This window comes from Phaenicophaeus curvirostris, chromosome 8, assembly GCF_032191515.1.
Source record: "Phaenicophaeus curvirostris isolate KB17595 chromosome 8, BPBGC_Pcur_1.0, whole genome shotgun sequence".
NCBI lineage: Eukaryota > Metazoa > Chordata > Aves > Cuculiformes > Cuculidae > Phaenicophaeus > Phaenicophaeus curvirostris.
The window spans coordinates 8143823-8215911 of record NC_091399.1 but is presented as its reverse complement, the minus strand read 5'-3'; positions in this window follow the sequence as shown (position 1 = coordinate 8215911).

The following is a 72089-nucleotide window of genomic DNA, read 5'->3' as shown; positions in this document are numbered from 1 at the left end:
TTAGATCTGCTGTACTGGGTGTGCTGACCTCATCCACAGCCAAGCAGTGGAAGTGGCAAAGAACATATCACAATTGTTGTTTTCAGAATAAATAAATGTTTGATGAAGATAAGGAAACATGGATTCAATGGTTGAGTTGATTTTAGAAGCATGAGATAGGAAGCAATAAAACAAAGCAGAATGAAGAATATTGTCAAGTAAAAATCACCTCTGTGTGCTGCACTCATGACAGCTATTCAGTTCTGGAGTCCTCAGCACAGGAGAGACATGGATCTGTTGGAGTGAGTCCAGAGGTGACCACAAAGATGATCCAAGGGCTAGAGAACCTCCCATACGAGCATAAGCTGAGACAGTTGGGGTTTTTCAGCCTGGAGAAAAGAAGGCTCTGAGGAGACCTTAGAGCAGCCTCCAGTACTGGAAAGGGGCTCCAGGAAAGCTGGGGAGGGACTCTTGATGAGGGAGGACAGGGATAGAACAAGGGAAATGGGTTTCAGCTGAAAGAGAGGAGTCTGAGATGAGATCTTAGGAAGAAATGTTTTCCTGTGTGGGTGGGGAGGCCCTGGCCCAGGTTGCCCAGAGCAGTGGTGGCCACCCCATCCCTGGAGGTGTTCAAGGCCAGGTTGGATGGGGCTTGGAGAAACCTGATCCAGTGGGAAGTGTCCCTGCCTACGGTAGGGGAGTGGAACTGGATGGGCTTTAAGGTCCTTCCAAACCCTTCTATGATATACAAGAGGTATGTTTGCTCTGCCCAACTATACCAGCAGAAGCTAGGAAAAGATGGAGGGGAGGTTTACATAAAACAACTTAGAGATCATTCAACACATCTTCATCTGAATGTTGGCCTCCAAGAACTCCAGCCTCGAACATGAACTGCAATCTTTGTCCACCTTTCAAGAAGACATCCCTCTGCAGCTCAAAATCCACAAAAGCCTCTCTCCACCTTCCTGTCCTAAATATTAACTTAATCCAAACCTTAGTCATCCTCTGCTGAACCAGCTCCTTAACTCTAAGTCCTTTAGGCTAGCTGCATTATCTCATGATCCTATCTCACACGTCCTAGATGAAAATCAGCAAGAAAAATTTTCCCAAAACACCTTAAAATGTCCTATCTATGGCACTTATTAATGACCGCAACATTACACTCCCTTTGTATAGGAGTAGATTAATAACTAAAGGAGGTATAACACTGTGCCATGAAGATTATGCCAGCTGCAAAACCAACACAGAGAACTTGCTTTATTAACTTTCACAAAGCTTTCAGGGATTTGAAAGGGGAAACAAATCCCCTTTTCGGGTCATTTAAGCCAATTTATAATGGACAAAATTACATCAAGACACCATAAGCAGATTTGTACAGGTGTAAGTGAAGTAGAGCCTGAATTACTGTGACATTTTAAAATTCAATTAAATGACTGAAAAAATTGTTTAATATGAACCTCTGTAGTTGGGTATATTAAATAGCAGGCCGTATTTGTTAGTGCATGTAGAAGATTGCTGACATACATAATCTATATGTGGTGTGATGGATTACAGGCAGAACCTCTCTTTCCACGTGTCTGGTTTCATTAGCTGACGTGGAATCACTCCTGTTTACACCTCAGTTATTGACACCCAGGCAACACTTTAATTCTAAATACAGTCTCTTTTGAGAACTGAAGATCTTTAAGATGACTTTACTGTGTCTTTTATTAAGTACTATAGTAATGACTTGGGAGACAAAGCAAAGGTAGTGACAGAGAGATTTGCAGATGCACTAAAACAAGAAGTGGGAGCAAGAGCAGAGTTCAGTCAAGGCAAATGCCAAGGCAATATACAGTAAGGATAAAGAGAAGTTCTGATAGGATAAGAAAGTTAAATCCATTGGAACAAATTTGCTGCTGCGGAGTAACGTCCCAAAGCAGGGGCTTCCCTGAGGAGTAAGTATGATCTCTGTCCCTGAATGTGCCATCAGCTTCATGCCCCACCACACACCTCTCTGAGTGTTGTTTAGTACCACACTCATCATTTTTACGTGAGGAAAGCCATGTTCATTTTGTCAGCTGCACTTATTTGGTGTCTGGCATTCCCCAACCTACACCCAAGTCATTTTCCACAGGCCACTCCATAAGCATATGGGAAGATATCATCAGGGACTGGCAGAATTTCATTTGCTGCTCTTCATATTACTGCAGGCACTAAAGCCAAGTGGCCCAAAGAAAGTCAGACCTGTCAGCTCTCACAGACAAGGCTCCAGCCTTGCTCTGGTCAGTCACCCAACAGATTAAAAACATTAAGCCTCTATGTGTGTGATAATGCATACATCATTTGTCTTTAAACCACTCTGCGAAGCTTTTTAAAGGTAAATCTCTACAAAGCACACAAATTCCCATTCTCTGTCAATGGAATGTGCCTAGCTAACTCTTCTGCCTTGAAAAATTGAGTCTCTTTTGGCTTTGAAAGTGTGAGGAAGTTACTATAAATGAAAGTGCTAGGTTTTCTGCCTTTATAAAACAAATATTTCTAAAAGACCAGAATAATGCGTCCTGAAAGGATATATTGCAAGACCTAGATCCTAGCACCCTGCTGGAAAATAAGCTTGTGAGTATCCCATTCCACACCAACATGCTTCAGGCTGTCTCTATCCCATGTGTCCTGGACTTCACTTCCAATGGAGCTGCTGCAGCAATGCCACAAGGCCCCATTTACTTGGCCAGAACCAGTCTGCTCAAGCACATCATTTCATAGAATCATAGAATGACCAGGTTGTAAGAGACCCACCGGATCACTGAATCCAACCATTCCTATCAAACACTAACCATGTCCCTCAGCAACTCGTCCACCCGTGCCTTAAACACCTCCAGGGAAGGTGACTCAACCACCACCCTGGGCAGCCTGTTCCAGTACCCAATGACCCTTTCCGTGAAAATTTTTTTCCTAATGTCCAACCTGAACCTCCCCTGGTGGAGCTTGAGGCCATTCCTTCTTGTCCCGTCCCCTGTCACTTGGGAGAAGAGGCCAGCACCCTCCTCTCCACAACCTCCCCTCAGGTTTGATTTGCCTTAGGTAGAGCAAACACTTGCAAAAGTGATTCCCTACCTACTCCCCCTATTTTTTTTGGCCATTCTGCTTTTTCCACCTAAGTGGTATGAAGAAACAGGAATCAGTTTTGAAGATGATAGCATTGTCAATGCAAAGAGAATGAGTAGGCTCCCATCTTCCCTACAACTCACCATGACCTTAATCTTGAAGGTGTCCCACTCTGTGAAGGACACGCAATTGTAAGGCCTAAGCAGAAACACCTTGATAGCGGCGAGTGGCTGGAACTGCACTAAACAATTAATCAGGAGTGATTGATTTTAATAATTTAGAGTCTTGTCACAAGAAGTGACCCATGTCCCTGTCAGGCTGAACTATTCTCACCCATCCCAAATGGGGGATCTTTAACCCCCACATCAGGTGCTGAATGAGACCTGACGGAGCCACACACTGTCCCCCAGATCCCATCCCAAGAGCATCCCAGGGACCAACACAACTCAGAGGATTTAACTAAGCTCCCAGGAGCAGGTCTTTAAGCATATGTAATTTCAGTGATGCCAGCAGCTCAATTAACTTCAACAGATATTATCCATATGCTTAAGGGTTTCACTAGACTGCAGTCCAAGCTATTAGTAGCAACATCATTTACTGACTGAAATAGATTTTAACATTATAAATATTGTCAGATGGGAAGACTCAGTTTGGTTTTGAGCAGGAGAAACATGGGCAAGGAGCAGAAGATAAACATTTCATAGTATTCTATATGGCATTATTCAGAAGGAAACAACTCACATATAATACAACAACAAAATCCTAGTTGTTCCATAGTGAAGCAGCTGGATTTGTAATTAAGTTTCTATCAAATACATAAACATAACATGAGCAATACGTAGTGAGAGGTAAACTCCCAACCAAATTTCCACTCAAGATCTTATGGGGGGAAATTATTTCTTGGCTAGTCATACATTTTAAATTGTGAGGGAATTAAATTTTTTTATTAATTTACTTGCAATGAAAGAGAGCTTCAACAAAAACTGTTAAGGAATAAGTCAGGGAAGTGTGGAGTTTGATGTTTAATTTTTAAAATAAAAGTCTGCTTCACTCTGAAATATAATACAATAAACTGTGATTATTTGTTCTTAAATAGCACTTCATCGAAAAATATGTCTAACGTGAAAATCAGCTGGTTAAGGGGATAAATAACTGGAGGAAAAACATTTCTAAATGTTTTACATTAACCCAAAATGAAACATTGTTTACTTCATTTCACTGGGAACAAAACCCCCTAGTTTTTATCCACTGAATTTCAATGTGGCAGGAAAATCATAAATTGTGGCTCGAGGGGTAATCCTTTGTGTCTTATGTGCTTAGCAGAAGTAAAGGTGCCAAGTTCCCTATTAGCATAAAATAAATCCATTAAAAAACCAGTCAGGCCAGAAAGAACAATTGCAATCAATTAGCGTGACTTTCTGTACAACACAAGTTTTCTGGTTTTTTCTCTAGAGGATATTTTTCAGGACTTTCCTCCAGTACAAAACATAAAATTGTACCCAGTTTCCATTCAAGCACTGACAGCAACAGGGAAAATGGCATAACCCTTGATATGCAACTCCTTTAGTATTAAATACACATACTTTGGGTGCCTGGTCTGCATTCAGAATTTATTTGGCTTTGAGTGGGAAGAATTAAATGCAGTCATGACTTTGCTGCCTTTCTTAATTTCCTATTTGAAAACATTAGTAAACACTGCTATAAAAAAAAACAAGTGAAACATTTCCCACCAGATCTGACCTCTGAAAATGGCACTTGCACCTTAGCTGAATACAAGCATGATGGAAACATCTTCTAAACATCCCTGTTATCTAGCAAAGGTTGTTGGAAATGTCCCCATAAAGCATATGTTCAAGACTATTAATTGTATTGCAGGAAATGAAATCTCAGCAACATGTCTCCATTATGCAGAAATCCCAGATGTTGTATCAACAAAACCAGTTTCACCCATTGTTGGTTGGTATAACTACCCAAAATCTGTAAGATACCTTTCCATGATGCATTCACTGAGGCAGGAGAGTTCACCAACTCAGAAAGAGATGGTGTTGAGGACCAGTGCAATACAGAAGGTAGCTTCTGGAGAGGAAGGAAGCTGGTACTGCGGGAGAGACAGTTTTTTCAGTGCACTTACATTTCATTGACATATTAAAGAATTTAAGCAGGAGTTTGAAATGAAGCTGGTCTATAAGTGGGTTTTTTTCTGAATCAGAATATACAACCAGAGGGCACATGATTAATAATGTCTGTTCAGTTTAAAAAGTTAAAATGATGGAGGATGCAAAGATTTTCAGTGGCCTTTACTGGGCTTCCCTGCTTGTCAATGACAACCTGTAAGGGAGACTGATAGGTAAACCAGAACTTTAAGATTATGACTATACAAGTGAAAGTAAATGACTTGTAAGGCGATTTGTGTAATAAAACCAGAAATTAATCATTGACCTTGAAGGTGCCTGGTAGAAAGAAACAGCAAAAAGACCTCATCTACCAGAGACTGGTGATAATTGGATAAAATCAAAACATGATGAATAAGGAAACATCTGATTAGGTGATCCATAGCATCAGATCAGAGATCTCCAATGTAAGCATTGAGCTGTGCTAGATCAGTTTTCAGAAAGTTCTGATGATGCCAAGGAGATCAATCAGTGAACCCAACTGCCAATTAAAAGAGAAAATAAGGACACAAATTTCACTGTGTGACCAAAACTACACATGCAGATGCTGGTCTGGATCAGTAAAAGAGCACTCTAGACCAGAGATGGTTGCCCACCATCATCAGTGCAGGTATCTCCCCCAGGTGTCTCAAGCAGTGATTCTATGATTCGCTGGTGGTGTCACACTGAGTTGCTGACAGATATAAAGATGGTCTTTCCTTAGTAAGGGGACAACAAATCTGTGAATGGTTTGTGTTGGTACAGCTGCATATTATCCTTGTAGGTGCAAGTTTAGATATTGTTTTAGGGTTAACCATTTAACAGCTGTTAGTAATAAGAACTGGAATATCGGTAAATGTAATAAAAAAGTGTAAATCAAAGTGTTGTTGGGGTTCTGGAGCAAGTCCAGAGGAGAGTAACGAAGCTGGTGAGGGGGCTGGAGAACAGGCCTTATGAGGAACGGCTGAGAGAGCTGGGGGTGTTTAGCCTGGAGAAGAGGAGGCTGAGGGGAGACCTCATTGCTCTCTCCAACTACCTGAAAGGAGGTTGTGGAGAGGAGGGAGCTGGCCTCTTCTCGCAAGGGACAGGGGACAGGATGAGAGGGAATGGCCTCAAGCTCTGCCAGGGGAGGTTTAGGCTGAACAATAGGAAAAAATTTTTCACGGGAAGGGTCATTGGGCACTGGGACAGACTGCCCAGGGAGGTGGTTGAGTTACCTTCCCTGGAGGTGTTTAAGGGATGGATGGACGAGGTGCTAAGGGGCATGGTTTAGTATTTGATAGGAATCCAACCTGGTGATTCTATGATTCAGTCTTCGGTGTTTGTTTGTGCAGATTGGTCTTTAAACTCCAGAGTTTTAACTGCCTTGCAGCACAACCAACATGTTCTCAAAAGACCAGATTAGTGAAAGGAGCACAGAACTGTGCTGTCACTGCTGACCAGACTTGACTTCAATTCACTTGCAAGATCAGTAGAAGAGGCCTGCAAAGCATTGGGTAGGATGAGCTGGGGTAGGCAGTAAAAATGTTCATACCGCTGCCTTGATAGATAGTTAGAAGCGTCACGAGAGATTATCACCTCCTCCTGCTGAGCTGGGCTTGCACCCAGGGCAGAGGTACCTGTGTTTGATAAGAAAAGAGCCACAGAGCCACTCCTGCCGCACACCATGCCCTGACGCTTCAGCAGTACAGAGAAGTTAGTGTTGTTGCACCCACGTTAGTACCCACTAAATCCACACCAGACACTGTGCTGGTACAGAGCTTTGTCAGGTTTAAAGGTTACTGAATCTTACACCCAGAGCACGCTTGTATCCCGGCACTGCAAACAAGTCCGTGGATGTCTGAAAGAGGGAAGAGACAGAAGAGGAGCCAGAAAACACAACTTGTGAAGCGAAGCACGCAAGGCGCAGGGATCGACCGCAGATAGGAATGGAAGGTGCTGAGGAAAGGTCACTTTTAATAACACAGTAAGGGTAGATACTGATTCATTATCTGAGAAACACATTATCTGGAGAACCAGTGGACTGTAAAGGGGTTTGGGAAGTGTTTCAGGCAGTCGTACCAGTCCTGTTGCTGGACCCAAGAGGAGAGCTCAGCATCAGAGGTCACATCATTGTCTGGGGCAGAGACCTGCATCCACAGCATCTACCACTGCATGTCTAGAGGAAAGTGGAATCACTAGCAAAGGTAACAAAGGGCAAAGCACACTGTCACTGTGTGCACAGAGCCTGGAGGAAATAAGAGCTTTGACCAAGGATGTCTTTGTCCTTAGAGTCATCTCATTCCATTAGTCACACACTGAGAATAAAAGAATAAAAAGAAGTGCGAGAAAGGGAAGAGAGACAAAGGGAGCAAGAACTCCCTGTAACTAAAGATTAGCCGAATGCTTAGATTATTTCATTTAACATCCAATTTCACATGCTGGATCCTTTATATTAATTTACATAGCAGCTGACCTAGCATTTTTGTTTAATAAAATAATGTTGTGTTTATTCTGCCTCTTTCTTGGACTTTCTGATAAATATAGCATGACGTTCTAAACTGCAGAAGTGACAGAGATTAAGTGTACTGATTTTCTGCGAATATGTGGCTTTCTAATTGCAGAATTTTCCCTTCTCAAATCAGAGCAAAAAAGAGCAACTGATGACTATGGCTGGATGAATGCTGCAATCATTATCCTTGTTATAATGATATATTTCAATAACAATCACAATACTTGATCCCCACAGATGGTTTTTTTAATGACCGTGGATTATGCTGAGAAAATGCTATTCCTAATTTTATTCTTAATGGAGTGTGAAAGTCTTGATACGTGCTAGAGACTAATTGTCACTTTAAATGTAATTTAGATCACTCAAGGAACATGTATGCTTCATGGTATTAATTAAAGGATACCACAAAAGGTTTGGTTGACACTAAATGGTGGATTTCTTACCTCAAGCCAAATGAAGCAGTTGTCTCACTAGAAGAAGTCATAATATGATTTAGCAAAAGCATATTTTATCATAGATACCATGTGGCCATGTGAAAGAACATTCACGGCCTTCAGGACATTTGGTATCTGCATAATTAAACAAACTAATCAATTGCAGAGCAGTAGTCAAAAGTCAAATCTTAATGAACTGGGAAAATTTTCTGTCTCAAATCTCCAAATTAGCATAATAAACACAACATACTTCTTGTCAGTGAAAAAACAGTATTTTTAGCTTGTTCATAGATGGTTGCTGTGTATTAAAGACATTATTTGCAGTCGCCTTGTAAATCATCAGCTAGTTTGGGGTAAATTAACAAAAATAATGTAAATACGTTATGCAAAACCAACAAGCCCTTGTCCCTTTCTGCAACATTTTTGTTAAAAATATGATTTTCTTCATTTTTTTTTTTTGTTAAAAACTTCCATTCCATTTATGTTGAAATACAAGTTTTACATATAGAGCTCATAATTCCCAGTTGGTAGGTACCTGGTGGGAGAGGGTGAGAATTTTCAATAAATCCATTTATTCGGAGAGAATAGGCTGCCGAACTGACTGGTAGAGTTCAGAAGTGACTTTTCGTTCACTTTGCCTCCACTTTTAATGTATAGAGAAGGATCTGATTGCCATCAGCACAGAGATAAACCTAACAAAAATCGATGCTATCCTCCATGCTACAGTCATTTGCATCAATAGTCAAGATCCAAGCCCCATCCTGCATGGCTCTACCAGCATCCAAGTCTAAGCCTCCAAATCACTGGCTGCAACAAATGAAGGAAATTGATTTTCACCCTTATTTTACTTATCAGAAAATGAGATGTATCCATTAAACATCAGTCACTAAGACATAACAGAGGTCAGGGATACCATTAGAATCTGTACCTATGCCTCCTGAGTACCTTGCCTAAAGTTGCAAAAGCACAGGAAGTAAAATTTAGCACACAGAAAAATTGTTTTACCCCAGGTCAAGGAACCTCAGCAAAGATGTTGGTGAGTTCATTTCACTTGGAATTTGCCGCGAAAGCCCATTACTATCTGAGGTCACTCAGCCAGCTCATCAGCATTGTCTGTTACATAAATCCATCAGCATTTTCTGTTACATAAATCCATCAACTTAAACTCCATCAAGAGAAGGTGTTATCTAATGGAAGGGGATGGGGAAGGATCCTAAGCCTGTTTGTTAGGACAGATTCATTAAGAATCATCCTTCTGCCCGTGAACATGTGAAAATGTGGATATTAGCAACAGTTCTCAACAATAAACCTAATCCGTATTGCACCAGTGCCCTACCTCATTTTAGCACTGCAAAATAGCCAAAGCTTTAGAGAATAGATCAGCCATCTGCGCCTGCAGGTGTTTACAATACAGAATAAATTAAGAAGCGACAAGGCATTGAGAAGGTTACAGTTGAATAATTACCATGGAAAACTCAAAATCTTATGCACCATTTCAGCTGCTGAAGATGGAGTATCTTTTTCTGTCCTTTCAAAATCAGTTTCCACTCTTGCTTAGTTTGCCCTTCTGTCTGAAGAACATTTCCCTTCTTCAAATACAGAACACTTGCAGAAATTAAGTTATGTCAATACCTGTGCTAACAAGGGGTTTGTTTCTTTTTTTTATTTAATTGATGCAAGAAATGCAGTTACCGGGGTTGAGCACAAAGACCTGTGCTTGCCCGTTTCCATTTACCACAGCCTGTTCTGGGAGAACATCTTCTGGCTCTAGTTTTCTTTCATCTCTGAAAATTATAGAATCATAGAATGGTTTGGGTTGGAAGGGACCTTAAAACCCACCCAGTTCCACCTCCCTGCCATATGCAAGGACACTTCCCACTGGATCAGAGTGCTCCAAGCCCCATCCAACTCGGCCTTTCATACCTCCAGGGATGGAGCAGCCTCAACTTCCCTGAGAAACCTGTGCCAGAGCCTTATCACTCTGAGAGTGAAGAAATTCCTCCTTAAGTCTAGTTTAATCCTGCCCCTCTCCAGTTTATACCCATTGCCCCTTGTCCTATCACTCCAAGCCCTTGTGAACAGTCCCTCCCCAGCTTTCTTGTAGCCCCTTCAGGTACTGGAAGGTCGCTCTGAGGTCTCCTGGGAGCCTTCTCTTCTCCAGGCTGAACAACCTCAACTATCTCTGCCTGTTTCGAAGTTTTTTATGTGATAAATCCTTACCATGTATAACAGCATTTTATCACAGAAAATTTTAGGGAGTTTCAGGGCAAATGAAAGATTACATTTTTCCAAAAACTGTTCAAAATTAAATAAAAGAGAAATTACGTTTAAAAAAAAAATGAGTTGAAGCATTTTAAAAGAGAGATAATCATCAGAATTTTTGCATCACATCTATTATCTTGAGCCCCCTGTCTAGCCATAGCAACAGCAGATTTCAAGATCTTTAGAGGCAAGCTATGCACAAGAATAAAGAAATTAGTAATTAAGCATTCAGGTATCTTCCTCATGTGGTACAAGGGGGTTTTAATATTCACAGAAGACTGTAAACACATGGTCACAAATAGCTCAGATGCAAATCCATCTTTCAGGTGTTTCGGTCTGAATACCAGTGCCTGCTCCACAAAGTAGTTTTCTATATTTAACAGTCAAGAGAGAGCCAGAGATGCAACATGGGTGAGCTGGCAGCAAGCTGAGCAGAATTCACATGATAAAGAAAAAGAGTTCCAGAAGTGTAGAAGAGGAGTTTCATCTCTCACCAGGTGTATTTCAGCCCAGGGTAGCAAGTGCATCTCTCCGTGGCATTACACTGTTCTGGAAAATGACACTACTCAGGGCCAAAAATTCAGACTTTTTTTCTAGGATGTAAACGAAAGCCCTTCAACCATCGGTTCTATAAACTGGTGGTGTTGCAATGAGGAGAAGTCTGAGATCTGTCACTTGCACAACAGAGAAAAGTCTGTAGGGTCACACAGAAACCTTGCTTTTGCAGAGATGTGGGCTCATCCCTCGGGTTTGAGGCACCAATTTTGGAGCCACAGGGTCTCCCACCTCCCTATTCCTTTATCCCAGACTCATTAAGTCAATATTTTGGTAAAACATTTAAAAAAAAAATCTATAGCACTTAAAAAACAAAGCAATTGGTAGGATGCTGACTAGGATAGGGATTGTGGCTAAAACAGAGGATTTCACGGGGTTAGCAACAAAGACACATAAGCAGCAAACTGGGTTGCCTTCCAGTGCAGCTGGCAAACCAGGAAAGGAAAATACTTAGTACTTAATACATAGCAGCAGAAAAAATAACAGCAAACCTGGACATGGGTTATCTCTGTAGAGCAGATGTCATTAATATGTCATATACTGTCTGGTGTGCAGACAATAAATAATAAATAATAAATAATAAATAAATAAATAATAAAATTATTTACAGCTATAATTATTTTATTATATGGAAAGAACTATACTGAGATGCAAATCTAGTAAATCCTGCTGAATATTCCTAGAAAAGGAATTTAATCTTTACCTTGAACATGACTAATATGTGGGGGCTGGCACACAAAATGATACTTTTAAATATGACTTTACATGCTGCTACCCAAAAGAGAAGCAGTCAGTTATGGCAGAGGTTGCTGAATCCAGTAGCCCAGTAGGCATGTGGCTTTGTGTCTCTAGGTTCAACTAGTAGCAAGCCAGAGTGCGTATCCCCAGGTGGCACACCTGTATACACTCAACGTTATTTTTTTTTTCTCTTACTTCGCAACACTCAATTATTTAGTTGAATGCTGTGATTTTTGGAGAACAATTACCATGGAGCAGAATCCAAACAACATGTATCAACCAGAAAACCTCATTATCAATTCTTGTGTTGGGCATTTTAACACAGAGTTTAGCTTGTCTTTCCTTTAGGACGTGAAGCACTAGAAAAGAAAAAATATTTCTAATATGTATTCTGTTCTTAGATTTTGAAGTGAAGCTCCTAGCCAAGAATTGAACTTGAGGCAGGTCAGTTTTTTTGACGTTTCCCACCTAACTCAGTAATCTGGACCTTATCCTGGGAGCAATCTCTACAGCAGACAGCCACCTTACCTTATTCTTCTCTTAAGACTTCAATGGTTAACAGGCATGAAAAATGCCACAGCAAATGGCACAAAAAAGTGACTAAGGGCATACAGAAACAAGTTTTCTTTTGCTTATCCAACTGCCCGGCCAAGAGACCTATAGATCACTTAAGTATGTTTGACTCAAACCTACTTGATCAATCAGATCAATTATTAGGCATTTGTTAGAGTATCTAATTAAAATGTTAGCAGGTAAATTGGACCACTTGGAATCATTCTACAGACAATTGCATGAGGCAATTTTTTTCCCAGTGTAATAAACCACCTTCTCCAAAGGCAAATTATCTTTTCATTCTGTTCTGAATTTTTAAAAACCTTCTGGGGTCCATCTTGTCCCTGCTCATGGCAGGAGTTGGAACTGGATGATCTTTGAGGTCCCTTCTGACGCAAGCCATGCTATGATTCTATGAGCTTTGAAAACTGAAAAACAAATTTCCTCCTCAATTTCTTTCCCTCTTTCCTGTAGCACATAGTTTTCAGTAAAAATAGAGTAGGAGGAAGAAGAAAGGTAGTGGGAGAAACCTCACTTTTAAACAATTTTTATACTTGTACAAAGAGCCAGGAAACTAAGACAGTGCAGAATACTGCAGCAGAGACTGGAACACATGACAGGTGAAGTGCAATAAAAGTAAATAAATGGGGACAAATATTTCTTGTAGCGAGTGCAGAAACAGCCACAACAACCGCCCAGCACAAAGCCATAAAACATTTGCAACAAGTACACACGTCAGCACACCGAAACCACAAAACCCTGGCATGCAGGTCTTGATAAAGCCACTCAGATTTAACACCTGAGGTCCAAGTAGAGCCTACAGTGTCAGATGTGACAGACCAGCTGGCACTCACATGGATCTTGCCATCTTTGCCGTCTGTGCTGGAGAATATGGGTGAAAATTAACACTGCCATCACATTTAATTATACCCAAGTGCTTTATCCTGCTGCAGTGTGGTACTGGATAAGAAGGCACAAATATTTGCTGCCAGTATTTTGCACGTAATTCTAACAATTAACCTGTTGCTTCACAGTTACTGAAAAATATTAGTTAGGGCAATGAAGATTTGCAGCGGCATTTTGGAGATTTTTTAAGTCAGCCTCCTGTTATTTTAGCAGTGTGAAACAAAGCTCACTCCGACAAGGGGGCTAAATGGAAATGATCACTTAGTTTTGCTGCACAAAGGTCTGCGCTTCATGTGAAAAACAAACTACAGATTTTCATGCTTGCTGCCTCGTCGCTAAGAACTGGGAGACACAAATATCTCTGCAAGAGCAAGTTTTCATATTCTCTCTCATACGCTGGTAATTTCGCCTGCTGGCTTCATCATCGCTTTGGCTTGCCTAACACATCTCAGATCAATGGGACCTTGAAATTATCTCAAGGTACATTATGAAATCCATAATGGGGGGGTGAAGAAGATGTACTGAGGAATGGGGTATGAGGACAAAGCCTTTGTTACATTGTAGCATGGCACAGTCTACTCTAAATTGCATTTAGAACATCATTTCTGTTCTCCCTGTCACTTGGGAATTTTTATATTTTTTACTGCAGCAGGAAATATACAGGCGTTTCTAATCAGGCTTTGTCTCTGGAATATAACTGGAATTGGATGGGTTTCCCTGGTTTTACCCGAATTAGTGCACGAAATTGTAGAATCATACATTCACATATATTCAAATCTTTGAGGGTAGACATATTGGCTTTATTCATATCACTTACCGACTAACTCCTTACTCAGAAACAGCCTCATTCAATGAGATGCTGTCGAGCAGGAATAAAGATATTGGAATTTTGCACTTAATCACTTAGCTCCTGAGTCAAAGATATGTGGGTGTGCTATTGCCTCCCAGGGTTAACAGAGCACTAGAGTGAAATGTAAGAAGTGTGATGTCTATCCTCTGATCTGTCATCATCCAGAAGTGGTAATGCTGCTTTCATCCTCTCTGCCCACTGAATAATAAGAGAAATAAGGTAATATTTACCACCATAACTACCATAAATGCAAGAGAATGTGGTATGCTGTGCACATATTACTGTCTTGTGGTTCTAAGGCACTGGTTTTTTTCCAGAGAGAAAAGAATTAAAGTGTATATTCCTGTGAGAGATTAAAAACAGAGAGGAAAGGACTATGGTAGAAAAACAAATGGAAACAAATAATTTGACTTAACAGACAGGTGCTATCACAGACAAACAGAAACAGGAAGAACTTGGTGACAGATAAATGAAAAGGAGACACAAAAAGAAATGAACATAAATAAAAATACATGGCATCAATCTACCAGGTTTAGACTTAACTAAGTTGTATGTATTGAGTTTAGTGGGACTGCTCTGACGGCCCTCTACACTTAGAACTGCAGGACTGTTGTGTGCATGTTGCATGACCTTGTAGATCCACGGTGAAGTTAAACTACCCCCATAGGCACCAGATGATTTGGTTACTGGGTTTAGTGTCTACCTGTAGTCTGGACAACTTTATCAGGCTGTTTTGAGCAGGTAATTTCATCCTGTGGTGTCATAGCACCAGAAAAGTGCACAATGAAAATGAACACAGATTTCCAAAACTTTTAAAACTTCTGGAGGAGACAATATAAAGCAAGGATAGATACAGGTTAGCAAACAACTGCATTGCAACAATGGGGAGCTGGATTTATGAAAAAGAAAAACAGAGATAATACCATCCTACTTATAGAAATGTACAGGGCATGCAGATTAAAAACAAGCTTTTGAAATACTTCTGTAAAGAAAGTTCAGGTTTTTGTATCCTTTTGATTGCAGGAAGAATAAAAGTTTGTAAATGTTATCAGCCTCTAGACAGTTTTATCTTTAGGTAAAAAGTGGAACTCAAGAGGCATTGAAGTGATCTATAAAAGCAGGTGTGCTCATTCATTCCTTACACAAAGCATTTTGAAAGAAGCAGCAACCATTCAAGTGGATTACTGCACTTGTGTAGATCTCTGGTACCCGCTGTGCATGCTTTGGGAAAACATTTACGATGATCTACATTTCCAAATCTTTCTCAAGCTCATCTCAACTTCCATGCTGAGGTTGCTCTAATGTCAGTTGTGTAGTCTATGAAACAGCTCTGGAATACAAACAAGTCAACTCTTTCTTGGCTTTGCCTGTCGAAATATGACCCTAGAGTCATCCTGGCATCATAGTCATTGTCAGCAGCAAGAAGACTCACCACAGCTAATGTACGGACCATGAATGAAGCCCCCATACTGTGGTGCTCCCCTTGGTATACATAACATAAAATTTACCTCTGTAAAGAGGTAGAAATGTAATTTCTAAAGAGTAAAAGTAAGCTTTATGCCAAAACAGGACTGCAGTCTTCTCCTGCTCCTATAACCAACTGAACAGAAAAACTCACACAAATACACTCCCCTCTATGTCCAAACGAAGTACGCGAGGCTTTTTTTTTCTGTGAACATCTCAATGGATCCCAAATTAACCACAGCATCTTCAGGGAGCTTGTGTACGCTCCTATCCCTTTCTTTCTCATATTTTTTTTGAAAGTATTTATTGATAGATGCCTTCCTGCTGCCTCTTATTATGTACTCAACTCCAGTTTACCTTTCATCCTCGAAATCTAGCTGCAGTGTCACTGGCAATCTCAGGCCCACCAGCTCCTGAGTTTGTCACTCCTTAAATCCCCTACGGATATGTTTGCAGCAAACCAGTTTCGGCTGTCTTACTCTTTGATGAGAGCACCTTCTGGTCTGGCACAGACTACTTGCAGTCTCCATCAAACAAATGACGGATTCTACTTTTACACAGAAATATTCTCCAGCATAGCAGTGTTCGTGATAACAACCTCATAATGTTCTGAGGCAGATGCTCTAAATTAGCTGTGCTCTACAAATGGGAAGAGGTAGGGGGAAGGGAAAGGGGATGAGAAAAACCACAGCTTTTTGCCAAAGGTCACATTTTAAACAATTAATTTTAACTTAATTTTAAAAGGCCTCTTGCCACAAGACTCCACAAAACTCTCTTTCTCTATTTTGTTCTCTTTTCACTGAGAAAAAATAAAACAAAAAGAAAAGCCTGGAAATGAGGCAAGTCCTTTGGCTTCAGACCTGAGAACTGCTAAGACCACTTAAACTCTTGAAAAATTTAATTAGTTTAGTTCTTTTGCAAAAAAACAGAGAACGTCACTTCTTTCAAACCATTTAAGTACTGGTATAATTTTACTGACAACAGAGTCTTTGTATCTCCACAATTTGCTGCCAAAGGAATTAAGGGGATAGAAGGATTTAACATGCCTACATTTTATCACAGGATGCATTGCCACAAGTAATAAGTTTTTAAACAAAACTGCAACCAAACATTATGAAGAAGCAAGGCAAACACACCTAAGAACTGCTTGCTTCTCTGAAAATGGAAAATGAAAAAGCAAAGGAAACACGCTCAACTCCTGACTCGTCTTACACCGCCCTTTGGAAACACTTCACTTAGATTTCTATCCTTTTACAGTTTGTACGCGCTTTATCATTAACAAAGATGCCTAAACAAAATTTCAGTCTATCTGAAAATGAAACATTAATACCTGCGGAAGCCAACAAAAGTGATTTTTCAACAATTTGAAATATTTTTGTTAAGTCTTTCAATAAACAATTCATTAAAACCAACCCTCCAAGAAGCTTGTTTTTGCTGAAACTATTTCCTCTTCAAAAAGAAATCTGAATGAATGACAACCTGAATGAACTTCCATCCAGTTCTAATTAGTGTTCTCCCACTACAGTGAAACAGTCTGTGTGTAGTACTAGTGTAAAAGAATAGGCATAAAATAAATGTACTTTTATCTAGTGTGAATGCAGCCTTTTTAGAAAGCAGGCATCACATAGATATGGAACTGGGAAAAATCAGATCCCTCTAAAATGAAATAAGAGTGCAAGAAAGATCTCTAGATGAAAGGAAACAGAGAATATACATCATGCATGTTTAAAATTTGTACCATTACTCGATACTAGGATAGATGCTCTGGTATGAAAAGGCAGTCAGCTTTCACTTCCCAAGTATGGGGGGAGGGTATTTACTCCTGTGATTGTCTAGTTCATAAGAAAGAGGAAGAAATATCTTCAACTGCATTGAAACCCATCAAACAAAACACCTCTCCACTTTCAGCAAGTGCTTCCATGCTAAAGCATCACACAATCTTTATGAAAAAAAAATAATTTCAAATATTACAATAGCCAGCTCTGTTGTTCTTGCAATGTTTATCATGTTTCATCCACAACGTTCAATTGCAAGGTGGAGTGCAGGTTGCCAGGTGAAAACCTTTGAAGTACACAATACACAGGTAATAGGAACCAAAGCAGTTGCAAGTGGATTTAGTGAACTACTGCAAACCACCCCATGGAGAAAACTGTCAATGACAATCCTAGAATCACAGAGTCGTTTGGTTGGAAAACACCTTTGAGAACATACCTGTTCACTCCTAAACCATACCTCTGAGCATCTTCATCTGCCCATCTTTTAAACACCTCAGATATATTCTAGGTGGTTTGGGCCCTGCATGTCTTTCTAGGTGATATATTTGTCATTTTTCACTCACTTCTTCCTTTAAGGATCAGTCTTAAAAACTCAGCAACAGCATCCAAATTTTGGCTGGGCTCACAGTTTTAATTCACTTGAGCAGATTAAAACAAAATAGAAGATTTAAATTTAAAAACTGTAAAGCCTTTCTCTCATGTAAAAATACTCCAGAAAGCTTCACTGACAACGGAAAATCAATAGTGTTTTTCTTTTTCCAAGAAATGATTGTTATTTCACAGCAAAACTCTGGTGCTAGAGAATACAGCGATGGGAAATGCATGCACATCTATCACATGGATTCATGAGGGCATTGTCTTTGGCTCCCATTTACACAGCTTTAAATCCTGCTGTGTTGACTTTGAGTTTGACGTGGTACTAAATCTTAAGTCCCCAAGCAGAACCCTCTCAAAATCATGGTGTTTCACTAGCTGTCTTGGACCACAAGTGTCACCTTCATTTGAAATTATCTTGTCCCAAGCGTGCTTAACACATTCTTATACTTTCTGATGAGCTCGGGCCATGTTCCAAAGCTCTCATAAAGCCAAAACCCCTGCAAGGGAAGATTTTTTTTCTCATTGCTTTCATAAGCACCCTTTATAGGTATGCTCGGTCCCAAATCGGGTCTGCTATTATGCAAAAGCAATTTAACATGATATGAGTTATGACTGAGAGGATCCATGCAGGTGTTCCTGGGCTTTAATTAATGGATTCGCTTCACACTTTTAATTAATTCGTGACAACATTCTCAGGTGTCACCAGTGCAAAGAAAGACAACTTGGCTGTCCAAGGCATAGCAGAAAGCTGTGCACCATGAACAGTGCATATAAAGCACTGTAAGCCTTCTGAGTCATTACCAGCCTAAAGAATCATAAAATCATAGAATCACCAGGTTGGAAGAGACCCACCAGATCATCGAGTCCAACCATTCCTATTAAACACTAAACCATGTCCCTCAGCGCCTCGTCCACCCTTCTGTTAAACACCTCCAGGGAAGGTGATTCAACCACCTCCCTGGGCAGCCTCTGCCAGTGCCCAATGATCCTTTCTGTGAAAATTTTTTTCCTAATGTCCAGCCTAAACCTCCCTGGCAGAGCTTGAGGCCATTCCCTCTCATCCTGTCCCCTGTCCCTTGGGAGAAGAGGCCAGCTCCCTCCTCTCCACAACCTCCTTTGAGGTAGTTGTAGAGAGCAATGAGGTCTCCCCTCAGCCTCCTCTTCTCCAGGCTAAAACCCCAGTTGTTTACTCGAAGTAGAACGTACTCGGACCAGGATAGTGGCTAGGAGCAAGAACGACTGTGTGGCTTCCTGTAGCGTAAAAGTAAACACATAAATAATTGTGTATGAACCAAATTAGTAAGCCCGTTATCAAAAAACGGCATTTAAATGTTACCTAACAAGCAGGGATGAATCCTGTCTTATTAATAAATCAACACTGCTAGATCCCCATGAGTTCATCTATCAAACTACGCTATTTCATAGAATCATAAAATAACCAGGTTGGAAGAGACCCACCGGATCATCGAGTCCAACGATTCCTATCAAATACTAAACCATGCCCCTTAGCACCTCGTCCACCCATCCCTTAAACACCTGCAGGGAAGGTGACTCAACCACCTCCCTGGGCAGCCTCTGCCAGTGCCCAATGACCCTTTCCGTGAAAATTTTTTTCCTAATGTCCAGCCTAAACCTCCCCTGGCAGAGCTTGAGGCCATTCCCTCTTGTCCTGTCCCCTGTCACTTTGGAGAAGAGCCCAGCTCCCTCCTCTCCACAACCTCCTTTCAGGTAGTTGTAGAGAACAATGAGGTCTCCCCTCAGCCTCCTCTTCTCAAGGTTAAACAACCCCAGCTCTCTCAGCCGCTCCTCAAAAGGCCTCTTCTCCAGCCCCTTCACCAGCTTTGTTGCTCTTCTCTGGACTCGCTCCAGAGCCTCAACATCCTTCTTGTGGTGAGGGGCCCAGAACTGAACACAGGATTCAAGGTGAGGTCTCACCAGTGCTGAGAATAACCTCCCTGGACCTACTGGTCATGCCGTTTCTGACACAAGCCAAGATGCCGTTGGCCTTCTTGGCCACCTGGGCACACTGCTGGCTCATATTCAGTCGGCTGTCAACCAACACCCCCAGGTCCCTCTCCTCCAGGCAGCTTTCTAGACAGACTTCTCCTAGTCTGTAGCACTGCATAGGGTTGTTGTGCCCCAAGTGCAGGACCCGGCATTTGGCCTTGTTAAACCTCATGCCATTGGACTCTGCCCAGCAGTCCAGCCTGTTCAGATCCCTTTGGAGCCTCCCTGCCCTCCAGCAGATTGACACTTCCACTCAGCTTAGTGTTGTCTGCAAACTTGCTAAGGGTGCACTCGATGCCTTCACCCAGGTCATTGATAAAGACACTGAACAGGGCTGGACCCAGCACTGAGCCCTGGGGAACCCCACTTGTCACTGGCCTCCAGCTGGATTTCACACCATTTCCCACCACTCTCTGGGCCCAGCCAGCCAACCAGTTTTCCACCCGGGAGAGTGTGTGCCTGTCCAGGCCAGAGGCTGACAGTTTCTCAGGCAGAATGCTGTGAGAAACTGTGTCAAAGGCTTTACTGAAGTCCAGGAAGACCACATCCACAGCCTTTCCCTCATCCAGCAGCCGAGTCACTTTGTCATAGAAGGCGATCAGGTTAGTTTGGCAAGACCTGCCTTTTGTGAACCCATGTTGACTGGGCCTGATCACCCAGTTCTCTTGCATGTGCTTCATGATAGCACTCAAGATCACCTGCTCCATGACTTTCCCTGGCACTGAGGTCAGACTGACAGGCCTGTAGTTTCCTGGGTCCTCCCTGCGACCCTTCTTGTAGATGGGCACAACATCAGCCAGCCTCCAGTCCAGTGGAACTTCCCCAGTCTTCCAGGACTGTTGGAAGATGATGGAAAGGGGTTTGGCCAGCACATCCACCAGCTCCTTCAGTACCCTAGGGTGAATCCCGTCTGGCCCCATAGACTTGTGGACATCTAATCGGGCTAGCAAGGCTCTGACCACCTCCTCTTGGATCATGGGAGCCTCATTTTGCTCCTCTAGCTCCTAGGTTTGTACACAGATGGAACAACTTTCCTTACAATTAAAGCCTGAGGTAAAGAAGGCATTAAGTACCTCAGCCTTTTCCTCATCCCCTGTCACTGTTGTTCCTTCTGTGTCCAATAGGGACTGTATGGTCTCCCTAGTCCTCCTTTTATTATTTATATATTTATAGAAGGATTTTTTGTTATCTTTCACAGACTTTGCCAATCTGATCTCTAGTTGAGCCTTAGCCCTTCTGATTTTTTCTCTACACAATCTCACTTCCCTCCTCTAGTCCACCCAAGAGGCCTGTCCCCTCTTCCAGAGCCCATAAACGTTTCTCTTCTTCTTGATATCACTCAAGATCCCTCTGTTCAACCAAGCTATTTTTTCCCCTGTCAGCTTTTTTTCTGGAACATGGGGATGGCTTTCTCCTGAGCTGCTAGGATTTCCTTTTTGAAGAGCTCCCAGCCCTCATGGGCTCCCTTGCCCTTAAGTACTGTCTCCCATGAGACTTTGCCAACCAGCCTTCTGAAGAGTTCAAAGTCTGCCCTCTGGAAATTTAATGCTACTGTCCTGCTAACCACCCTCTTCACTTCACCTAGAACAGAAAACCCTATCATCTCATGATCACTTAGTCCTAGGCGTCCACCTACTGCCACATCCATTACAAGGCCTTCTCTGTTCACAAACAGCAGGTCCAGGAGGGCACCCTCCCTTGTTGGGTCCTTCACCAGCTGTGCAAGGAAGTTGCCTTCCATGCACTCCAGGAACCTCCTAGACTGCTTCCTTTCTGCTCTATTGTACTTCCAGCAGATACCAGGAAGATTGAAGTCTCCCACAAGAATGAGAGGCATTGATCTAGAGATTAACCCCAGCTGCTTATAGAAGAGCTCATCAGCTGCTTCTCCTTGGCTTGGTGGTCTGTAACAGATTCCCATCACAAAATCTACCTTCTGGTGGGCTCCTCTGATTTTAACCCACAGGCACTCAATCTCCTCATCACCACAATCCATCTCAATGGAGTCCAAGTCCTCCCTTACAAAGAGGGCTACCCTGCCTTCTCTCCTACCCTTCCTATCCCGCCTGAAGAGTTTGTACCCCACCATAGCCGTACTCCAGTTATATGAGTCATCCCACCACGTTTCCGTGATGGCAACGACATCATAGGCTCCTTGCCCTATGACAGCTTCCAGCTCTTCCCTCTTATTACCCATGCTGTGTGCATTGGTGTAAATGCACTTCAGCTGAGCTGCCGATCCTTCAGCCCTCTTAGAGGGAACAGAGTTCATTCCCAATTGCCTGGTAACTGGAGTAGCTAGCACCAGAGTGCCTGCATCTCCCTTAGCACCCCCAGGTGTGTTCTTCCCCACTTTCTGTGTGGTGATGTACTGGTGGTCCTCACCAGCACACCCTCTCTGAATCACCATTGCCCCACGTCCAGGCTCACTCCTGTCTAGCCTGGTCTCAACCCCCTCCCCCTTCACATCTAGTTTAAAGCTCGATTTATGAGCTTAGCTAGGTTTTTATCAAGGGCTTCAGCCCCCCTAGGAGACACACGTGTCCCATCCTTAGTAACAAAATCTGGGGCTGCGTGAGCCACCCCATGATCAAAGAAGCCAAAGCCCCTTTCCTCACACCAGGCTCGGAGCCAGGCATTAATCGAATTCTTCTTCCTGACTTCCAGCTCCTCTCTATTTAGCCTTGGGATGGAGCAGAATACTACTTGTGCCCCAGAGCCCTCCATCATTTTCCCAATGGTCCTGAAGTCTTTCTTGATGGCTTTGGTCTTTCTGTTTACTAGATCATCATTACCAATTTGGACTACTATCAGAGGATAGTAGTCTGTCTCGTGAACCAGGGAAGGAAGTTTTCTAGCTACCTCCTTCACTGATGCCCCTGGTAAGCAGCAGACCTATCTGAATAGGAGTGATTTTTTTCTTTAATCAACAGACTTATTTAACAGATTCTGCATCAAAATACTTCTAATGTATTCCGTTCAGTCTACCATAAAGTAAACTCAGTAAACTTCCTTAGCCGTGTGTCAGCATTTGTCTCCATCCCACAAATATGCAATTTGCTGATACGGCAAATCGGAAGCTGGTTAATTGCATCAAATTTCGCACTGAAAAGGCTTTTTAACTACCCTCAAACATCATCGAGGCTGAGACTAAGTACATGTTTGAATATTTTCTTCAGTTCTCTGGTGACAAAACTGCTGATGTGGTTGTTCTTACATCTATGATTGATCCAAAAAGAAAGAAAGACAAAAAGAGAAAGAAAAAAAAGAAAGAAGAATGAAAAGGCAAAATTTTAATCCTAATGCAAACACACAGATGAGGGATGCTCCAAAGAAGGCAATTTTAAGCTGCACTGATTTTCATAAAGATTTTCAAGCATTTCATCTTTCATCAATGTTTGCTTCTAAACATCAGACACTAAAGTAAACTGAGGACTTTCTTACAGATACAGAATCACGGAACAGTTTGGGTTGGAAGGGACCTTAAAGCCCATCCAGTTCCAACCCCCCTGACATGGGCAGGGACACCTCTCACTGGATCAGGCTGCCCAAGGCCCATCCAACCTGGCCTTGAACACCTCCAGGGATGGAGCAGCCACAGCTTCCCTGGGCAACCTGGGCCAGGGCCTCACCACTCTCAGCGTGAAGAAATTCCTCCTTCTGTCTAGTCTAAATCTGCCCCTCTCCAGTTTATACACATTGTCTCTCATCCTATCACTCCAAGCCCTTGTAAACAGTCCCTCCCCAGTTTTCTTGCAGACCCTCCAGGCACTGGAAGGTCACTCTAAGATCTCCTTGGACCCTTCTCTTTTCCAGGCTGAACAACCCCAACTCTCTCAGCCTGTCCTTGGATGGGAGGTGCTCCAGCCCTCTGATCATCTTTGTAGCCCCCTCTGGACCTGTTCCAACAGTTCCATTTCCTTCTTATGTTGAGGATCCCAGAACTGGACACAATCCTCCAGATGAAGTCTCACAAGAGAGGAATATAGTGAGAAACATTATTTTGGTGGCTTTTGACCAACTTCTACCTTGTGATTTGTTGTCAGCAGTAAATACCTGAGGAACAGTTGATCGCATTAAGATTTTTTTTTGCCTGTGGGAAATAAAACTTGTCTTGCTTATTAATTTGCTGTGGTAACTTATACCTGTATAATTTCAAGTGGTTGTGAATATCTTTACTCTCAGATCACTTGGCCCATCCTTTCCCCTTTTCAAATATTCTGATAAAAGATAACAAGAGGTGACATTTCACAACAGAATTAGGTGAGTAATCAAGCAGAGACAGTGGCCAGGAAGGGGTAGAAGAAATGTCAGACTGGAAATGAAGCTACTGAAGAAAACTAAGCTGTTAAGTGTGAGAAAAGGAGTGGGAGATCCAAAGGCAATCTTCAAGCTGAAGGAAAATGAGAGTTCAGGAGAGGAAATGAAGGAAGAGAGGAATTCTGCATAACTTACTGTGTCATTCCCATTATTCCACTACCATCAGCCAACCAAAAAACCCTCAGAGAACACATATTTATGTGATAATTTTAACCTAATATTCAGCATGTAATATCATAATTTAGGCTAACTCTATTTCACCATTTTTCATTACCCTTTTTTTTTCCTTTACAATTTTTTCACCTTTTCTTTGACCCAAAGACAAAAAAAAAATGTTACAGTCCATCAGTATTCAGCAATCCCAACTCAAGCTGGAGCAGCAAAGTGTGATTATTCACATAAGTCACATGGCTGTTGTTGTTCTGTTCCCTTCATGGCTGAATGTAACTTGTAATTAGTAATTGAAGCAGCCACTAGGGATTTGAATCTCAATGGAAAAGATAGCAGAGAAGCAGGCTTGTTCTGATTTATTCTCTCTGGGAAAATCAGTTAGCTAAGGCTCATCACACATTCTCTTCATTTTTAACCTTTCCAGCATAAGCTTGCAAGCCCCATAGCTTATTAGGAAGGGAGGGAGAAAAGATGCACAGCAGAATATTTGACTGTTTTTACAACGAAAGGTGGAGAAGAGAAGTTGATGCAGGTTTTACTAAAACCCTTCAGATTCTCAGGGGATGTATAAATCTGCATGCTCCTGCACACTCCTTCAACATTGCGGTGGCTGAGTTCTGCATTGGAATTGGTAGAAAAGAGCCCCATTTCCTGGGAGATGGAAAAGACGGAAAATTCTTTAAAGACAGAAAATTTCTCCTATGGCTTTGGCAGAAACATATTTTTTCCTTCATCTAAATATTAGTCTTACCCTACAGAGACAATTATGGGTGTGTTCATGACTTGTTCCCAAGCTGCTTGCACATAGAACTTGCATATCCGCATAGCCCTTACACAAACTGTAAAAATGAACCTTCTTTCTTCCTGCAGATGCATGAGAGACAGACATAATCTGCTTCCTGATAGCAGTAACAGTGATTTACTATGTCATAAACCAAGGAAAAATGAAAATGTAACCTGCATCCCACTGGTTCAGTTGTCTGTGACCCAAAATCCATTTTTGTTGTGGACACCGTGGGATCTTAAGCTGTGCAAATATATCTGAATTAATACCCCACAAGATAAGAAAAATAAAAACATAGAAAAGAAATATTTCAGATGGTAGTACCTAGCAACTCAAGAGAAAAATATTGGTATTTAAAGAGTTTTAAAACTTTTTAAAAAGAAAGAGGGGGTGGGAATAAAAGTGAAGAATAGGGCAACAGCAACTCAAGGACTGGGTCATTCTGAACAGCAATGGGGAAAAACATTTCCCCATCATGGGGGTAATGAACATATTAACACTCAGTCTAATTACATGGTAACCATATACTGCGTGTATTAGCCCATGTATAATGCTGAATATTCATGGATTATGTTTATTGTGAACACCCCTGAGCAGACCTCTCTACACACAGGGGAAGATGCCCAAGGAAAACTGGCTTTGTAAAGCAGCAGTCACAAGGTTTCCCTCAGTATCATGGGAGATGGAGTGCCTTTTCACCCCACCGGTCAACCAAAAAAGTATTTGTTTTATCATAGGAACAGCTCTAAAAAAAACATGCCCCAATATTTTTGTTGGGTGTTGTCACTGAATGAGATCGGAGGACCTTGGAATTCACATTTAATTGTTCTTGACACCTGAAATTCTGCTTAACTTGTGCCCTGCCAGATCCAGTATGTGAACAGACGTCTGCATGTCACTGTATCAACACATAGGAACTGAGAATTACTTTCATGTTCTGCATAGAATCTCTTTCCCTCAATTTCATATGGAGAAAGCACAGCATTTTGTTTTTAAATTCTATAATCAATAAGAGAGAAGACCAGTTTTTCAGGTAGCAAAAACCAGCAATGATTTCCATGGAAATGAGAACTTCCTTTGTAGCTAGAACAATTGAAAGGTTACACATAGAATAAATCGATCGCTGCTTTTAAAATACATATACACACTATTCTCATTTGTGGTGAAGAATTCAGTGAAAATACTAAACCATTTAAAAAATAATATGTAAATGTAACTTTGAGACTATGGGAAAAAAATCCCATATAGAGTAGCAGAAAGCTTGAGGTAGGTTTAATTATATATTCTCAGAAAGGTATAACATTAGCATTGTCCCACCTTATATTGTTCTACTTGTATCATTAGCTTTTATTAGCACACTAGATTCATCGCATACTGGTTTATGACACGCTGTAATGTAAATCAAGGCAGTACCTCCCAAATGACTAATATAAGCTAGCTAACTCAACTATAAAAGAAAGACTTGACAGATGGGAAGCCAACAGAAAACTGCAGAAGGCTGTTAAACTTATTTTTCACCATTTTATATCAAACTATACAGCTGGAAAGGAGAGTATTTTTATAGGTTAAAAGTCAGTGAAAGAGAACTAGGGAACACTGCAAATTCCCCATCACCTGGGCCCCCCGAGCTACTCTTGACACAAAGATCACATCGCTTTAATAATATTGTTACCCTCAAAACACTAGCTTCTCATGCATCTCATTGACCCAGTTATGCTGCTGTAAAGCATCCTGATACCCATACAGTTTGTTCCCCAGTGGGAAGAAGATTAAAGCAATGATCCCATGTCCTCTTCTGGAAGATGCTAATGCCCAGATGCTTAATCGCTGCCTCCATGGTAGAAATCACTCCTGTGCCAACTGGGTTGGCTACACATAAGTTATGTCACTTCCCCAGCAGAGATAAGGAGATGTCCCTGTGTCATCTCCTACTGAGTGGGGCTACAGGCACCCACTGCTTTCCACAGCCCCATTGCTAAAGGTCTCTGGCCCTCAGAGCTGCCAACTCCTTTCTTTCACAATTAGTTGGGTTAGCCAGGATGTTTCAGCTAGCAGAGAAAACTCAGAGGTCACTAAACCTCTGCAGATCACCTGCATGAGATACCAAGTCTTATGTAGACCTCTTGCTTAAAATAAGAGCAGAGAGACAGACAAACAAAAGGCATAAATGGTAGATCTGCAACAGCTCCAGTACAAGAGGCTCATGCTGGTTTTTCTTCCTCCAAAGGAAGATGAAATGACTTTTTGGGAAAAGCAATGTTATGTCAGCGGTAACGGGCTAAAAGTGCAAACTCCTTAAAATGGTTTTGTCATCTACAACTATAGGTGGCAGCCTGAGCTTAACTTAATTGCATTAATCAGTACAACAATCAGAGAGGCAGTGGTGATTAGCAACTTTGGAGGAGAGAGGGATGTTAGGAAGGGAAGTGCTGATAAAATCAAATTCCCTTAGATAGATGGAGAATTGCAAGTAATAATCCAAGGAGGGCTGAAGCACTGTCTGGCTGTGATAGCACTGCAAAGCTACATGTCTCTACTAGGTCCATATTTTATGATTCAACAGAAGCGAGTATTTTGGTTCTCAAATTCTCTAGAAGTTCTTTAACAGGGCTTGGCCGGTTCCAAATCAGAACTGCTTTGCAATAAGGTTCTTCTATCAGCTGGTTTTAGTCACATACATTTTCTCAAAACGTGAGTTCTTCCAGATCTAGGAATTATTTAAATATACTATCCCTAAGAGGCTAAAAGAAAAAAAAAGCACCCAAGAGAGAACAGTTTGAATTTCACCTGTGATTGGCTTGCTAACATTCCAAAGGAGATTCTCAATGGCAGTTGTAACGAACAAGCAATTCTTTGATTCTATTTAAGCGTAGTAAACACAAAACTGGTATCCTCCTGGGTAGCACTTCAAAATTGAGAAGTGGTTCTTGGGACATTCTGCCTTTTGCCGTTGCTTATCACTAAGTGCTGCTTAGAGACAACAGTTAAAGTAGGAATAAAGAGATAAACATAGTGATACAAATAATCTAGCTTAAAAGACCAGTTTCTTAAATTGGTACCGTACCCTAATGCTTGGACACTTAAATTTCTACAGACTTCATTGAAGTCAATTTATCTCAGTGAACCACAGGCTTACACTAACACTAAGGCACATATATAGTCCATCTTTGAGCAGCTACACTAGGGGTTTCTCAAGTCATTTAATTTGTCCAACACAATTCACTAACATGGAGCCGTCAGCAGAGCATTCAGGCTATTTAAACATATATAAGCCTAACAAACGGCACTTAGGAGCAGCAATCAAAGAATAAAGAGTATGAAAGGTGTTGATAAAGTTATCAGGCTGATGAAGAAAAGGAAACATTTAAATATGCATTATTTTATCACGGTTGCTTTTTGAGCTAGAAAATCAGCCAACTTTCTGGAAGCTGTTTTTGTCTCTTCCCATACTTAATTCAGTCCCTGAAAGGTTCCACATGCACAATTAATCAGGAGTCCTGTGGGGCTCTGCATTGTTCTGGTTATGGTGAGCAGTGATTTAATGGATATTATGCTGCCAGTGATACGCATGACTTTGTCTGCACAGGTTTATTTAAATAAATTAATTTTTAACAGAAAATATGTTTTTCCACATGCCAGTCATTCAGATCACATTCTTCTTAAGATTTTACCATCTCACTTCTTATGTTTCTTTAAAATTATATAGTCAATAAGAAAAATAGTGATTTATACAACAAAACGACTTTATTTCATCCAAATACAGACCTATGCAAGACTTTCCTCATCTGAGCCATCCAGATTACCGTATTTCATAGAATCACAGAATGGTTTGAGTTGGAAGGGATCTCAAAGCCCATCCAGTTCCACCCCCTGCTGTGGGCAGGGACACCTCCCACTGGATCATGTTGCTCCCAGCCCCATCCAACCTGGCCTTGAACACCTCCAGGGATGGGGCAGCCACCACTTCTCAGGGCAACTCTACCTGAAGTTACAGAGCAAAAAGCAGTATCTACAACTTTAGTTGACACTGAATAACTGTGTATGAAAATAATCAGCTTAATGGGAACAGAAACAGCAGATTTTGTGCAAGAACCAGGCAAGGGCTGGCTGTGTTGTATGGAAGCAGCAAGAAGCATGCTCTGAGGTTTTAGCTGGCATGCAGCTGTTGAAGATGATTGAGCCTCAGCTGAAAAATAGTTGGAGTTCTACCATGCAATTTAATAAAAACTCAGCAGAAAGTCTCAACTGAATGGAGTCTTTTCCCCTGTCACAGCAAAGTCCTCAAATGGGATATTTTTCTGATCAAGAAAATGTTGAGGGCTCAGGTCTTTTGGATTTGTCTGAAGAGGAAGAGGGAGGAGAAGGGCTAAAAAAGAAATAGAAGACAAAGTGACAAGGGAAAAAATACAGTCTCACAAAGAAATCAGATTTAGAACATCTGCTGCTCTCTCTACAGTGCAACAATCATTTAATGTGGGGAGAGTGTGAGGTTGAAGCATTATTAATTAGGGTATGGTAAAAACAGATCACCAGCTCTGCAAGAACAACTGAGGTTGGGAGGAAAATCTATCCTGAACTGAGGCAAAAAAGTTCCCTTCTGTTGGATTTCATACCCTGAAATATTTCATTTCGACAAGCTTAAAAAGATTTTGTTGATATTTTATTTTATTTTACTTTAAACTTCCCAGCAAAAAATAGTTGTAAGTTTTGAAAGCTTTCAGAGAAATGCCAAGTTTTCCAGCAAATCAAACAAATCTGAATGCTAGAACAGGAACGTCATCAAAAGAAGCTCTGCCTGCCAGTTTCAATTTGAAACAAGTGATTATTTTCTGATAGAGAGCCAATGATCAGCTTTAAACATCAACAACATGCCTAAGGCCATATGGCGAGCCCTGGGTGCCTGGTTTGTATTTGGAAAAGGCTCAAACACCACCTTCTCTGACATAGCATCCAACATAGAATCATGGAATAGTTTGGTTTGGAAGGGACCTTAAAGATCATCCAGTTCCAACCCCCCTGCCATGGTCACGGACACCTCCCACTGGATCAGGCTGCCCAAGGCCCATTCAACCTGGCCTTGTCTGAGGCTTCCATCCCCCTGTTTTGTAGGACAAGAGAGAATGAAAAATATTCTGTAAAGTTCAAAAGAGCCTCTGGATGCCTCAGGTCTATTTAAACACAGATTAATAAGGCTCAAATGTTTGCTTCATACAGAAGCTTTTGCAGAAGGATTTAATTTTCATGTAAACCAAGAACCTAAATTACAGTGATTCACATGCACTTAATGACCACTGCAGGCTAAGACAATGTGTTTTGTTCTAATAAAACAACATGAGTGACACACTGCTCTGAAATATCTCTTTTACCTCCCAACTGGAGAAAAGTAATGCTATCTCTTAAAAATCCAGGAGACAGTCCTTAAAGGGATTATCTCTTCCAAGACGCAGTAAATCATCAAAACTAGACGCTGCTGCCATACATCAAAGTCTTCTTGCACACTGGCTTCCCAAAATGCACCGCTGAGGTCAGACTCCAACCACATCCTGAGGTCCTTAAACACACAGACAGAAGTCACTGGCTTTTCACTGCATCTGACAGCTTTGCTACCCAATAATACACCACAGCAAGAATTCTGGTTTTCACACCTCAAGGTTTCTCATGTGCAGAAAGGTATATCCCAATGCTCAGTCTGATCCCGTGGAATGCTTATTCCTCAAGATCTTGACCACCATGAGCATTTCCATCATTCCTTCTTTTTTTCTGATGATACACACATGAAAAGTTCATTGTAACATACTGATTGTAAAATTTCTACACTAAGCACACAGAGGGGACAAGATGAAGAAATGAACAGCGTAACACGTTGGCTCCAGCACTGCTCTGAGTACACCTCAGAAAGGTATAGAGCTTCAAAGTTACTGAGGATATCTAAAACCCAAATATCAGAAAGCAACATCTGCAAATAGCATTTCATAGAATCATAGAATAGTTTGGGTTAGAAGGGACCTTAAAGATCAGCCAGTTCCAACCCCCTGCCATGGACAGGGACACCTCTCACTGGATCAGGCTGCCCAAGGCCCATCCAACCTGGCCTTGAACACCTCCAGGGATGGGGCAGCCACAGCTTCCCTGGGCAACCTGGGCCAGGGCCTCACCACTCTCATCATGAAGAGATTCCTCCTTCTGTCTAGTCTAAATCTGCCCCTCTCCAGTTTATATCCATTGCCCCTCATCCTATCACTCCAAGCCTTTGTAAACAGTCCCTCCCTAGCTTTCTTGTAGCCCCTTCAGGTACTGGAAGGTTGCTATAAGGTCTCCTTGAAGCCTTCCCTTCTCCAGGCTGAACAACTCCAATTCTCTCAGCCTGCCCTCTCTCAACTGTCATTTGCAGCTATATGGGAAGAAGCTTAAATACTCAGCTGAGACAATGAGAGGGGACATGTGGAAACTAATAAAAGAAAAGGCAGTGAAATACTTGACTCTCTTCAATAAGCGGATTACATTTTATGGTAAGAAATCTAAGGTCAGGCTTGATGACATAGAAGGAAAAAACATTAGATTTTAGAAGCTTTTATAAACACTGAAACGAAGTTTTAAATTCTGTAAGCTTTTTTCAAATTCTTGCAAAATTATAACTGAGACAAGGAGTAAAATATAGATAAAAGTAGGAAAAGAATGAACGCAATGAGATAATGAAGTGGTTAGGCACTGAGCCATTTCTAGAACTGATCAGAAATGCCTTGGAAAACATCGTTCCATCAACACAGCTTCCCTTCACACCCTGCCACAGTCTGAAATTGTAATTTTCACTTTCTTGTATTACCTGAGTTTGCATGAATAAGCTTTATATGGCCACTGGTTTTGGAAGCATTTGGTAAAATGCAAGTGTTTTATTCAGTATATCTTATTAAGGGAAACAAAACCCACAATGAACAATGGAAAAACAATTAAAAAGAAAACAATAAAAAAACAACCACAACAACAAATGAAAAGAAAAGAAAAGACCATTAAAGGAATGCTTTAATTTTTCATTACTATACCATTTTTTCCACTTTCTATAAATATACACTATAAAACTTCAAAGGACACACAAAGCAACTAGACTGATTCACTATGATTTAATATAATTTTAAAAGCAAATGGTAAGAAAAGAGGAATTTGACAATCCAAAATGACATCTTGGAATTAAATTTGGAGTTTTTTTCAAAGCTAGAGCGATTACAAGTACCAGCCCTGGCAATATTATTTCAGAAGCTGGACGCTGCTAAATGCTAACTTTAACATAATGCACTAAGGGCAATTATGTGCTGGGCTTCCATGATCCACTTTACTTTTCACAGTTTGGAATCCAAGAGACAAACCATTATACAATTCACTGAAATCTAATTTCCACTGTGCTGAAATGTCTTCAATGTGCAGGTCCAAGATTAGTATTAAATGAAAATTATATTGTTCAACCAGGGCTTTAGTGATTTCAAATCACTATTCAAAACACAAAACAGACTGAATGTTCATAGATAAATGGTGGGTTTAATTAAACATGTATGTATTAAGTTATTTCCTTAATTATAGTATCTCCATTGCCTCATATTGTTTTACTGTGTATGAAATTCAGTTCCTTATATTATTATATTATTAGATCAAACTGCTAATCATAATTTTTTTCCTTTCTCTCTCCTTATCTAAGCTTGCTGTGCTAAGTCTCACTTCATTTATCTTTTTCAACAACAACACAGTAATGAAAGCCTGATGAAGGAACCTCAGGTCTAATTAGGGCTTCCCTTCTACATCTCAAGCTTCCAGAAATGTGAAGAGCTCAAGTCACATTCTCAGAGTTCAAAGATACTCTGATATAGAAGCAGAAACCAAACTCCCATGTTGTGGGTCTCCTGGCTTCTGCCCTGAGCTGGGAAGGATGTGGAAACAGAGAGGGGTTCAAAGCCACTGCTGAGCAGAGGAAAAGCAGAACACGGACGGTGGTCTCCAGTTCACTCCAGGCTTTCCAATTCATGATCCTTTCTAAGTTTCCTGGGTTTTGTTGCTTTTTTTTTTCAAGTTTTCTCCTCCCCTAGAAACTTTCAGAACTCCAACTTTATTCATCAATGGATGAATGACCTCTCTCCCCCCTTTTTTGTCAAATCACAGAACTTACATGGAATAGAAAATCGTCTCTTTGACCTGCTCCACCTCAGACAGAGCCAAAGCCCCCCCCCCCCCAGTTTCTTCTGTCTTAAATATAAAATATTTAAAGGAGCAGGGAAACTATAGTATCATTTTGCTGAAAAGTGGTATGTTGAAATTTGTTGAGACAGTCATTTGGCTTCAGTATGAAATAAAACAATCATTTCAACATTCGTTGAAGTTATTTCAGCATTCATATCCAGTGAACCCTACTGCCCCTTTCCAGTGGGGTTTCTTAGAAGCCCTCACAAGCATGAGCTGCCGTTTTCCTGCATAGGAACAGTAAATCCAGCTTGTTGGAAGGTGCTGACCTCGACTTGCACAGTCTAAATCCTGTTACATTATAGTTGTGAGGTCCTACATACAGACTGTGTAACCATTACGGCTGTTGAAACCGTGTTCTTCCCAACCCAGGGAAAACCCTAGGCCAGCTCAGGTATGAGGGAGACCTTGGGCTTTCTGAAAACCTCCATGAAGTTTGTCAGAACAACTGAGATTTTGCAAACAGGCAAAGGGAAACTTACCCTAATTTTAAAAAGTCTACTGATCAGTAATTCTATCATTTTATGGGAGCACAGAGAGCATAACACCATGAGATAGTAATCTCTTAAGTATAAAAATCAGTAAAGGAACCCAGGGTGGGACGAGCACTCAGAAACAGGGCAAAATCCTCCAGATGAGAACCTCCTTCCCTTCGCCTCGATAATGACACACTTTCTAACACCGAGCTTGCACAAAGGCACGTCTCAGCTACAATCCTAAACAACAGATAATAAACCTGATTGGAACAATTCTGACAGGTGACGGCTGGAAAAAATACACTCCAGCTGACAACTTGTGCAGAGCTGCTGCAAGGTCTTTGACACTGGTGTAGGGGCTCCCACTCATCAAATTGGTGCTGGTGGTTACTTCAAATGCATTTCAATTCCCCATGTTAAAGGGAGAAAAAGAAAACCTGCACTTAAGCATGACAGTAGAATCTGCTACATCACTGATTGATGGAACCAGAAAAGCATTTTTTTCTCATTAATTTACAAATCACCAAATCAGAGAGAAAACGTGAGTTATTGCCCTACCTGTTCTCCTAATTTTACTCCTGTAAATACAAGAATTTACTAGGACATTTTCTTCTTTCTATTTTTCTTTTAAGAAAAAAAAATGAAAGGGAATGACAGAGAATCTAGAAATATGTTAATGTCTTTCCTTCATCAAACAACTATGAATATACATGACCATGCTATATTACTATTTCCAGCTTCTTTGATTTATGTTATGGACAGCATGTTTATATAAAGCTAATCTTCACAAGAAGCTAAAGAAAAAAAATAAAAACCCACAACATCAACAGTGGGGAATCAAATATCACCTTAATTAAATTAATCTCTAAAGTAGGCCAGACAAAAAGTGGGAAAAGCATCCTGGATTTCTGAGGCACTTTATTATGAAGGGTTTTTTTTTAATATCAAGGTTTGTGCAAACATGATCTATAAAGATACACAGCCAAGAAGCTCTTAAGGATGAGTTCTTCAAATCAGGGTGGAGGTAATTAAGCTGCCCAATCTAGGAAAACTGATCCAACACCCATTGATTGACATTTATTGCTTTTGATTTCATGTCAGTCCCTCCCAATCACATACCCCCCAAAATTAATTTAATCTAGAGCAAGCTGTTTTCAGCATGACAGAAGTGCAACTGAACAAATTCCTGCACATAAAGTTTCCACAATAAAGTTTTTTGATGGCCAATGGATTTAAAAGTTTTTTGTTTGCTGTGTTTTGTGCAGTGAGACTCAACTGTTGCCAGGCGGTCGTTGTACTTTAGGCTTTTCACAGGTCTACCAAAAGCGCTCCTAGATCAAAGAGTCCAAATGGTCTCAATGTTGTAGATACAGAATTTTGGGGCAGTTCAGCGCTCTTTCCAGTCATTAGTGCAATCTAAATGACATTCTTCTTCACTGCTCACTGATCCTATAGACAGACAATATCATTAGTACTATCTAATGAACCATAATCCTAATGATTAGCGTATCTCTAATAACACCAAAATATGCAGACGTGAAGTGTATCAGCAGTATTGTATCCATTTTAATGAATATTCTCTATGTTCATTTTAAAATAGACATAAAGTTCTGATAAGCCTTAATGTCATGGTTTAGCCCCAGGTGGCCTGTAAGTATCATATGGTGGGATGGGGAGAAGAATCAGAAAGAAAAAAGGTAAAGCTCATGGGTTGGGATAAAGACAATTTAATAAAAGAGTAAAATTAGAGAAAAATAATAGAAAAATAATAAGAAAAATATATAAAAAGTGAGTAACGTACAGTGCAATTGCTCACCACCTGGAACCCATTTCCAAGCGGCAATCCCCCACTTTCCAGCCAATTCTCACTGTTTATATACGGCTCTCCCATGGTGTGCAATACTGCCTGGGTCAAGGACTCCAGCTTGCCAAGGACAACAGCTCTAAGCAGTGGGATTCCTGCTGCTTCTGCCTATGGGCTGTTCGCAAGTGCATCATCAGCAGGCATCATCAGCAGGCAGCTGGCTTGGATACCGAAATCAGAGAGCAGCAAAGGAAAGTGAGAAAAAGCCTCCAGAAGTTTTGAGAAGCCAAGCTTCACTGGCAGTGACATCTCCAGGAAGGAGCCAACAAAAGACGAGACTTGAAGAAGCAACCTGAGACCTGCCAAAATTAGCTGTGATCAGCACTTAAAGTACTGAATAATATCATAATATCATAACTCATATTATGATATATAATATCATAACTCCATGAGGATGTGCATGTGTCCTTCGAAGTAAAAAGGAACTATTCAGTGTTTCCATAAGCCCTGAAGCAAATGGAAACTTTGCCCTTAAACTGGCACTTACTGAGGCCTGTGGCTTGTCGAGATTAATTTGTCTCCGTTGTTGATATGCTTGTATAATGCTATGTTAAATTACATAAAACAAAATTATTGCTTACAATTATTCACTGACAGAATCTTCACCAAAGCGCTCATAATCATTTTGTGATGATATCTACCTGTTCCAATTTTTCTGCCAAAGCCTAAGTGACTCATGAAATGTCGCTCTTTTCCACTGCAGTAAGTGCCTTATTTATTCCACTGCTGTTCTCCATATATGAAATTCACCCCATTCAAAGAATTGCATTGTTGTCATTGGAATTAATGATCTAAATGTATTCCAGGACTTAATCTATAATTCTCTGAGTGTTTTATAACATGCAGGAGGTAGATCAAAAGAACTTTAAGGTATTTTGGAGGAAATATACATTACTGTGTCTGTACAGATTTCTTCAGGCAGGTCTTGTTACCAGAATTCTTTCATTTACATTTCTGCTGTATTTATGTGCTCTGTTCTAATGCTGCTTCACCTGGTTTGGATATTAGTAAGTGGAGTAAGAGGCATTTTTATGAGCCATATCCAGTGAAACAAAGAAAAGTTAAAAATTGATATGCAATATTTTTTAATATTTCAGTGCACAAAGAACAAAATCTTATTTCCAGAGCCCTCAGAACTGAAACCTTTAGAAATATGGATTCAGTCCTGATGGCCACACAAAAAGGCAATTCAGGATTGATATGATTATGAGGAAGTTTCATCTCCTCCAAATAAATATATTATGGGTGAAAAACTGAGTAACTCCATCACTACTATTTTTTTGAAACAATATCTGGTTGTTCTGCTGGAAATCACTATTTTTATGGCCTTGTAAAAGGTAGCATTAAAGCAGATGGGAACCATGCCAATTCCACAAATTCATTTATTATTAACATGAAATATATTGTGAAGAATAAACTATTGGCTTTAGAAATGCTTCAGCATTTTGAGGCACATTTAGCAAGAAGCTAGGACTCCCTCATCCATCAGGTACTTGCCTTGTGAAGCAGTAACAAAGAAAAGTAGGGAAAACTGTTTGTCAATACCAATACTTTTGACTACGTTTTTCTCTGGGTGAAGAGTTGCGAGGCACAGGTAAGTGAGAAAAAAATCTTCATCTATGCCAGTCTGCTCTCTGTGCTCCTAACTCTTCCTCACATCTTAACTGGGTCCTATCAAACCTCCTCGGGTGTATTCTTCAGTAAAATTGAACCTTTGTGAAGAACAGAGCTAGTTCCCTCATCACATACTTTGCTGATAACTCAGTAAAATGAAGTATAAATGAATGCTAACATTTGGAGAGCCAAAGTATAAATCCTACTTAAACAGACAATATCAGGCCTACACCCAGTGAACAGGCTGGTTGTTTAGAGTTTCTTAATTCCTATAGCAGAGATTTTAGAAAAATGAGACAAGTGTAGGGAATATTTTTTAAAAAAGAAGTTAAAAGAAAGGGAATTTGAGAACACTCCCACCCACCCCTCATCAAATTATCAAGATGCTTTTCCCAGCCTTGCATCTGGGGATCTGCTTACCAATATGAGAAACAGCCACCCAGAGACAGAACAAAAGTCTAGAGTCCAATAGTATGTGTTTATCGGTAGCTATTTAGTGAAAGAGCACTAGAAAAAGGGAGGGGAGTGATCCTTTCCCCGTCATTCTCTCACACCTTTCTCTAGTCTGTAGTTCAGGGACTTCCTGAGCAGAAATTTAAACTGCAACATCACATTTAACAACTCTCCAAAGACCTTTCTTCCCTGAATTCTAACCCATTTATTCTTTGCACTTGCTACAGCCCTGGGTAATGTCAGGATCTTTTCCTTTTCCACTTGTTTGGTATTCACTGAGAAAGAATCCCTTCTTCCAGTGCTGCTGGTTCTGGATGCATGTTTAAGATTTTATCAGCTCCAGCACTGCAGAAACTTAGTGAATGAACACATTGTTTTTCTTTATGTTTTCTTTGCCATTATATTAGGGAGAATGAAAATGCCCTTGTCCAGCTGACAGAAACTAAATGGTTATATCTGCTGTAGTCTGCTCCCTTATCTGCTATTTTCTATTGTTTCCAGAAAAAAAAAAAACAAAACCAAAAAAAACCCAAAACAAAACACTTTCTAATAGGGAAGGAACTAGATAAGTGCAGAATAAGGTCTGGGCTAGTTCAAAGGGACATTTCTCTGTCCCTAGATGTTAAAGTCACGACCCTGTTAGTGAACAGCAAACATGAAGGAGACGTGTGGATGTTCAGCATATCACCACAGCGCAGAGAATATCCATCATCTTCCCAGACAGCCCGAGGGATAAGAGCTACAGACACACACTCTGCATGTCTAGTCCTAAAGATAACAAAAGCTATTGAATCTTCAGTTCCTCTATATGAAATCCCTAACACCAATCCTGAAATCATTTTCTTCCCCCACTGTCTCCCCCTGGCTGCATCTCACATTTGATGTGTTTTTCTTCTCACAGGGAGCCTCCCCTGCCCAGGTGTAGTCTGCAGGAAAATAAAACAGCCCATCTGGAAAGATTAGAGACTGCAAGCTGGGCAGATCTCAGTGGCTTCTTCATGGAAAGTGGTTCTTATCTAATAAAACAAACACATGAAAGCTGGAAGAAAAAGAACCCTGAATTCAGAGTTACATTTGGAGGAGGGAGAGAGAATGGAAATCGTTCTGGAGGTCCAACAGGTATGCAGGTTTTATCATTCTATTATCATTTATTATATTATATATGACGATTCTAGTATATAATCCATAATAGTGATACACATGATATATTCTAGATCATACAACCTCCAGGTTGGAAAAGGCCTTTGAGATCATGAAGTCCAACCATACCCGTCCACTACTAAATCATATCCCTAAGCACTTCATCCACTCATCTTTTACATACCTCCAGGGACGATGAATTACATTCATTTTTTATCATTAAGGCGCACTAGTAAACTCTACAGTCAACTTCAGTAGTGGCTGAAGATGTGATATCGCAAATTTGGGTTTTTCAAGACAGCCTGCTGCCCTCAAACACTGCCCCAGTACATCTTGCACCAGCAGTTGCTGCCTGACTTTAATCATAGGGCACAGACCTACACCTATAGAACTGGCCAGGGGTCTCCAGCGGATCCCAGTCCATGGCATCGGCACACACAAATGCCTTTGTGGCTGGCAGACCAAACCTCTCTGTGCCTCTGTCTCCTGCAAAGTGCCATAATATTCCTTTCCCCTCTCTGTATTTATTAAGTTGTCACAATTTGAGGGAACAGCCAGCCTTAGGCAGCTGTTATTAACCAGGTGGTTATGACTGGGATTGGTGAGCCTAAAGCACTACAGTGGTGCCAGCATCTAAAGTGACAAATGAAAGCTGAGACTTCTGTCACTGACTGCTTACATATAAATTTATTTCCTGAAATGATTATACACAAATAATAGAAACAAAACAAAAGAAAGCAAAACAAATGATGCTTCTAACTGACAGTTGCTTTTGTACTTCAAAATGAAAGCATACTTCACTAAAGTGATTTTGCCATGAGACAGCATCTTTCGAAAATAGCTATTGGAAAAGAAATTTCCATTTGAAATAATAATCACATATCTACCTGTGACTGAACTGACAATGAAAGAGGAGGCCTTGAGATAGTCATAGACCTAAGATAGATTAATTTGTCTAGGTATGATACTGTCTTCCTACACTGCCCTTGCAAGACTGAATTATGCATCAGGTGGTTACATTTCATTTATCACATCGCTTCCCTCTCTACCATCCATGAGTAGCATCATCACAGCGGTACTCACACAATGGCACAGGAGCTTCTCGTTGCCTAAATTGCAGCAGATATACAGCCTGATAGGAAATACACAATGGATTTTCTTATCATGCCGCTCACTGTCCCAAATACAACAAAGGCCTAGTTTCCCACTCATTATTACCACTGTCTCAGTTTTTCTATTGCAGCTTTGCTATCTATTCATCTAGCTTTTTGTCATGCTAAGCAACAGACAATTAGCAAGTCAACTGTAATTATTTTTTTGCAAAGATTATTTGCCAGAGATGTCACCAGCTCTTATGAAAAAAAAACCCAAACAAAAAAACCACCTCAGCCTGCCAGGTTTTATATTTTTATAGCTGTCTTCAGTGACAGGGACTCTGCTGAGCTATGCATGCAGACAGAAGGATGCCAGCAGTGCCAATGCGCATTCATAGAATCACCAGGTTGGAAAAGACCCACCAGATCATTGAGTCAAACCACTCCTATCAAACACTAAACCATGCTCCTCAGTGCCTCATCCACCCGTCCCTTAAACACCTCCAGGGAAGGTGACTCAACCAGCTCCCTGGGCAGCCTCTGCCAGTGCCCAATGACCCTTTCCATGAAAAATTTTTTCCTAATGTTCAGCCTGAACCTCCCCTGGCAGAGCTTGAGGCCATTCCCTCTCCTCCTGTCCCCTGTCCCTTGCGAGAAGAGGCCAGCTCCCTCCTCTCCACAACCTCCTTCCAGGGAGTTGTAGAGAACAATGAGGTCTCCCCTCAGCCTCCTCTTCCCCAGGCTAAACAACCCCAGCTCTCTCAGCCGCTCCTCATAAGGCCTGTTCTGCAGCCCCTTCCCCAGCTTTGTTGCTCTTCTCTGGACTCACTCCAGAGCCTCAACATCCTTCTTGTGGTGAGCGGCCCAGAACTGAACACAGGATTCGAGGAGCGGTCTCACCAGTGTTGAATTATCAGGTATCCTCACAGCTCACAAGTCCATTCAGTGCAGGGACACATGTCCATGCTGGTTCTTATTAGCAGTGGAATAGCTAGTGTTTTGAGTTGACATGAAAATAATCATAGTATTTGTCTTCCTCCACCTCCAAAACCTGCCTCTGTCAACCCAAAAGAGGATATCACCATAACAAAGACGCTTTTTGGAAACCATGCCTTGCTAAGTCCCTCTTCTGCTTTGATCTGTTGTCCTGCCGCAAATGCAGCCATGGAATGTGGAGAAAGCCATGAAAACACAAAGGGAAGAAGGAACAGCCAAGTCTGAAGTACTTGGCACAGGCTGGGGACTGTCACTTTGCTGTGAGAAGAGGTACTTACAGGATGGAGGGCCACAGAGATGATCCGAGGGCTGGAGCATCTCTGATATGAGGACAGGCTGGGAGAGCTGAGGTTGTTCAGCCTGGAGAAGAGAAAGCTCCAGGGAGACCTTAGAGCAGCCTCCAGCAAAGCTGGGAAGGGGCTCTTGATCAGGCTGTGCAGGAGCAGGATGAGGGGGAATGAGGGGGAATGGTTTTCAGCTGAAAGAGGGGAGATGAGATCTTAGGAAGGAATTGGACACTGCAAGGGTGTTGAAGCAATGGTGCAGGTCACCTAGAGGGTGGCTGCCCCCTCCCTGGAGGTGCATAAGGCCAAGCTGGATGGGGCTCGGAGCAACCTGATCCAGTGGGAGGTGTCCCTGGAATTCCCTTGGAATTACTTTAAGGACAAAATTAACCTGATACTTGTGTCAGAAAAAATATATACTATATTCCTTAGAAAGTGAAGTCTTCAATGCAGAAAGACTTCAGTGAGTGTTTGTAGGAATTTTCAGATGCTTTCACAAAAAAAAAATGCACAGAATTATAAAAAGTAACTTTGCCCCCTTCAAAACACCCAGATATGTATCTGTTAAAAAAAACAACTAATATGGAACATATTCAGAATGAACATGTTCACTCTGAGTTCATCTGTGGGGTGATAACACATAAAGGTGAGCATTTGTATATTTTGCAGCATCTTATGTACACCCAGGGAATACACTGGGCATGACCTAAAACTAAAAGCCCTTGCAGTCACAGGGATTTTACAAGGGAACTGGTCAAAATCTTTTAACTGAAATGCAAATTCATCGTAAAAATACGCAACATGCTTTTTCAATCATACCAAACTCACAGAAACACGGTTGTAAATTCAAAGTGAAGTAAAACAGATAGACAGTAACTTTCATTCTGGTACTATCACAAGGGGCAAAAGTCTGAGAACACTGCATTTTGACTTTCTATATTCAACTTCTTCATCTTTTCTTGCTATGAATGAGACTTCCTTTAAAATATTACAAGATTTTTAGTAGGTGATGTAAAATCATTTAAAATTAAAAAAGGCATTTTCAGTCCTTGTCAGCATCCATTTTCTTATCAAATTTAAGACAAAATAGCTAATGAGGGCAACTCAGCCCCACTAACACTGTTCAAAATGCAAACCTGATTTTCCAAATGCTTTCTTCCATATTTAATACGATGATGATTACAAGAAAAGCAATGCTCCGATATGGTAATTTCATCTCTGTTTTTCTGCTGATGTTACTCTTCATTTGAAGATTGCTGTCAACCTCTATTCCACGGGAGATCAAAGTGAGGCATCCAGTTCATACCAGACACCATCGTATAAAATTACATTTAAGAGATCTCCAATGTAATTAAAAACTCTCTATAAACCATCTCAAAGAGACAAGACATACTGTAATAATTCACCACTCTGTAAACAACTTCTGGGAAGGTGACAAAATGTGACTTAAAACTTATGCTAAATGTTCCATCTTCTTCCTTTGATGTCCTAATTAATTATATCACCTGAAAAACACGATAAACAGGAGACTTTGGGTCTGCTTTTGCATGCTGAGATATCTGGGTTCACCTTCCCCACTGACATACAGGAAGATCATGGCAAATTCTGGTAAACAACTAGATCTCGGACAAAGAATTGCAGGTACAGAGTATGTCCATGGGACTGGATTTATGCTGGGGGCATATCCTTTCATCAAAGGTTGTCACATACCACGGAAGCACCTGAAGTGACACAACAGGTCCTGCTGCCCTGTCACACTGCCCTGACCCCTGAGGGGAGTCCTAGTCAGAAGCGGCACTGTCTTCCACTGCAGTGCTGGGAATATGGAAATGCCAAAAGCCAGAGAATCATAGAATAACCAGGTTGGAAGAGACCCACTGGATCATTGAGTCCAACCATTCCTATCAATCACTAAACCATGCCCCTTAGCACTTCGTCCACCCATCCCTTAAACCCCTCCAGAGAAGGTGACTCAACCCCATCCCTGGGCAGCCTCTGCCAGTGACCAATGACCCTTTCCATGAAAAATTTTTTCCTAATGTTCAGCCTGAACCTCCCCTGGCGGAGCTTGAGGCCATTCCCTCTCATCCTGTCCCCTGTCCCTTGCGAGAAGAGGCCAGCTCCCTCCTCTCCACAACCTCCTTTCAGGTAGTTGTAGAGAGCAATGAGGTCTCCCCTCAGCCTCCTCTTCTCTAGGCTAAACACCCCCAGCTCTCTCAGCCGTTCCTCATAAGGCCTCTTCTCCAGCCCCTTCCCCAGCTTCGTTGCTTTTCTCTGGACTTGCTCCAGAGACTCAACATCCCTCTTGTGGTGAGGAGAGAGAAGAGGTATCAATGGACAAATGGATGTTACACTTCCCAAACTGAGCCCAAAATACCACCAAGAAGAAACCAGGATGCTAGGGACAAAAGCCGCTGTTTCAGAACTGAATCTCGTTTAATTTAATTTGCAAAATCGTACGGGGGTCCTACCACTTTGTTGTACTTTTTGAACAAAACTATTGTTACTTGGTACTAAAGCTGAGAGGTCATGCAGAGACCAAGAGATATCTCAATACCAGTCAGACCACACCAATATATGCAAGGTAGCATAGACAGGTCAAGGCTTCGAAGTCCAGCTATTATCTTTACCTTCCCACCCCAGAACTGCTCCAATATTGTCTCACTTGGGCACCCAGGAGGCCATGAGCTACCCTTAGGCAGCTGCCCTTAGGACCTCAACAGAAACATCAGCTTCATCAGCTGGCACCAGAGTAGCACCACATCCTCAAGCAACTGTCAAGAGTTAACTAATAGGGTAAGGTTGTCTCCCACTGACTGCTTTTATTGAAGAATTCACAAAGGTGCTGCGCTGACTTAATACCACAAAAGGCACTAATTGAAATGCATCCAGCTGCTGCTGATGCCAAGAATATGACTATAAGCAGCTTCTACTGTTTATAGGCTTGGAAAAGATGAAAACATCCGGTCTGGCATGTAAAGGGGTTGCCAAAGCCATGCTGGAGAGCAAATAACAGAGCTGGTATTCATTAACCCTCCTCTATGGCTTTTTTAATAAAATGAAATACATCTTGGTCCAACCTACAAGCAAGATTTATTTATTTTTAAATGACAAAGAAATGGAAAATACAAGGCACTTGGCAAAGTATTGCTTTGAGTGCCTCGGCAGCTTGTCATTGATAATGGAATTGTTGTCTGATCCTCAGTCATTTGCAATTTCATTTACCCACAAAATATACAACTTCTTCTTGCACATATTTTTCCACAATGTGCCTATTTACCTTCCCAAGCCAGGAAGAAATACATTAGATGATTTAAAGGGTAGCCCTTAATGCAATTTAAAGCCTTGCAAATTGATTTTCCTTAATGAACTTTATATCCTGACATCCTGTCGTTTTTCCTCTAGTACATTCAATTAGGCCATAATCAGTTATTAAGGGTTAGATAATGGAAATGTGACATCATCCACACAAGGCAGAAATTTTTGCAAGAGATTAATTAAAATCTAATTTTCATGCAAGACTGGACCATCTGACCATCTGAGGCAAAAGGTGCCTATGATGGCTGCAAAAAAAAATTTAAAAAAAAAAATATGAGGAAAAAAATTCCAAAAAACCCAAGGTGGAGAAAGGAAGAACACCTAGTTTGGGTAGGTGCTGAGATGAGAGAAAACCATAACATGTTCCTCTTTGGGGTGTAAGAGAGAAAACATTAATTTAATAAATGAATATGCTGTATTCATCTAAAACACATAAAAACAAACACTGAGAATCAAAGTGTTCCAGCACATTCCTGTAAAAAGTTGAATACTTGTCTTTGTGGATAAAACCCAAGAGCCAGTCATGCTACACTTTCAGATGGACACAAACACAGTAACAGTAATAGCAGCAGTGCTGAAAGCAGAGAAGCTTTTATGGGTTTTGTTAATATTAACTTCTGGTAGAGAGGAGCTTTGGGCTCAAAATATGTATCTAATCTTAACTCAGAACACAGCTCAGCAATTCCATTTGCCCCATATCAAAGAAGGAAAAATGTTGTTATTCTGCCAAGAAAATTGATCTATTTATCTGATGCAACATTCTCTGTCAGCATTTCTGTACAGCTAACCTCACTCAATATCACTGCAGGATGCCTGTAGAGGATTCAGATCTTCAGAGGTCAGTATGTCAGGTTCAACACAGGGTTTGTTTTGCCTTTCCTCTATTTTAATTTTTTTTTTTAAAATAGGCATTTTCCAACTATTCTTGAAGTAACCTGAAATGTAATGGTTATACTACCAGCTAAGTATTTGTAATAATAGTATCCATATTGGTTTTGAAGACCCTCATATTTCATACTAAAAAAATTCCAACTCAAGAAATATCCCCAACAGAGTGCTTAATAGTTTTTCTATCCATTACCGCTTTTCAAAACAGCATCTCCAAAGCATGCAAGCCTATGACATTTGGGACATAACGTCAAAGCAAGGTGCTAGATGTTACAAAACAAAAGATTCAAAGCCTACAAACAGTCCTTGCTCATGTAGCTAATCCTCAACTGACACACCTTGTGACTGCCTTACTGTCCTCATCTACTGACTCCATTGGATTTTGTCTCCATTGATGTACAGCAAAACAAGAGCCAAGCCTGAGGGTCACAATGTTCTGCAAAGATCTTGTGGGATCTGGGATTTGAGTCGGTTCTTTTTTGGTCTTTTGATTCTTTATTGGCTCTTTTTTGTAGGGTTAAAAGTAAAGCTCCAGGTTTTGTCCAGGTTTTCAGTTATTATGGGGCTTTGAATCTGTTGAATAAATCCTTCTCTCAAAACAATTTACAGAAGCTATGGTTTTTTGATTTAAAACAAAAAAAAAACAATGCGCACCCAACATGACATATTTTTCCTTGAACTTTCCAGGCTTCTTTTTTCCCCAAGCCTTCCAAGCATCCTGATAAACATCTACAAATATAGTCTTGATTAAGAAAAGAAGTGGTTTGGATCATTAGTCTAACTCTGTTTGGAAAACTTGTTACAAAATTGTAACTGAGGTTTTCAATGACTGTATTTATTCCCCAGAGATAAGGCAATTAATATCGTTTCACATAAAATCAGCCTTCTCCCCAGTGCCTTGGTGTAGGTGAGCAGAAGCAAGGACAAATCAATACAAGAATATATTTGCAGGGAGATTGGAACAAACATATCTTTATAATTACAATATGTAACATTCCACAGCTGCATGCCTCTTGTGAACAGTTCTGATCTGAATGTAAATACATGTTTTGTACCGAGAATAATTTAAAAGAGGAAACAGGATCACACATGGAATGAGTCAGTGCTTTCTATATGCTTTTAACCCATGATTCAGTGCTGGGGGTGCTGGATGCCTGGATAATACTAGAACTGGTCTGAGAATCTCATTCAGATTTGTTCAGTATTCATTTAGATGAGAGAATAGTGTTTATTCTCATCCACCCAAAACTGAATTCCCTCATTCCATGGAAATACCAAAAGAGCAAAAGCAGTCTTCTCTGGTTCCCAGTTTCCTTGCCTGGGACTTCTTAGAATAGTTAAGGTTGGAAAAGATCTCTAGCTCCATCCAGTCAAACCACCAACACATCATCATGCCTACTAAGCCATGCCCCAAAGCGCCTCACCTACACACTTATTTAGCCCCTCCAGTGATGGAGACTCCACCACTTCCCTGAGCAGCCTCTTCCAATGCTTCACCACTTCTTCAGTAATTAAATTTTTCATAACATCTAATCTAAACCTCCTTTGGCAGAGTTTGAGGCCATGCTTGAGGCAACTTCCACCCTTAGGAGTTTCCTTATCCTCTCCTCAACTGCTTCCAAGCCACACCACCTGGAAAGCTCCACTTCCAGAGCAGCCCATGCTTCTCTGCTGGAGGGGACATGCCCTGTTGGCAGGGTAAGGTTGCTGGAGGAACAAAGGCATATGAAATATCGCCAGGCCATTCCATTTCATCCACAGAAAGAAAACAAATATGGAAAAAGCACGCAAGGCACTGAAAACGTTCAGAGAAATTGCTATTCTTCATAATTATCTTTCAATTTACTCTCTGCTAGATGAGAACTGGGGCCCTTGTCTCCTAGTCAGCACAAACTTCACATTTCTTGATGTGCATCTGGGGCTTACTGACAAATGAGCATGTTGATTACAACTCTTCTCCTCCCCTGCTCAGCCCCAGCTGCTCATGCAGTTCCAGAAACTATAGAACCATTTACTTACATATTTTTATTATGTGAGTTCTCTCATCTCCTTTTCCAGCTCCCTGAACATTGCTGAAAGGAGCGAGCGCTGCACTTTTTGGTTCAGTGCCCAGCTGCACCCTAAGGTACGTGAAAGACCATGGAAGAGAGGGGCACCTGGGGCAGCACTGCCACGATCTAATGACACTAATAAGCCCCAAAGCCCCAACTTTTATAGTTCTCCACTCCCACCTCTTACTCAGAGTAATGAAGTTACCAGAATCTGGGAGGGGAGGAAGCTGAGGATGGAAAAGTAACAGAAAACAACTATTTTGTGTTCTCTTGGTGACCTTACTCTTTTACAAAAAAATGTCATGTTGGATAAGACCTGCTTAAAGGAGTTGGGGCTCCCAGAGGTATTTTTGAAGGTTTTTCACAGGTCTTCCAAGAGGACCTCTGCTATGTACACCATCTGCCAGACAAATGACTCCCATATTTTTCTTTTCAGTCAACAGATTGGGGTCTGCCCACTCTCTATTCACAAAAAGATGGGTCTCCTGGTCTCCCTGTCTTAATCTATGCAAGGCTGACATACCATCTGGCTGAAATAGGTTGACAAAGAACAGAAATGGTTCAAAAAAGCACCAAACAAATCCAGAATGAAACCTTGCTCTCCCCCTTCCTACCACATCCTTTCATCTTGCCTTCTTCTAATAACCTTGAAACTGTGCGAGAGCATCTGGGTCACAAATAAATATAAAAATAATAGCATGCTCATATGATGGAGAAAATTGAGTCAAATAACTTTGTTGGGGTTTGCCATGAGAAATTTTCTTCTGGACTGCTAGTAAAAGCAACTCCCTGGTCACAGACAATGCACCCTCAGCAAGAAAGGTTTTTTTACATCAAATAGCACAAGTCAAGAGGCTTTTTTTGCATGGCAAAACTCACTAACTTGTCGTTCTCTCTGTAGTGGATGAAATAAAGGCTTTGCTTCGCTGACATTATAGTCATTACCCTCTTTCAGCCTCTAGAATGCATCATACTTAGAAACTTTAAAAAAATTATATCCACATCAAAAAAAATCCTACCTGCTCTTTCGTTGATCTGCTTTGCACTTGTACAAAAGCCTTCTTTGGCTTTTTCAGTGTCACTTTTCCCCTCAAAAAAAGTTACTTTCTGCAGCATTGATCTCTGGTAGATGTTTCCATGTCAGAGATCCCTGCTTTACCCGGTGTTGTTTCAAGCCTCAGCAGGATGGCTGATTTTTAATCAGCCTAGCAAGTCACTTGGGTCTCTTACTGCCTAGCAGAGATTTACTTTAGGATTTTTGGTTTTGATGAAAGCACAAGTGGGAAGGAGCAAAGCTTCCGCTCCCTTTGTAATTAATCACAGGTTAAAGTGCTATATGAATTATACAAGCCTCGGGAGAGACATCACTTTTTGATTTTTCAGCAAAGCACACAACTTAAGACATACTTTGCTTTGTGTATTTGGCCAACAGAAGCGTTAGTCACTGAGCTGGAGATATGGGTTTTTATTCAAAGTTTAGAAATAACCTTGATAATCTGTAGAAGATGATTTTCTAGCATGAGTTCTATCTTCATAACTTCTAGGAAAATTGGTACTGTGTGAGTTTGTACATCGTGGCAACCTGATAAGGTACAAAAGAAAACTCAAGTCTAGTTACGTCTTTCAAAGCAAGCACTCAGATTTCTTTTTGACAGGAGGGTGGGCGGAAGACCTACTCAGCACATTCAGTTGCAAAGAAGCAGATGAGCGAGGGTAGCATTGCAGCCAGCTGCAACTCTTGCAAATTCATGAACAAATAACATCACAGCTATTTACATCCTTCCCTGCTAGGATGCCAGACTCATCCTATTGTTCACACCACAGTAAGAAACAATCAGTTAATACGTATCAGTATCATAAGCAATGCTTCAAAAGGTGTCAAATGTCCCCATATGTGCCTGTTCCACAGATTCTAATGAGATTGCGTCTGTTTTGCTTCTTAGTAAGTCTTGCTAAATTCAGACAAGAAAAGTCTACTGAAAAAAAAACTTTGAAAGATTATTTCATTTAAATAGTAAGCTGGCCCAGGTTGCTCAGGGAAGCTGTGACTGCCCCATCTCTGGAGATGTTCAAGGGCATGTTGGATGGGGCTTTGAGCACCCTGATCCAGTGGGAGGTGTCCCTGCCCATGGCAGGGGGTGGGACTGGATGATCTTTAAAGTCCCTCCCAACCTAAACTATTCTATGATTCTATTTCATTCTAAGCGATAGAAGCAAAGGAAGAATGCTGAATGTATTTTGCAGCCCTTGCCTGCACCACTGTTGTGCCATGGATGACGTTCCCAAAACGGTATCTATGGGAAAACAGCTACATCAATGCCTGCAATGCCTTTTGAGATGGAAGAAACAATGGTGAGGGAGTCAGTGAAAGTTATCTCCAAAAAGCAACATATAAAAATCCAAAAGGTATCATAGCTGGATAAAGTTAAAATAATCTAGGCGTTATCTGCTGTCTCTACGTGCAGCCAGGCAAACCAGCCTTGGCTCTGTTTCTCTAGAGTAACGGCAGCAAAACATATCCTTTTAGAGACTTTAAAGTTCAAAACTGTACTCCCAGCAGCTCTGAAAAAAAAAAAATACTACCCACTCTCTGGCTTCTAAAAAAAAGTGAATCAGAATTGTTGTAGAGACTCCCACCTGCCAGCTCCCTTACGGATTCAAGAACCGGTTCAGAATACTTGGTTGCTGGGGAAAAAAAAGAACCCTCTGGTTGTGTGACTAAAGGTTCAAAGCTACAAATAAAAAACTTCTGAGAATATAAACCTTCTGGAGAACAGTTCACACAGAAGAAAAAAGCTTCTGGTATGACTTACGTATGATGCTTTTATTAACAGTGCAGAATGACTTTCCTCTTCCTTTCTTTCCTCTTTCCTCTTCCTTTCTTTCCTCTTTCCTCTCACCCAGAGCTTTTGTCTCTATTCTTTTTTCTTAAATGGTTGTAAAATACAGAAAAGTACAAACACTGACAATAATATATGAACAGGATTTCAAACTGTAAAGCATGAAATGCAGAAATATGGAAATATTCTGTAGATTAGTTAATGCACGGTATATGAAAGGGATTCAAGAAGTCATCTTAGTTCATTAACACCAGGTCAGGCCCCATGGCCTTGAAGTTCTTTAACAAGGTTAAATACAAGGGAATGTGAAACAGCTACGCCTACATCTGAAAGCCCTGAATAGCTCCCCACAAACCTAATGGTAGGACTGAGGCCCCAGTGAATACCAATAGATCTATTTTATTTTTAACAAAAAATTAAACATTAAAAGGATATCAACCACATTTTTCTTTAGAGTGTTCTAAAGTGACAAATAAAGACGTCCCCTTGCATCACAGCATAGCTTAAAGGAGGTTTCAGAGGTTGCTATTGAATTTATTACTTCATTGCATTAAAATCTATGATTTTGAATAATTTTTTCAGCATTAGTAAAACATCCAAATATTTTTATTATATTTTTTATTATCACTGCTGTAAATTATGTTGGAATAAACTAAAATTTTCTTATAAAAAGATGCATACAAAATGCATTTATTTAATATATGGAAATATTACAGAGCGATGAAAATTTCCAGGTTTGCTCATTTCTATTATTTTTTGCCTTTATGCAAAAAGAAGCTTCAGCAAGACCAGTTTTTCCAGTGGACAGTGTGGGTTTTGGGGCAAAAAAAAATCAGTATTAACAGTAGGTACAAGAAAATTAATCACTGTGCCCAAAATGTAATATTTGCTTCTTGTAGTGCTATGATTCCAAAACCAGTTGCATTGCAACAGGACCTTCAAGTCTTAGGGCTTACAAACTTCTTGCCACTCCTCACTACTATCCTCTGCCTCCTGAATTTATCCGGGCTGCCAAGGGAGGATCTTCACAGAATCCTGGAATCATTTGGGTTGGATGGGATGTCATCCCTTTCCACCTCCCCTGCCATGGGCAGGGACACCTCCCACTGGATCAGGTTGCTCAAAGCCCCATCTAACCTGGCCTTGAACACCTCCAGGGTTCAATCTTGCATGAAGGACCAGTGATCCAATTTGTCTCCTGGGCTCAGGACAGCTGTTTTAGTAACCTAAGGAAGTACATTTTGAGTACTGATCATACCAGCATGTTCAGACTGTGTTTTCCATGCACATTTCATGATTTCAGCATCAATTGATGCCCTAAGTGTGAGCATTGGTATGGGGGAGCCTGTGTGCTTATCGTCCTCTGACCGAAATGTAACAGTGACACGTTCTTCAGCTCCTGACAAAAAAATAAATATTGGCCACATAGTTCCATTTAGGAGTGGTTATCAGCTTGCAGGTTGTTTGCTTTTTATATCAATATGTCTATGCCATTTGTCTAACTATAAATACTATCAACTGTCCTGCGATGAGCACTTGAAGGCCCCTTACCTGTAAGACTTGCAGAGAAAAGATATGATCTCCAGCTCACTTCCACACTCTGTGATGAGCTGAACTGCTTTGCTTCTCTCTCTTCCTAAACCCCAAAACCAACACTTTGCTGTGTGCACTCCTGAAAAGGCATGAGTTGTATGAACTACCTCCTGGAGCTTCCAGCAAGCCAGACCACATTCTTCAGCCTATTTTCCCTTGCCTGGGAAAAGGAGATGGCATTGAAGTGCCACTGTTGGAGCTCAAGAACAAGCATGTCCAACCCAGGGCAGGAAAACCCAAGCGAGGGAGACTTTGATGGAGACACGTGGCTGCCAGCAGCTGTTTGCAGGTCACCCAAGGTTTCAAGAAGCTTTGCAGCCTGTGGTGAGCTCTAGGCTAGCTAATCATGAAGGAAATTGGTTTAGATCTTTACAGTTATGTATACCGCTAGACAACATTGTAGGCACACCCTCAGTTTCATTCAATGCCTAAATGACACTTACAGGAATTAAAGGTACTTTATGATTAATATTTCTGGGCCACGCCTAGCTAAATGGTTATTGCAAGTTGTGTTGGACAACTTGCAAATGAAGTGAGTGGATTTTATTCACTTTATTGTGGGCAGCTCTATGTACAGATACATTTGATGAGTCTATTTTTTCTGGAAGGAAACAACTAGGTATTTCTGGTTCCATTCCCTCCCTAGCAGATGCCAACAAACAGTGAGACCAGGACCACAATGTCTCAGATTCAAAACTACAGCTACAAGCCACAACTATTTTTCTTTACAAAAGTACCCCTGGACAGACTAAAGCCAGTTTGCATTGATATTGTTCACCCATCTCCCAAGGGCCACATGTGAATTATACTTCCTAAAGCCTGATAGGAAAAGAGGCTTGGAAGCTGATTGATCTTCTAGAGAAGGAGCTTGGAAAACACAGGTTGCCACACAAGTTTTTCCCATCTTTCCATCTGCCTGATATGTCCAAGAAAAAGAGATGTCATCTGTTCTACATTCCCAGCAAACAGAAAACCTGGACTTTGTAGTTACCAGATGCTGTGTTTAAGCCTAAAATAGAAATATATTGAATTCTTAATTTTTTAATATGTCCATCAAGATAAAAAGAGCCAGATGTCCCAACAAGATAATTCATCATTTGCTTTCCAGAATAAATCGCAGTAGTTTTCCATAAGCAAGTCTGTAAAATTTTCTCTAATCTGTTTTTTTTATTATTTTTAGGAGCTGCTCTTTTCCACCTGCTTCCATTTTAATGTGTCCTCAATATCAGTTATTTTTGCTTCAGTTCTAAAAGGCAAATAACTAGGATGAACAATATCTCTTCCCTTCACAAACAAAAATATGATATTGCTAGCGGAAGAAAACATAGAAAATTGCCATAGAAATAAAATCTCAGCAAGTGTTTTCATTTGTCAAATTTGCTCAGCAAGAAGGTCTTCAGTAAAGAAAACACAATCCATAAAACCAGCATCAATTATCACAGAGTGTAGGCACTAGGCTGCATTCCTTCTTAATTTTTGCATATCAGAAAGTGATGATTACACACACTCAATCAACAGTGAAGCAGTGGATTCATAGAAACAGCAAGAATCCCCATCTCTTGCTGAGCATTGTCGAAGTCTATGAAGTTCTGCAAACTTGTAAACCTCAGAGCCAAACCAGTAGCTGTGTTAATCCATACAACTGACCCAGTAGAGATATAACAGCTAATGTTCCAGGAAAACATGAGAAGCAAGATGGCTTGTTAACTGCGCGTTAGTTTTTCACAAAGATAAGTCCTTCATAACCTTTCATCCCTTAACTGGTTTGCACTCCGAGAAGTGCACTTGTCATTGTCCTGGCCTTAAGCCTTTCAGTGCAAATGTTGTTACTGATGCTGTTTTCATGCTGCGTGTGTTCCTTCCACTAAAAGGAGTTTATTAACCAAAGCTGAGAAATAAGAAAGAAAAATGTGAGTAAAATGAGAGTTTCCAATCCTAGATATCTCTAATTAGCTGCTTACAGCCACTTTCCTGATCTCACATCTAGGAAAATTAATTAGTAGGACGGCCAAATCCAAGATTAGGAGAGTCATGTGCAGTGTATGTTGATGCAATTTGACACTCTAAAACACTATTGCTATACTTTATGGAGTCACACTGAACAACTGAGGTTTATTTGGAGTTCTTCGGTTACCATTGTGGTAAACTAGTAATATTCTATTTCAAGAAAGAATAAATGAAATAAAAGGAAAGGAGGAAGGAAGATGACGGTAAGGATCTAACTGAAAAAAGACAATGGAAAGAGATGAGACTAAGAGTGGAAATGACAAGAATTGGAACTTGTTTATATAAATTCATGGAAATTGCTAAAATAACCCAAAAGAAACCCCGAAAAGAAAGCAAGGGGAACATACTAAATACATAGAGGGAGATTTACAAAAAAAAATTAAGATGTTCAGAATATTTTGACCCTCTCTTTCTTAAAATCAAGTTAAAAAAAATCAGAGACTTTAGCTATGTCCTACTGCTCCTTTGAGAGCATACCTTCATTCTCCCCCTTTCTTCATTAAATTTGTCTTTGTGATGCTGAGCTCAGTCCTTTTATTAAAATACACTCACGTGGCCTCTGAAGTGCCATCAAGCAAATGCTGAAAGCCAATCTACTCACTTTAAAGTAGATTAAGAACATCTACAATAGATGACTGGTACCATGAAACACAATTTGTAAGTGTTCCAAACATGCATTCATCAATACTGGAGGTGCCAGCTACTACTGAAATACTAAGATTTATAAGATACATTGTATGGCAAAATATTCCAATGACATGGTTTCCAGGGGAGATATACTAAGATTCTAGAAACGAGCAGTACGTTCGCTGCTTTCCTCAACTGACCTTCAGATCCAATTAATTTGCAGCTAATGGAATGATATGTTCAGAGGAATTCTGAATATTACTCAAAATTCCCAAATGACTTTGTTATCCAACTGCCTTAGAAGTGCTGATAAGCAGCAAGAGCATGAGGTATACTGACAGCACATAATGGAGTTTTGCTTTCAACATACACCGCTTGGATTTTGCACCCAAATTTTAAATTTCTTAAAAGGGTTGGGTGTTCTTTGTTGTTGTTTTTTTTCTCCCTTTAGTACAAAGGCCTCTGTGATACCTCTTAATGTCAAATAGTCTCATGAAAGAGCACTGGCTCAGCTCTGGTATGACCTTGAATGTCTTAATTACTCCAGATCACCTCCTCCCCCGAGTTTGCTCCCCTGCTGAGAGCCAGTGGTGAGGTTGAAGTCCATGCTGCAGTTGAGGTCAAGTTCTCAGTTTAATCGTCTCACCTTGTGGCTAAGATCTCAAGATAAAAACAGGCTCAGCCAAAAAAAAAGGACATTTCCCTCAGCTCTCTTCTTGGGCCCCGTAAGGGGGACGTGTGATGTATCGCAGGATAACCGAGGGACATCACCCAGTTGGTACTAAATAAACTAATCTGTGAGGTACAAGTCATAAGGAGTAAATGAGAGTTGTGATGTAGGTGGGCATCGTGGCTGTGCCCGTGTGCTCTCCCAGCACACCTCGTTATTTGTCCTGGGTGTGCAGACCAATCAACACTTACATGCCTTGATTAGTATTGTAGGTGGAGACTCTGCAGACCCAACATCAACCCGGGGCAGCTGCTGCTGCAGAATTGACCAGACTGAACCTAGATAAGATACTTGTAATTATTTAGCAAAATCTGTTCCTGAAGAGTCAGGAATGACCGGGCATACAAATCAGTCTTTTTTTACGTAGCTAAAGTAGAGGTGGGTTTTGCCTAGTTTAAGGCAGTAAATAACAGTGGATCCTGCATTCATAGTGGTCACCCAGAACCACAGGGCAATAGAATTATGAGAATTCAACAGGTCTGGGGACTCTGACTGGACCCTGCCTGAGACACCATTGCAAGGACTCTCATAACCAATTCTGTCACCACCTGGAAAATGACAGAGAGATATGATTCCCCAGATAAGAATTAACCTAAACCAAAAGAAAAATAGACTGGAGGGAAGAGAGGTGTGTGTGTTTGCAGAGCACCCACAGCAAAGACTGCAGCACATGGGCTCTAGCTACTTGTTTCCATCTCCTCAAGTAAAGATCCTCTCTTTCAGCAGCAGATGGGAACAAATCATCTCTTTTGAGACGGAAACAGCCATGAAGCTGCACTGCAGACTTAAAGCAATAACATTAGAGGAGGTAAGGAAGAAAGATATCCATAGAAACTGCTGCTCCCTGCGTAGAGTTGTCTCCCATGCTCTGGCGCACAGAAAGACCTTCCTGAACCACGCTGTCCATATACAAGCGAAACACAGCAACTCTAACAGGTCCACCATTGACCATTCACCCTTATTCTTGGTGAAAGGGAAGAGGTATTTTATCTTCTAACGTGAGTTGCACCCAAAGGAAAACTTTTACTGAATAAGAAGTGTTACAATTCAGTAGCTGCATATTTTAAATGTGGTTTCTAAGTATTCAAGTCATTATAAATCCACTGACTTCAGCAGAGCTGTGCAGGGTTATGCCAGCTATGAATCTAGCTGCTCTCTGTTTAAGTACTTCCCCAGCACTAAAATCCTTTTAAAAAAGAAAGTCATCCAGGTGATGTTTGCCCACATATAAATCAATTAAGACATGAAAGGTTGTATGCAGGCATGGGGATAAGAGGGGAGCAAGGGGGAAGAGGAAGGAACACTTCTTTTTTTAATTTTCTAGGTATTTTTCCCCCCCCCAGTGTGGCTTGTGTTCAGCCCACTTTGCTCTGTGTGCCCAGAGCTACCCATTCTGTAATGTCATTAAAGGTTCATCAGGATTTATAGCATACATCCGTGAAGTTGTATTAATTGTATATTGCTTCATGAAATGGGAGCTTTGCAACCTGGAGTACTTGTAAGATGAACAGCCTTTGTTATGTCCTAGGAGAAATACAATTTTGAACCACCCCTCTAGAGTCCTTCTAATGAAGTGACTGGTTTAACTTTTTCTTCTCCTAAAATAGGCTATCAATGAAAGGTGTCAGCCTTTAAAAAAAAAACACTTTCCAGATGCAGATTTTGAAAAAATAGTAGAACTGTTCATTCTTACAAATCAGTGATGTCCTCCTGAATCGTCTCTGAAATATTTATTGTCACATGATCATTGAATTAAGTCTTTTTGCTTCCCTGGGCTAAACTGCAAAACAGAAACTTGCTTGGGTTACGCTGTTCATACCCGGATCAAGGTGGCACCGTCAGAGCCAAATTGCCTCTCTTTCAAAGAACTAACTCTGCTTAAAAGCACACACAAAATCATTACTATTTTTCCAGGTATCACCAAGACTCACGGCAGTTTTCAACGTTAAATACTATTTACTGGAAATATTATTCAAGATCTGTGCTAAACGGACAGACCCTCTTTGCAGCATTAACAGTGGGTCATGTATTAGCATCTTCAGTTGCCTTTAGCCCAAGTCTGAACTGATAACACGCTTCTCAGCGAAGATAAAGGGGCAGGTTTTAGGCCCTAGCTCAGACTAACACTGAAGCGCTATTTTTTATGCTGTTTAAAGGATTAACACAGCTTTTTCAGCAGCACAAATAACTGATAAGCAGCAAAACGCTCTCCCAGTGGTCACACGAGTCAAGGGGCAGGGTGGCCAGGGTGACATGAGAGCTCAGATTGCTGAGACAGGTCCAAGGTCCAGTTAGAGAACCAAGACCACAGGCCAGGATCAGGCTAGATCAGGGCCGCGTGTGCCCCTCCACAAGCATAGCTGTGTCGTAGCTCAAGCAAGGATCATAGAATCATAGAATAACCAGGTTGGAAAAGACCCACTGGATCATCGAGTCCAACCATTCCTATCAATCACTAAACCATGTCCCTCAGTGCCTCATCCACCCATCCCTTAAACCCCTCCAGGGAAGGTGACTCAACCACCTCCCTGGGCAGCCTGTTCCAGTGCCCAATGACCCTTTCTGTGAAAAATATTTTCCTAATCTTCAGCCTGAACCTCCCCTGGCGGAGCTTGACCTGAGTGGAAGTCAAGCCCTGAGCAGAAGTGGAGAACTGCCCCCCTGCTTCTCCCAGCTTTGTCCCACAGATCTAATCACAGTCACCTGGTCCAAGGCCACAGCGTCTGCACTGAGCACAGGCAGACTGACCCGCAGGATGGGGTAAATATTCCTGCCCTAGGTTTGTACCCTAGGATTTGAAGCATCAACAACAGGAGGGTAAAAAACCCTCATTTCGTACAGCAGGCGATATAACTCTTGGTTACATTTTTCAGACACAGCAAAAGATTCATGCTGATCCTCTATCAAGAGGAGATTCAATATTAATGATTCTTAACTTGCCTCAGGATTTCAACAGAGTGATCTGCTTACCAGGAAAATATCAGCATGTTTACTGATTTTATACCAAAAAAAAGAAAATAATCAAAGTGCTATCTTAGAATTGTTGTTATCAGGCTAAAAATGGGAACAAAGCTTTACAGCAGCTCACGGCAACTGAGGTTCATCTGGATTAGATGGTGGCAAAAGTGAAAGGCTGCTCATCCTGTCAGAACAGTCTGATTGTTGTGAGGCAGTCACCACAAAATAAACTGATTAAAAAAAATCAGACAGCTTAACAGAAGATTCATGGAAGAAGAAAAAGTGAAAAGCAAACCATAAAACTGAACCAGGAATACTGATCAACCACAGTCAATCAAAATGGCTTTAACTGGAAATAAATATTTGCTCCAGACCACATAAATCTGGCTTATAGCTCTTTTATTGGCAATGTAAGAATAAGTGAGTTATTCCATTATTCTTTGCTTTTCATTTTACTTATCCATCATAAATTGGCTACTGAAGCCATAAATCTTTTGCCTGATAAAAGTATTTTTTCAGTAGATAGTCTTCTGAGAACATATTTAGTGAGATATCATGCACAAACATTACAAAGATGACAAAACCCCAACAGGAATAATTCTATAGTCCAGGAAAAAAAAAAAAACAAAAGAGTAAAACACTCAAAAATGGCATTTAGTTGGAAGATACAGAATTTCTTGTTGAGTTTACCACCTTAAAATTGCACCTATACATCAGTGACTGATAATTAAGAGCCTTGAAACAAATTTAAGGCTTAATTTCCCCAGCTTCCCCTCCCCTGACCCTTAAAAAAGAGCATCCAAATCATAGAATCACCATGTTGGAAGAGACCCACCGGATCATTGAGTACAACCATTCCTATCAATCACTAAACCATGCCCCTTAGCACCTCGTCCACCCGTGCCTTAAACACCTGCAGGGAAGGTGACTCAACTACCTCCCTGGGCAGCCTCTGCCAGCGACCAATGACCCTTTCTGTGAAAATTTTTTTCCTAATGTCCAGCCTAAACCTCCCCTGGCAGAGCTTGAGGCCATTCCCTCTCATCCTGTCCCCTGTCACTTGGGAGAAGAGGCCAGCACCCTCCTCTCCACAACCTCCTTTCAGGTAGTTGTAGAGAGCAATGAGGTCTCCCCTCAGCCTCCTCTTCTCCAGGCTAAACAACCCTAGCTCTCTCAGCCGTTCCTCATAAGGCCTGCTCTCCAGCCTCCTCACCAGCTTTGTTGCTTTTCTCTGGACTCGCTCCAGAGCCTCAACATCCTTGTGGTGAGGGGCCCAGAACTGAACACAAGATTCAAGGTGCGGTCTCACCAGTGCCGAGTACAGAGGGAGAAGAACCTCCCTGCACCTGCTCGTCACGCTGTTTCTGATACAAGCCAAGATGCCATTGGCCTTCTTGGCCACCTGGGCCACTGCTGGCTCATGTTCAGTCGGCTGTCAACCAACACCCCCAGGTCCCTCTCCTCCAGGCAGCTTTCTAGACAGACTTCTCCTAGTCTGTAGCACTGCATAGGGTTGTTGTGCCCCAAGTGCAGGACCCGGCATTTGGCCTTGTTAAACCTCATGCCATTGGACTCTGCCCAGCGGTCCAGCCTGTTCAGATCTCTTTGGAGCCTCCCTGCCCTCCCGCAGATCAACACTTCCACCCAGCTTAGTGTTGTCTGCAAACTTGCTAAGGGTGCACTCGATGCCTTCACCCAGGTCATTGATAAAGACACTGAACAGGGCTGGACCCAGCACTGAGCCCTGGGGAACCCCACTTGTCACTGGCCTCCAGCTGGATTTCACACCATTTCCCACCACTCTCTGGGCCCAGCCAGCCAACCAGTTTTCCACCCGGGAGAGTGTGTGCCTGTCCAGGCCAGAGGCTGACAGTTTCTCAGGCAGAATGCTGTGAGAAACTGTGTCAAAGGCTTTACTGAAGTCCAGGAAGACCACATCCACAGCCTTTCCCTCATCCAGCAGCCGAGTCACTTTGTCATAGAAGGCGATCAGGTTAGTCTGGCAAGACCTGCCTTTTGTGAACCCATGTTGACTGGGCCTGATCACCCAGTTCTCTTGCATGTGCTTCATGATAGCACTCAAGATCACCTGCTCCATGACTTTCCCTGGCACTGAGGTCAGACTGACAGGCCTGTAGTTTCCTGGGTCCTCCCTGCGACCCTTCTTGTAGATGGGCACAACATCAGCCAGCCTCCAGTCCAGTGGGACTTCCCCAGTCTTCCAGGACTGTTGGAAGATGATGGAAAGGGGTTTGGCCAGCACATCCGCCAGCTCCTTCAATACCCTTGGATGAATCCCATCCAGCCCCATAGACTTGTGGGTGTCTAGTTGGGCTAGCAAGGCTCTGACCTCCTCCTCTTGGAACATGGGAGCCTCATTTTGCTCCTCTAGCTCCTGGGTTTGTACACAGCCGGAACAACTTTCTTTATGTGAGGAACATGAGAAAAAGTGAGGGAAGAATTATAAAAGTAGGGTGTTTTTAAGAGATACTTAGATCACAAACAAAAGCTTTTACTTTTCCTCAGTTACAAATTTAACCTGGTTCTGAAAAACCTGGGGCATGCTAAGGGAGGGCTAGATAAAGGAATAAAACTTGGAGGTTTCAGATTTATCTTGCAGAGAACTTACTCAACCAAAAAAAAAAGAGAAGAATAAAATCACAGTCCTTAGCTACATGCCCTTAACATTGATTCCGCTCACACAGGTCTGCAGTGAACTCCTCTCCTCAGCAGCATTGGGCACGCCAAGCTCTTTTGTGACAGCTGGTTCTTAAAGCTTTAGTTTCAGGAAACTGCGCGAATAGATCAGTCTCAGTTTTATAAAATGGCATTGCTAACTTTGATAGCTACAGAGAAAAACTTGGAAATGTGACCCAAGTGAATCCTAAAGCGTTCAGAGTCTAATGATAAATAAAAGAGCCTGGTGTCTTTATAAGATTTCATCATTCTTCAACATTTGGACTCAGTAACATCATAACAATAAAAACAGCATTTACAGAGCTTATGTAGAAAAAAAGGTAGACTATTTTATGAAGAAGTGAGGACCCTTCTATGTTCAGCTCCCACCTCAGATGCCTGCAGATCCTTGATCATGTCCTTTATACATGCTCTTAGTCTAGTCCCTGATCCGATTCAGTCAAACACAGAGACGGCAGAGTGCTGCCCCAAATCATAGAACAATTTGGGCTGGAAGAGACTTTAAAGATCATCCAGTTCTACCCCGACCCTGCCATGGGCAAGGACACCTCCTGCGGGCAGGGACACCTCCCACTAGATCAGGCTGCTCCAAGCCCCATCCAATCTGGCCTTGAACATCCCCAGGGATGGGGCAACCACAGCTTCCCTGGGCAACCTGTAGAACTGCTTTGCCTCAATGCACATTCTTCTTAGCATGAAAGACCTTCCTGGTGATGACGACAGTCTCAAGACTGTCATACTAGTTTGTGAATCATATATTGGGAACAATACCCAATGCCCAGGCAGCTTATCAAATATAACCTCTGATTTCCTTTGAGCTCTTCATAAAGGCTTAGGTTTTATTCTGCTGAGTACAACTTGCCATGGCGAATGACAGACTTCACAGCTAAACTGGCCTCTCCCTTTCCCCACTATTCATAAACTCGTATCTAGAGTAATTCCACTGTCCAGGGACTGTTTTTTAATGCACTGTGCCATGTGCAATGAAGACTTAAGTGCTATAAGCACCTCTAAGTGATTATGTAAAGCAAGATATACTTAATAGCAAGTAAAGAGCCACTCTGCCCCTCAAAAATAACATTACCTCAATTTAACAATTTGTGCTTTTGTTTTATCTCTGCATCTCTCAGTTATGTCTGGAAATCTGACATTTCCACACCAAGAGGTTGGGAGAGATTATTCCCAGAAGATTTTCTGGCCAGTATTGTACCTAGCAAAGGTCTGAGTGGTTCATGCACACCTAGGGTTGCACGTGAAGTTAATGATGCTCCTCCAAAGCCACAACTTACACATTACTAGTTGTAAAATCATAACAACACTATTTAAAATTCTGGGAGCATCTCCACCCGGAATAGTACTTGCTAAACTCAAAGGAGTTCTGAGAACCATAATTATTGCAACTGTCTGTGGGCAACTGCCTCAGGAGGCAGGAGCTCCACAGCCTCTGCAGCATAATTTCTTGGTCAACAGCACCATCTACCTCCAATAACTGAACACTTGGAGCAGATCGTGTGTTATTAGTGCTCCCTTGCACCGCTCGTTTCTTTCTGCAAACCCACCAACGGTGATGTTACCACAAGGTCTCTTCTGTATGTAAACCAAGGTTTGGAAACTTAGAGGCAAGGTTTTCAATTTCTATAGCTCATAAAGCACCTGAAATGGCCAGCACAGTATCGCTATCCGACTCATTACTGGGAAATTGGCAGCACTAATCAGGCACTGTAAAAAACCACAGCCTTGCGCTGTTATACGTTGGGGTGGAAAGCAAGGACAAGCACTGTGGAGTAAAGATGAGTCATGATTACCTTTTTTTTTGTGCCAGAAGACACAAATATGTAACTTGTTAATTTGTCAGGCTTTTTACAGACTGCATCTGCTCACAACAGCAAGCAAGGATCATTCTCCCTGGCGAATCAACCAGGTTGATATTTAGGATGGAAATGCTCCAAAAAAACAGTGGTGAGACTTCAGTGCTGCAAGCACAGCAATAAAAAAAATGTAGCAGTCTCTCTGGGTGGGATTGATAGCTGGTGTAAGACTACCACAGACCCAGGGTATTACCTGTCAGCTGTCAGCGTGTGTTGCAGCCTGGAATCTCATATGGTCCATGCTGTTAGAAGAAATACAGATGAGCCATGCTAGACACTCAGATACATCAGAGCTCCCTCCATAGGCTAGCATGGGAACCAGTATAGGCAACAGTTTCTTCACAGGATTAGCCAAAACGTAGTACAAAATAGCCACAGAGAGTACTGAAAAGAAATATTGCAGACATAGTACATCCATAGTGTCTCCAAAGTATCTGTGGCAACATGATTTTTAAGTGTGTGTTGTACAAAATTCACATTTTGTGCTATTATGCACTTACAGAGCACTTTGCAGGGCTGGAAAATCACAAGTTCCGCTTTTGTGATTCTGCCTCTTTCTTTTTTGGAACATGGAGATTCTGGAGGAAGCCACGGCTTCTTTGGCTTCCTCCATTGATTCAAGGACACCACAGAATATCAACATTAGTAGAGGAGTCTGGTGCCTTACTGAAAATCACATCCTGAATCAACAGCAAGATCCGACACGATCGGTGGATTTTGACCCATTGAAATGGAAAGATGAGAAAGCCTGAACAAAAGTGCACGTGAGTACATTTAGCAAAGGCCTGAACCCTTCCCTAAAATTCAACATGGTGTCTGTAAATAAACAAATTAACAGATAAAAGTTGAACTTGTTTCGATCTTATTTACAGTCATTTATTCTTACTATTCAACCACCTAGACTGCAGTCATAACTTAGTAAGCTGATACAGGATACATGGTAGAAAAAAGAAGACCCATCCCTCGCCCTCTTGTTTAGTTTCTCAACATTGCCACAACTTCTAGCCTGCAGAAAGACTAAATGGAAAACAGACATAACCAAAACCTCTTCATGATACTACTCATGTTCACAGGCACAGCAAGACCCAGAGTCCTGTCTAAGCTCTGAACTACCGTAGCCTCTTCTGTTCATCTACTCTTAGAACCAGAAACAGGTCTTTTAACATCAAAAATGAGGTTAAACTACAAATTATCACAGTCAACCTTTCTTAATGAAAAGGTAATTCAAATTGAACAAAAAGCAACTAAAAGGGTTAGTCAAAAACACAGCCCTGGCTTGCCCAGCCCTGCACCGTCCCCCTCCAAGCACGTAGGAAAAGGTCCTTCTTTCCTCCAGTGTGGCTTGGCATCTGCTCCCGAGTCTTTTCTGAAAAGCCCAGGGAATTAAGTGCCTGAATATTCTTATGTATAAAGAATAATATTAAAAATACAAAAACTCAATTACTCAAGGTCATTTTTGAAAGCCAGACCTTGTAATACAGATTAGCGCAGACTAAAGGATTGCAACATAATGAAGTGCAAAGTCTGAATTCTTTTAAAATATCGGACCTTGCTGTGTAACCAAGGAACACTCAGCACCATGCAGGACTGAACGATGTTTGTTCAAAACCATTCCCTAGTTCCAGGGGCAGTCTGTCAGTACCCACACATCAGATGTCACCTACATATTTCGGAAAGCTATGTGTTTTGGGTTTTTTTCTTGGCACCAGAAAGATCTCCATACACACCCTTTGGTTCCTCAAAGAATGTGGCCCAGCCTCTTTTCTTCATCATGATTATTGCATATCATTGGGAAATTTGATTAAGTATTTTATATTTCAGCCTATTCAGCACTCTGAAGGCTTTATCTACTCAAAATGGGCAAGGAGGACTTGTCTGTGCAAAGGAGCTGAGAAGACCCTAACTCACATTCTTTCACCTCCAACTCCCTCCTCACATTTTCCTTTGTTACCAACACAACCTTATTTCAATCCATGCGCTCCCTGCCCCCCTTGCTATGGCCTTGGAACTCCACATAGTTTCCTCATTACCAGCACAAGTGAGAGGTGCAAATGATGGCCTCAATACTTTGTTATAGGAGGATTTATCCAGAGGAGAGCTGCAGGAGGGAAATCTTCTTACCTGTTGCCTCCTACACAAAGGGGTCAAGGTGAGACACAGACTCCTTTCCCCAGCCACTCGTTTTTGCGGCACTGAAACACTTGATATATTTCTGTTGCTGGTACCCACTCTCTCATTGATCACAAACCACTTCATCCAGTTCTCACTGCCTTCCCTGGAGAGCTCAGACCTAGCAGTATTGTTTCCCTCTATACAAAGAGTCCTCTCACCTCAAAAAAACAACCCCAAGCCCATCAAACCGAAGGTAAAGGTGTTCATAACTTCAGGTGTCATGGACTAGAGCAAGAGGAGCCTTCCATCTATTACACAGCTGCTAAAACCTATTGGAGAACACTATGTGGCAAAGCATTTACAGTAATGAACAGCATACAGCATCCCCACTAAAACACAAAGGGAAGAAGAAAGCTAACAAGCCTGCAAAGACTGGGGAAGGCGTTATACTGCTTGGGGAGTCACTTGTTTAAATTACCAGCCACTGAGAGCCAGAGTTTGGAGGTGGTGAGCATGGCAATTATTGGTTCAGCACTGCCACATCTTAAGCAGCAACAGTCAGGATGCGGCAGGGAGCGGAGATGCCGGCTTTCCCCACCAGACTCCATGAAATATGGTTCTTTCTTTGCCTGCAAAAAGGTTTTATTCAAGCTGTCGGCCTGCTTTAAAATAATGATGGGTGTTACACAAATCAACAGCCTTAGTTTCTTACTTAGCAAAATGCCAGAGCCTGCTCTAACAGCACAAGCTAAAATAGAAAAAATAAAAAGTAGTAACACAGCAAGCTGAAAATGTCCAGCACTGTGGAAAAAAAAATAAAAAGGATCTGATTTTTTGTTGTTATTAAGCCACTGGGTGAAATATGGCAGCAGTTTTAATGCAATAGATAAAAATACTATGGATATTTTCATTTACAACACCCTGAGATGGACAGACAAGAGAAATTGCCATTTACCTCATCTTTATAAGGTATTTTACCCCCATGTCTGTAACTAGGTAGGGAAATTATCACAATTGTACGCAAATTCTAACAGAGCCCTGGAAAAAATGGCAAAACCTTTTCACTGAGAGGAGGAGACAAACAGCCGTGATTTTTCACGAGACATTTGCAGTCTGAAAAATTGCCAGCCAGCTGCTCTGCCGTGCTGCTCCTACCTCTGCAGAATGCTTTAGCTGTTAAGTCTCGACAGTTTTAGCACCAATAAATAATGATTGATAAAAAAAAAGGAAGTCACGGGGAGTCCTGAGAGGACTGACATCGAGTGGTTAGAACAGGCGCGGTGGCTCAGCCAGTCCCTCCATGCTGGCCTGATATGTCTGCAGAGCATAGAATCGCAGGGCATCACAGCATCCTGGGACTCTGCACCCACAAAATATATCCTTGCTACCATCACACAGTTTCAATGGTGTTATCCACATGCTTTGAAGTCAGCATATTCTTTAATGTGTTGCTGCATTAGGGCTTCAGTGCAGTGACACAACTCTGCTCTTTGAATAGTGTAAAGGTAGATATACAGACCCCTGTCCAGCAATTTCCAGCAAACAGAGCACATGGAACTGGCTATCAAAACCCACCCACCCCCTCACCAAGCTCTTATGTCATGAGGAAAGCAAAAAGAAATAAGCAGAGCATGCATGAGGCAGAGCGGTACAGCCTAACATAGGGCTTTCCGTCAGCAATAGCTCCATGCTCTGTTTCAAAGCATTCACATGTGCCCAGCCATAGCAGATCACTTAGCCAGTGGTTCAATTTTGCCTCTGGGAGCTGCTCCAGGAGGTGGTACAGCACCACCAGAAATCCACCGTGCCTGTGCAAGCCCCAGGATGGCGAGTGGAGGTACCTCTTCCACCAGCATCACCTTGGAAAAGGCACCAGAAAGGCAGCACCCTCTCAGGAAAGGGCTAAAGGAGATACCTTCAGATTGAAGCTTTCTCCATCCTCTTAAATTACCTTTCTTTCTGCTGAAAAAACAACACTGCAAAAAGCAGGAGGAAAGCCTCAGCCAAAAATCCTGTGCTCCTAAGGCAAAGGACTCAAAAATCAGCATACTGCCTTTGTCTGAACACATTTACATGAAACCAAGAGAAGATTGCTACCTTGCAGAAAGCCATTTTCCTCACACAAACTTCTTCTGTCAGAAAGTGGGTTTTTGTGCCCACTGTGCCTCATCTGCAAGGCTTTAGCTAAAAGATTTTCACGTCTTATTTTCATGTTAAAGAATTTTTAGCTGTAGTAACAGTAGTTGCAGTAAACAAGTCTGTTTTCCAATTCACAATAAGCATTCATACCTGTTTAAAATGTTCTGGTGAAAAACAGCTGCTGAAGGGTTCTTTTGTGGAGTATTTCATAAGACCTAGAAATATGAGGTTTCCATTAGAAAAGGGAATCTTGAAAAAATGAAAAATGTATTCTCCTAAATTAATATGAGATCATTCAAAACTGCCCACATCAGCTGCCTCATAAAAGAGAGGAACCCTACTGAACCGTAAAACTTTATCTGCAAAAGTCACACGCGTGTAGGGAGAAGAACCTGAGTTTATTTTACAGAATGCTATGTTCTGCCTTGAACCACATACCACTGTGAGAGATGAAGGAAAATATGCTTCCCCTCCATAATCCCAAGAGTAACTTTGGAATGGGACACACAGAAGTTATTTGGTTGAGAAAGAGGCAGATAAAACTTTGTAGCACAGCACTCAGTCCTCCTTACCTTGAATAGAACCATTGATTCATTAAGACTGGAAAAGCCCTCTAAGCTCATCCAGTCCAACCATCAGCCCAGCACTCCTCTGCCTAATAAACCATGTCCCCACATGCCACAGCTACACGTTTTTTGAACTCCTCCAGAGAAGGAGAGCTTGTAGGGTGAGTTGGGACCCTAGAGCTATTGAGCTTTCTTCTTATTTTTGTTTCTTAGCACTGCTAAGGCAAGTCTATTCTCAAATCTTGATGCAGACACCCTGAAAAAAAAATGCTTTAAATATACCAAAGCTGCTAGTGCTGTTAGTGCTCCTTAAGACACTGTGGGAGTCTGAAATTGTTTGTTATGGCTAAGAAGGTGCAGTATAATTCACTCGCCATAGAGATTTGAGAGGCCATTCCTATCTTGAAAGTGCTGTAGCTGTCCACAAAGAGACCTGGCACAGTCAGGAGCAGCAGTTGAACGAATTTTCTTTAAGAAAGTTGACTTGTTAATTCAATCTCTATCCCTCAGGAGTCAATGCTGGTGCCAATATTGCTCAATGAGTTTATTAAATGACCCGAGTGATCCGGTAGAGTGCACTCACATCAAAAGCAACGATTCATAACTGGGGAGAGTAGTTGGTATGCTGGCAGGCCTGGCCACCATTCAAAGAGACCTCAACAGGTTGGGAAAATAAGCCAACATGAACCTCCTGAAATACAGTAAAGGCAATAAAGGAAAGTGCAAAGTCCTGCCTCAGGGGTGGAATCATTTGAGTACAGGCTGAGGGATGACCAACTGGGAAGCAGTTTAGCAGAGAAGGACCTGAAGGTTTTGGTGGACGTGAAGTTGAACATGAGCCAGAAGTGTGTCCTTGCAGCAAAGAAGGGAAGTGGTATCCTGGGCTGCCCTAGGAGAAATGTCACTGAGGGAGGGGACTCAGCACTGATGAGGCAACACCTGGAGTGCTGAGTCCAAGTCTAGGCTCCACAGTACAGGAGAGACATGGACATTCTGAAGAGACTCCAGCAAAAATCCACAAATATTATTAAGGGACCAGAGCATCTGACAGGCTGAGAAAGCTGCCACCCAGTCAGCCTGGGGAAGAGAAGACTTCAGCTACCTAATAGAGAAGGTCAAGCCAGAAACTTCTCAGATGCGTGCAGCAAAAAGCACAAGAGGCAGTGGACACAAGCAGCAACAAAGGAAATATTGAGTAGACAGGGCCACACGTAAAACAAATCCTTCATGCTGAACATCAAGCTTCACAAAATATATCCATAGGATTAAAGTTTGTGCTGATGGTCACAGAGCACTTCTGAAATTCCCACCCAAGCTTTTTACATTTGCTACTTAAACGTCTTTTAAAAATCTGTTTCTATGGACCTAATTTTAAAAAATCCACAAGAGTGATGTTAAGTGGGAATTGATTCTTTTAGAAACAACTCTTCTTAATCTTCTGAATAAATCTTCCTTTATGACAACAATGTCTGTTCAATGCTTATCATGGTGCTCTCAAGGGAAATTTTGTCCCAGCTTTTTAATGGAAGGGGTAGGTTTGGATGTTAACTTAAAAGCAAAAATTTTCCCTGATGAAGTGGATGAGATGTAAATCCAAATGCAGCAATCTCTGCTTTATCCCTTCGACCTTGACCTGCTTGTCCCTTAAACACCACTTGAGCAGTAGTTTTTATCTGAGGTGAGTCCTGGGAAACAATGGAAATGAACCTGAATATTAGAGCATGATGATATGAGGCACCCAGTAGTAAAATTAGATCAAACATCATTCTAAGCTAGGAAGACCAGTTGATTAACTGGAATGCAAAAACATTGTCAATTTTAAAAACAGAGAAAGGCGCATTTGCCATAATTTTCACTTTTTTCCTCAAATAAATTTTCAGTATTTTGGATACATTTACTCATTCAAAAAATAAAACCATATCAGACTTAAGAAATACTACAAGATTATTCCTTTAGCATGTTAGGAAAAGGAGGATTGTCACCCTCACTTGTCAACAGCCCCTCCTGCCCAGCAGTGTGAATAAGGGAGAATATGTAACTTGAGTTTTATTTTCACAAGGCAATTACACTGAAAAAGGAAAGGGTTTTCACTTAAAATTGTGCTAAAATTTAGTTTAAAAACTAGGTTCTTAATTTAGGTACTATTTTTTTTTTCCCCCTCAAGAAAGACACAAAGGACTATTACCACTAGATGTGTACTCCTTAGCAGAATCAGAAGCTTTTAAAATGAAAATTAAAAAAACAACAATGGGAACATAGAGTTAAATTGGATGAAATTGGGGATGGTTACTTGCACAGTCATACTGAGTTAAATTAGTTTGGATTTAATAATCTGGCGTTGCACAGTCGTGCAGATTCAAAACCAGTCAAAATACATAGCTATGAATATTTCAGTTTAATTTTAGCTTGTCAGGTGGCAAATTGCCTGAAGAAGCCACAAGTACCTGCTCAAAAGACAGAGACTCACACAGACCCTACAAAGACAACTCCCCAGATGCTGCCCAGCTCTCATTATCAGTGCTCTCCGTTTTTCTCTCCCTTCAAAGCTAAGAATACCAATCAACTTTAATGGTTGGAAAGAATTATTCATCCTGTTTGATAAAACTGCCTTCAAGCAACATATAGGCTGTGACAAAGTTTTCTAATTAAACAGTTTCATTAAGCAGAGAGCACACCTTCCTAAATCCCAAAGCTGCAAACTCAGGGCTTGATCCTCCTCCCACTGAGCTCCATAGGAGCAGGATCCCCATATTTAGATTTCTCCCTCTTCAGGAGATTTTAGGAATCAATAAGCAAAAGTTATTCTAAGTCCCAAAAACCATGCATTCTCTTTGGGATTCTCTGGGCAAATTACTTATTGATTTTTCTCAGCACATACTGCTGATTTTCATAGGTCTCAGATTGTTGCGTTTTTTTCCTGGCATCTTGTCACGTAATCATAAAAATTTTCCTCTGATAATATGGATATAGCCCAAATTTATAATGAGTTTGATTCAATATAGACTTAGACTGTCTCAGAACACCAAGGTTATAAGATCAGTGCAGCTGGAGAGTAAATATCATTACGAGATGCACGTCATTCACTTCAGAGGAAGAGCCCGGGTGGAGACACAAACAACCCGAGATGGACATAGCCATAACGTAAAAGCAGGTACAGAAGGGAGGAAGATGAGGCTCCTGCTAGTTGCATGGTGAAGGCCAAAGGACAGGAGAAGCTTAAGCCCATTCCCTCTCATAAATACATCTCGTTGTGGTCCCCGTGCAGTGCCAGGGTTTCCACCTACCTTCCCGTCTCTAGTGTTTGCTCACCCCAGCAAGCCCTATCTCCAGCCCATCTGCCAAGCTGCCAGCACTGATGAAGGAGGAGTCGTTTAGCTCCCTCATTAAATTAAGTCTCTACTGCTCTCACCCCTCTTCACTTTCTCTGCGTATGGCCAGGACATGAAGCTCTGGAACACCATAGAGAAATATCCACCTATACCCTTTAGATCTCAACTGAAGCCGGAACCGTTAATTAAAACCCGTGTTTTCAGAAAGCTGACTACTCCTACCTTCTTGTAAAGGTGAAAAGCCAAAGTTCCTGTGGTGCAAGTCAGGAGAACTTCAGGACACGCAGCTGCAGCCTATGGGCAATTCCCCACTACCTAATAAATAAACCTTCTGGAACCGGTAATCGGATCATCACTCCCGGCTGCTACCTCCACCTGCCTCTCATACACTTGTTGACCTGTTTGCCACGGTTTCCATCCAAACTAAGGAACTGCAGCTCCGTATTCCAAATACGTGTCACCCATCCCATCCTTTGACAAGCCCAAGGGAAGCCCTTAGAAAGATCATCATGAGGCAACTGCATGTGAAATAATTTAGTGAAAATGAGGGTCACAATCTAGAAACCGTGAACGCTCTGATTAACCTTCCAGCAGAGGGTCTCCTCTCTCTGCTTTTTAAAAATAACTGGGTACAGCGCACAGGTCAACAGCAACGTCCTGATAGACAGGAGAGGCTCTGTGACTCAGGGAGAATTTTAAGGCTGCACGTGAGTGTCTGTAATAGTCTGAAAGAAGACATGTCTTTCTGCACCTGCTGGTGCTCAGCATGGCTAAGGAGAACAGGATCTAGTTTTTCAGTGTCACGTCTTTCCATTGCTTTCTTCCAAGTCATACAAAATGCCTATTTTAATTTTCCTTATTGCTTTCATAAGGAAAAATCTTCCCAGTTTGTGCCAGCAAGGACAGTTTGTGTAAGGAGATTTTCTTCACCTCCCTCACCTCAGAGAAAAGAAAAAGGTCATTTTTTTTTCCATAACATCATCTGTGGAATAGCCCTTGAGCAAGGGCGTGGCCACTGCAGATTGTTTTATCTAGAGAAAGCCTGTCACACAGGGAGAGCTAATGTATCAGACAGAAACAAGCTGCGCTGACCCACACAC